Below are 72,089 nucleotides of genomic sequence, written 5' to 3' on the forward strand. Positions count from 1 at the left end.
GTTGTTCGAAGGATCATCACCAGGGGAGGGTTGTGAATAGTGTAGGGACGATTTGAGTAAATGACTGTGTCAGCCTGTTTATTTGTAACATGATTGCCTCGGGCGCTGCCGCAGGACAGCTATTAGAGGCTCTGGCCATAAAGAGATAGGAAGAAAAGCCCAGCGATCACCCAAAAGTTAGCACTTAATGTGACAACTTATCAGACAAAAGCTCCCCACAGAGAATGTGAAAATGAGAGCGAAAGAGGGAGGGAGGACATCATTGCCTTAAGACAGAATTGTCGGGTAATATAATAGTACAACAAAGAAGAAGAAACTGTATTATAATCACAATTATCTGAAGTGGCTCTAGTGTCAAAGATCACATGTCTATTCAGAGTCCCAAGCATCGTCCCGTATGTTTTAGCATATTGCACAAAGCTGTCCAATCCATGTTGGCCTGAGGGGGACGCAGGGAGCAGAGGCCTGTATTTAATTAGTTGACACTAATACCTCTCGCCTGTGGCTCGACCTGAAGTCTTTTTACTGCCCTGTGTAAGAGCTGCTAAAAAAAAATCCCAGTGGGCCTGAGAGGATGCATGTCAATCTCAAGATATAAACACAACTGGAAGAAAATTGAAAGAAATACAGGCTAGGAAAAAAAAAAAAGTAAGTAAGTGAACATGTGTGTTTTGAAGACAGGTGTTGAATATTTGTCGCTGTATAATTAAAAGAAATGATCTCATCTTTTAATATAAACTGCAGCTATTTTTAGTTACAGAGAAAGAGGGAAAGCATATTTTATCACCCTCTAAATGATCTAGATAATTATCTTTAGAACCTGAGGTTACAATTACTGAATATAAAAATCATGATCTGTCTAAAATGGAGGAAAAGGAACACTTAAAACAATATACTGCTATAATGTGTGTTAAAAGATGCTAACTTCCCTGCAGCTAATTTCAACACATAAGTTAAGTATTAAAGATACATTAACGCCTTGTTCTTCTTCTCCTCCAACAAAATGGTATGTAGATTAGGAATTCTGTGTCCCTGCAACAATCAAAACCATTAAAGAAAAACACTGAAAGACACAGCTAAGTTCAGAAAAGTGGCCCCAGCATCCCAGGTCTCCACGGCGACTGCGGCCCGCCTGAAGAATGCTTGTAATCTCTTTGGCAGGGACGGATCCTGCGGCTCAGGCCGGCTGTGGAGTGGACAGTCCTATTGTCGCCTCAAACCTCAAAGGAGGAGAGGAAGACAGGAGCGCAGGCAGGAGGCGGAAAACAGAAGACTGGGAGGAAAGGGGCTCTGGAGTTAAATATAGTGCAGGGGTGGATGGATTAACGGCGTGGAGTTGACGGTAAGGAGCAGGTAGCATCCCACTTTAATCCTCCTCATAAAACTCAACTTTCCTTTAATCCTTGATGTCCGGGGAATCAATCTGCCTACTTCAGTTATGTATCCTAATAATATTTAGTTTATTGTTTTAAAATGACATGAGGGCGAGTTGGATTTTTTTGTATTTATTTATGAGGAAACTACTTAGCATGTTGCTGTTCACTTTAAACATTAATAAGGTGTTTTGATAGTGAGAGGATGTGACTGCCTTTTCAGTCATTCCCCAGTGGATGATAATATGGAGAGGAAAAGTTTTAGTACAGAGATAGATAGATGTGTGTGTGTGTGTGTGTGTGTGTGTGTGTGTGTGTGTGTGTGTGTGTGTGTGTGTGTGTGTGTGTGTGTGTGTGTGTGTGTGTGTGTGTGTGTGTGTGAGAGAGAGAGAGAGAGAGAGAGTGCACAGGTCCAGGGGAGAGGCTGTTAAACAGTATCTCAGCTGGGAGGACTAAAGAGGATGGGTGGAGGATTCCCAGTCAGAGATAGAGCTCGCGATAATAATCACAGGCGTGAAATTACAATGCTGATATTTGTTGCACCCCAGGGTGTGGTGTGGTGGGGCTACCGGAGCTCAGAGGGCCCACATATCACCAGAGGCCTGCGCTGGCTGACGGTCATCAATGATCAGAAGAGCGGCCCCTCACACACACCTCTGAACACTGTAGACCCTAATCGCTCAGTGGAGACGCTACAAATGCAGTTAATACAGAAAAGCACAGGGATGATTGGGAAAATACTTCAACGTTAGTATGATTAAAACAAGTTTTGTTTTTTAATAACATTTAGAATAAACATTTTTCGATTGTATTGAATACAATTTGAACATTAAGATTTGCAAACTACTGCTACACATTTATCTCTATATGAATCTATTTAATTCCACAGAGACAATTTGGGCTCAAAATGTTTAACTTTTTCTATTAATGAAATAACACATTTAAAGGGAGCCTCTATGGGTCTTTTGGGAGGCAGAAATCACAGATACAGTTGTTTGAGTTGGTGAAGAAAAATAAGTGTGCGTTTTGTACAGTCATATACTGTAGAGTCGACAATATACAATATTGAAGTAAAGTGTTTTAATTTGCTGTATTCTACTAGAGTAAGACAGTGCAGTATGTTCAAATGTAAACATTTTGGATTGTAAAAAATTCCAATTTGAAATGTTGGACAAAATCCTAAAGACATACAATTCAAACTGTTGTTATTGTATTTTCTGTATGCTGTGGTTTCCTCTGATAATGACAGAATTGTGTGTAACAAGCAGCATGTTCATCATCTTGTTTGACAGTGAAATCAGAAGCAGGAAGGTGGCTGGACGTATGCAGCATGAATATCAACATGAATATCCTCTTGGCCAGGAGCCAAGCTCTGACAAGATATGACACCACATTTTCTTCCATCCACTCAGTGAAGGGGGGAGAGAGAAGCTCATTTTCATGTCCATCATCTCCTGCTCTTGCCACGGCCTCTGTGAAAGCCAACTCTGCCCCCCAAATTTCTGGGGTGAAAGTGGAAAGTAGATGTGTTGTCAGGGCAAAACTGATAATGGTAGTGGGACACCGACAGATCCCAATTGCCCTGCTTTCAGCCCCTGCCACCCCGAGCTCCCCAACACTAAAGGGCCCACTGACAGATGGGACGGGGCATTGTGGGACAAAGTGCTGAGTTGGCATAAAAAGCCCAACAAAAGGCCTTTTTCTTGGCATCTAAAGTCCTGCACAAATGATTTACTGTTGTGTTCATTACTGTCTGCATTGTCCCTTGCATTCATCACAAGGGCATGTAACCCAAAAACAACTTAAAAATTTAGAAAACTTTTTTAATTGCAATATTTATATTCTTAAGAACTAAACTTGGAAACCGTTTACTGATAAGTTTCAAAGTTCATGAGTCCTCGTTGATGAGTCATGGCTTTCGACTCCCTTTAGGACCCTTTTTGTTGAATATGCTTCTGATTGACTGCTTATCAGCGTTGGGATACATTCAAAGCTACATTCCAAACTGAGTCTGGGACCAGAGCCAGTTGAGCACAGAACCTCTTCTCTTCCCTAATGTGTTTATTTTCAGCCATTTGTAAAGCAGCCGGGTTCCTTAAATGCACGGTGGTTATCACTTCACAGGCCCATTTCATTCAGGTAATCTTCACCTCTCAGCAGAGGGAGAGATAACTCTGGGGATCTATCACCAGAAGGAGCAAAAAGTGAGGGTCATTATAATGTCATCACAAGTTATCCTGCCGGCCCCGACGTCCCAGAGAGTGAATATTGTCCTCTGGAGAGCAGACAGAGGACATGAAAGCAAGAGAAGAGGGACAGTTATAGAAAGAGAACAGGACACGTTGACAGACAGGAAGTGAGAGGAGGAAAATACTTGGAAATAATAACATATTACACCAACACACCTATGCAGAACCATGTAGCAGCATTGTAACATAATGTATAAGCTGCCTGTTATATTTATACCAGAGGGAATAGGCTGGTAAGGATGCACTTTATCTTCAGACATGAAAACAGCCCTTCTGCGCGACACAATCCCAGCAGGGGCTGGTGGGAAATTGCTGTTTTTACATTTCTGTATTATTTTCCCATAAGGAATATGGATAACAAATGAAATATTCAGCCCCATTGTCTGATTTATTCCTTTTATTATCCACAAATATCAGCCCGGCAGTCAAAGGATGCCTCGGCTCATTCAGGGGGCTCTTCCCACTTGGGGCCTGACAGCCTATCAAGTCTCCTCGCATAAACAGGTCAGGATCGTGTGAGCGCTCCAATATGTTATACTTTAAGGTTTCCACCATGCACGATCACTAAACAGAAATAGAAAATTACCGAGGAAACATTCCCAGAGGTGCTCTGTGGGCCCTTCTGCTAAAACCAAAAAAAAAACTACACACATATCACTTGAAATAAACATTTAAATAAATGACATTAAATCCACATAAGAGCCACAGACACTTAAATAATGGGATGCAAAACGTTACTTTCAAACATGTGGTTTCTAAGCAGAGGTGTGTGACCCCCCCCTGCAGTAAAAGCCCCCGTGTTGTCGTGATGTCTGTTTGCAAAGCAGGAGACAGATGCCTAGTTACGGCGCAGTCGTAACACAATGAGCCTCATCAGATATTAGTAATTGACCATTAATGAACTGCCTATGATAGCCCACTAAGGAATACACACAAGGACCCTGGGGATCGTAGGGCAGCGGGGGGAAAGGGCCTCATGGCATTAACATACTCCCAAGGCTACAAGAGGCTTTTAAATGGGCAATCAATAAAGAGCATTAGTTCATCATGCCCTCTGAGGGACCCTGGAGGTGTCTGTTGTGTTGAAAGGCAGCCCAAAAAGGGGAAAGTGTGCAGTCAAGAGCCCTATTCTTTGGGAATGATGAATGTGAGAAATCCAACATGAGCTAAATGTGTTGTCCATGGATGTAATGTCTTATCATCTTATTGATCTGAGAACAAATTCCCAGCGGTGTTGTCTTTCATGGTGGTGAAAATAAATATATATATACTTGCCAAAACTGAAGCTCTTCATCTGGGTTGCACTTCCCAAAAGCCCCGTGGTACTTTGCTACGGGGGCAAGACAATATCAACACTTTTTAACTGCTTCTGTAAAACCAGGACAAGGGCATCACAAATATCATGTGACATTTACTGTACATATCCCATTAGATAGCTATGAATAAAGCTAGACCTACACTGCACCGAGCTGTTTTATTCTTAATTTTCTCATTTGTGTTATATTGCACAATGAAATGGATATCATTACATAGAATAGCACTATCGTACAAATACCATGCTGTGTCCTTGAAGGCGGCATAATAAATGGTTGATCACTTGCAACCAAATGGCAAGACAGAATTTATGGCTACTGATCTCTCTCATCATCAGAGCAAAGTACTCTGTAAAAATTTCATTGTAACTTCCTGGGAAATAAATAAATGTGCCCCCTGACCTTGAGGGGAAAAAAATCCTTCAACCCATCCATCTAGACGGGGGGTGACTACATCATCCCCCCCTCTCTTTCAATCACCTCAATACATCTTACCTTCTTTGGCACTGTGTCCATACATATTAGGCTAAATATTTTTGTATTATATACTAAAAATACTGTTTACTTTAATACTTTTGTATGCATCCTTCTACATATAACATTAAGCTGTCTTTGGCTTTTTTTCTGCTGTAACAAAATGTACATTTCCCATCTGTGGGACTAATAAAGGTATTCTGATTCTGATTCTGAAAGATAGGTGTCCCACCTTCAATTGTCTATACCCCGACCCCTTGAGATGTGTGCAGCGTCCCTTTCTGCTGTCACTGTTGAGACCCCAGCCCTCCGAAGAGTAACGATAGAAAGAAAGAGGAGTGAGATTACAGAAAATAGCAGATCAGGGGGAGGGAAAGAAAAAGTGTGAGGGGTGGAGGCGAGGAATGACAGGAGACTAATATGCAGAAAGTCTCAGTTTAAATAAAGATAAAAGACAGAAATAGAAAAAGAATAGAGGGAACAAACCCCTGGATGGCGGCTCTCACATGGCTGAGGTGAGTCTGCCCGCGCACACTCACATTGCTGCCTGATAATCTGGACTGCCATAAAATTAGAATAGCAAATACCCCACTGACAGAGATGCATGTCCTCCCTCCCTTGTGCCACCATAAAAAAACTCCTGCCGGTCCTCTCCGAACGCCACGAACTTCAATTTAAATTTACAGCGCCGCGAAAGGAGAAGTGATATGCATTCAAAGATTTTAATAACCTATTAAGTTATGACTTCAATTTCATTTTATGAATATTTTCCTTGGGGAGCGCTGCCATCACAAAAGAAAGACAGACATTTAAAAAAGATAAATAGTGCCATTAATCTATAACATTTCTTTCCCATTATTCTCCAAAATGAGAAGTTATTTTTGCCCAGATTGTCATATAATTAGCTCCTTATACTTGACTCACAAGCCAGAAAATGACCATGTTCGAGAAATTTGAAGTCTGTCATTTGGCGGAGAATAAAATCATCATCTGTCTTAATATATTGTCTACTTGACAAGCAGAAAGTGAGGTTGATTAGGCTTCAGTAGCTTTATTAATAACAACCACTGGATCAGAGGGAGATAAGTTCTCTACGTTTCAGAGCGACTCGCTGTGAGATGGAGTTGCTGCAGAGGTCAGTAAGTCTGCTTTTGTTTTGAAAAGATCCCTGTGCTATAAATTCTCAGACGTCGTTTATAACCTAACATTGTGCTTTACTTCATAAACTGGTTTTAAGCCTCAAAACTATTAAACAACTCATCACAACTCCACTTTGGAGGGTGAATGTGGGAGTGCAGCAGGGTATAATAGCTTTAATCTGTCTGTTGTTTGTCTCATGGGCATTAAACACCATCTTGATATGAGTGAGACTACAGTGCACACAGGAGGGGGTCCTCATAATATTTAATAGGTCATCAAAGGGAATGGGGGGTAGACTGCTGACATTTGCCTGGATAGTTAGGAGAAACCCCAGGAGTTGTCATATGACTCATTACCAGAGCACAGTCGACTTGACAGTCGGTTGCATCATCGTTCAAAGAGGCTGTCTGGCAGGAGAATCATAATCCAACACTTATAACTGTTCAAGTCGCAATGGCCCCATTAACTAGCATGATATTTAGATTCTTGTTTCCACCCTGAAAATAGAGACTAATCAGTTAATAAAACTCTATTACTGCCACCGTGGATGAGATAGTGGCTGCCATTAGTGTGAAAACCCTGTGAGTACAGCCATGCCTGCCACAGATATAGATAGATGATGTATTGTTGCAACACTAACAAACTCCTCGCCTACTAACTCTGGTCTAAGATTTAAAAATGGAGACTTCAGCCCAAAGGAGATGAAGGGACATCATTTGGAGTTGCGAACATTTCTGCGGGACTACAGGAATCAGATGCCAGGTGAGTAAAAGGTTGTGTAAACTCCAGTTTATTTTTATACTTTAATATATTTTTGAAGTAAATATAAAGAGAAAAACAAAGCTGCTGTCTTTTTGAAATACATCTTCTTAGTTACGGTAAGTAGTTGTGGTTCTGTCAAAGTTTAAAATGAGGGTTGCATTTGATATATTCAAAAATATAGGTGACAGCCCTATCAAGTTTATGTTAGCTATTTTGTGATGCAACAATCAATTTTGGTTTGAATAGATTAAGATTTTATTTAGGGATTTTGTTAATATTTCCTTGGTTGAGTTCACACAAATCCACAATTATCTTGAATGGTAGAATCCGACACAAGGGATTCATTTTTGTACCAATAGCTATGCATGTTCCTATAACATCAGGTTCCTCATGTCACAAGGCCTCAATCCAATCCTGGCTATCATCATTTTGGGCTGTAGTGTTCTTTAATCACCACAACAAACATTAAATCCAGTTTGTTAGCTTTTGAACAGTTGCATTTTGGAGCGTTACACGAAACCTACAGAAAGCAAACAAAACATTTCAAAAGAAAGTCAGCTGTCAGATCTGTGACCCCTCAAACTTTGGACAGCCCCCATAGCCCCGCACAGAGCAACACCGCAGCACTCACATACCCCTCGCACATTGATTCCCCTCCCGAGGGCCCAAACCAATTTCTCTTGTTTTCAGACACTCTCCCTGCCTGAACCTGCAGTGGCCATCAAAGACATTCATCCATCCGCCCAGGATGACTATGAGTGATCTAGCCACCAAACGATCAATTTGTATCCCTCTCTCTTTCTCCTTCTTTCTCCTTCTCTCTCTGTTGTTTTCTCTTCTCTTTCCCTCTTTGTCTCCTTCACTTCATTCTCTGGCTATTTTGTTGATGTGCTGAATATGATGAAAAAGTGAGAGTGCAGATGTCTTTGACACGGTGGCATGTGAGAGTAACAATGCAATCACTATTTGACCTTGGAGAACAACTAATTCACATGTTCATCTATCTATATTTCTGACACGTGTAACTTTTCAATTCAGTTGAAAGCCTACAAATCATTCATGCAAACATACAATAATAAGTCTTCTCTTGCAGGATTTGATTTTGCAGGCCATCAATACCAAGGATCTATAGACAAAAATGCCCTTAAAACTACACCGTAATATATTTTGGTTTGGCTTCCGTGCCACTTTGTTCAGTTATATGTGTCTCCTTCATTCATTAAGCTGTAATTGGACGTGATTCTCACCCAAGAATGCAGAATCCTCAGATTCCTCCAAGGCATGCAAGGTGATGATGACAGTGTTAGAAAGAGCTGTTAATCCATCTTGTAATTGCAGCAAACAGACGGCAGGCTTGATGGTGTCTGTGAAGAGGCTGGAGAGAAACATTTGTCACCAGACGTGAACAATAGGAGGCATATTATGGTATTTCGGTGCATCTGAGAAAAAAGCTTTTGTGTGTATTTGTGGCGGTGTGCAGTGTTAAATCAAAGTCAAAGTCGGGATTGTATACAAGTGATGCTCATTTTAGCACGATATGGCTGTGCATGTATGTTGATGCTAATGTTGTTTGTGTGTGCATGGTGGGGTGTGTGTATGTGTGTGTGGTGGGGGTTCTTTTTCCTTGCTATTCACAGACAATTTGTAAGGCCGGCTGTTGAAGCCAGGCCAAAGCCGTGGAACAGCTGGAGCCCCTCCATGATTGATAAACGTGGCGGCGAGAACTTCATCTCCCCCTGAATGAAGACAAAGGCCCACAATGCTCAGCCAGTGTGTTACGCCTGCCTGTCGTTAAGTGCGGAGTGCGGACCTGCCCCGGTCCTCAGCTGGGGGAGTCGAGGTGCCAAGAGGGAGGTCGGGACCCAAACTAATTACCATTTTATGACAAAACGGTTCTTTTGTCGTCATTATATAATTGATTTACCTTTCAGGGGGAGATCATTATGAAGTGGCTCTGGGAGGGTGGGATGAAAGAGGGCTGAAGGGGATTAGCTTCAGTTGTACATGCTCTCAATGTTATAAAGGTGGGCACAAGCATATGTGTTTCCAAATATGAATACAATCATTTGAGAGTTTGAGAGATGTTATCTAAATGATGCATAGGTGAAGGATATATATTGTTAACAAAAATCATATAGAATATTTTTAAGTATTTGTGTCAGTTTGTGTCGGTTATTAAAAACAAAACAATTGTGAATAAATCATAATGGGAGATTAATTAATATTGAAACAGTAATCACTGACCCCATGAGTGGACATGTGCTTTGATCAGCTAGGTGCATCCACCAAGAAAATGACGGACAAATTAGCATCACTTGCGCATGATTACATATCACCATGTTGTATTGATCCCAGCAGATATCACCACATTTCCCAGAGACATGCAGGATTTAACAGAGACACGTTCAAAGGTCCGTTGCCTCAGAGTCGTAAACTTTTGCTTAGTTTGTGACCCATGCAGGAGCAGGTCAGTGAGTCAAATCAGGACCAGATTTGTCAAAGTCACCATGTGGGGATAATCGTTACACTTGGCTTTGATGAATCCCACACAAGGATCTGTTTCCTGTGACTACACATTGTGCTGGAAATATGTGTGGTGGCATTTGGATTTTCCGGTTGTAGTCTTCTTTGCAGCTAAAGCTAGCCGGCTTTGCTGATATTCCTGCACAGAAACCGTAACTCATACATCTATTCAATGCATTATTTGCTTGTGTGTATAAACCCCTGGTTGCAAGCATTTCCGTCTGTGTAAAACAAATGATGTTTTGTGAACGTGCCCCCAACTTTCATTGTTTGACTCTGAGAGCAATGTAGCCTGGGTACATCCATCCTTGACCTATTTAATGGCTGGGTTCTGTTGAAGACCCGCCGCACAAATTGAAAAGTTTTCAGTCACTAAGTGAAATGTAGTGCTCTGCCTCCGGTCCAGACAAATTGGGGATTGTTCTATTTTAATTCCAAACTCAATTTCAGATATCCTCCACGCTGCGACAAAGTGGATTTCTGGCCCATCCATTGTGCCTTGTTTGTCGACATTTCAGCTGCCAGGACACACGATGAATGAGTGAATATTGATGAACACAAAAGATGTACCAGGGCCATTTTTTCCTGTTATTGTTGACGTGGAGGTGGGGAAAAGAGGAGAGGCACCCTTTGGAACCCTCCTGGGATTGAGGAACCCCTCTCCATATTCAGAATATTCCCTGTGAAGTTCAGAAAGAGATATCAATCTCACTTTGAGGCTCTGGGCCTTCATTTGTTTGTGAGAGATGCGGAGCGCTGCTCAGATGACTGTGCCAATTCTTCAAATCCCACTTACAGTAGGAGTTCACACACACTAAAACACACACACACGCATACACACCATGCACAGCAAAGCATCTGCCACTTTCCTCAGCCTGTGTGTCCCGGGCGTCAGTGTCTTCAGCGCTGGAGTCTGCACTGTGCCACTCGGAGGTCTTGATTGAGGAAGCTCTGTTGGCAGCTGAGAGTTAGCAATACAAAATACACCATGGCTGTTTGAGCAGAAGCAACATAGTCTATATTGGATAAATGGGTTCGTTTTTCTTTGTCAAATGTTGTGCAAGAAAAGGCATGTGTGTGTGGAAGAAAGTGGTGATATGGTTATGTAAAATAATTTCATATTGCTTAGCTGGATGATTTTTTCCCCAATGTTAGACACAGATTTGGGTTTTTTATGTGTTTATAAATAAAATCACACTTGATCTCTCAACAACAGTACACCTGGATAGAGTATTTTTCTAACTTAGATAAAAAATAAAGGTTAGGAGACTCACGTTTTAAGGCACTGACCACGTAATCGCAATTCATTGTACATATTTGTTGCAGAATACCTCTTCTCACACCCCATTTCCTGTAATCTTAATATTTCTCGATATCAAAATAAAGGCATAAATCTAAGAACGTAAAATAAACTACATAGAAGAAATGGGCCAAAATCATATGCAAATTAGTATAACAAAAAACTATAATGAATGCCATTGAAAATACAGTGGAAATATCTACTGTACATTCTTCCAGCATAAATATTCAGGGTCTTCATCATTAACATTGAAGTCATGTCTCACCGTTTTTCAAACCATGTTTAGCCTTGCTGCCTATTTGTATAAGATGGAGGAGGTGCTTGCCCTTATTTGGAGCGGTCTGATAATCATGATCAGAGGTAAGAGAGCAATTTGAGGGAAACACGTGTTAGATTGCTACAGTGGAACATTACACTTGTGTTCTGCATGTAGATGTAAGGTTCTTAGCTGCTGACAGTGCAGCAAGCAGGGCCAATAATGACTCTAAGAAGTGAAATAATTACATGCATCCCCACAAATACAGCCATTCCTCACCTCACTGAACATCCCCTCTCTCTCTCTCATGGTGTGATGTGTCCTCATGTAGCCCACTGCAACAAATAGAATCATGTTATTAATTACTTATTTACCGGTAATGTTGAGTATATCACATCATATATATACTTTGATTTTCTCAAAATCCCACTCTCTTCTTTCTGCCTCGGTCTCTATTTGACCATGTTTCCACCTCTCTTCCAAAGACACCAGTGTGGCAGGCGTCTAAACCTGGCTGTGGTTTGGTTTTAGCAAGGCAATGGGCCATGCAGGCCTTTTTTCCCCACAGTGGGCTTCTGAGCGGAGTCTTTGCCCTCACACGCGTTCACTTGGGCCTGCTTTACCCACACTATTGATTGCAGGTGATGTTCTGGACTCAGTCCAGCTGACCTCGAAGGGGAGTCAGATACATCATTGTCCGAAGAGGAACCTCTGGAGACAGGACAGAAGCTGCACACGTGTTAAACAGTCTGACTTTGTCCAGCTGCTGAATCTGTCAACAAATGCTTTGGACACGTGTTTGGGCTGCTTAGCATGGACCAGTAATTTCAATAGTGAAACAGAAATTATTTTAGAAGCTCCACAGACAACAAACACCCATGATTCAGCTGCCGTGTTTCTTGAATGGCACCACATGGCACTGTTTCCTTCTGCTTGCTAATTAGAAATCTTAATATGTAATAATTTTAACATTGGGTCTAATTTGTATATCTTTGTTTCTTACACACCTCACAGCAATTGATGGATATCCAATGAGACGCAGAGCCCCTGCCAAAAGGAGTAGTTCTGCAGCTTGTGACACATCGTTGAGGCTGGGGGGGAAGTACGCCTTAAATTAATTAACATCGGACCTCTTGTAGCTGCTCACTTCTGTAAACAAACATTTTAATATGCAGTAATTAATTAAATCTGCCAAGCTTCTCTGCTCCTCCCATAGATCTCCCTTCATTCTTACTTTCCCCGTCTTGTTAAAGAGTTTATTATCTGCTGCGTGAGATGAGGAGTAAATTCAGAACTTTGCCCAGCGTCATCTCTCAAACACACAGATTTCTACATTTCTAACTGCGATCAGATGTGTAATATTGTCATGCTAGTTTCCCATTCCTGCCCAGAACTCACATCACATGTAGGGTGAAAGATATAAGCAGAAAATGTTACTTGGCACTTGTGAGGAATGGACCAATAAATCGTACATCGCACCAGTCCTGCCCTCTCTAATAGCTTCTGGGTTCTGGCTGTGAGAGAACAAAAAAGGTACCAAAGCCTCTTGGGCTACTCTGACCGACTGCAATGAATAATGTTTGGTCTGACAGACAGTCACAAATGTGTGTTTGACATCCAATATACTGTACTTGTCCACTATGAGTGTGTGTCTTATTTTATGGTCCAATAAGATGTTTTCATGAGATACATTGTATTTCTCTTGTGTTTCTTTATGTACCTGAAGATTAAGCGTTCAACCTTTGAATGATGCTAAGCGTTGATATACTGTATAAGCAGTTGAATTAACTCTACTGCAAATATAATCTCCTCGAGTAGATAAATAAAATCAGATCAATGTTAATGTGTATGGTAATTCTAAAAATAAACAAACAGACATTGACTGGAATTTCTAGGCTGACTACATTAGAATACAACTGTGCCAAATATCAATGGATTAAGATGTATTTGGAGAGATTTCTTATTCAAGATGAATACATTAAAACACTTCAATAAATCCCTCAAATTATCTACAGTGGATAGTTTTGCATTTATCAGACATGGGGTGAAAAAAATATTGCATGAGTTTATGGAAATCCACATCAGCAGGGAATGGATGCAGACTCAAGGGGCATCACTGCACAGGTAAGCTGCTTTTGGAGGGTTCATGTAAATCCTAAAGTCCAAAAGTCAATTACTGGGGCATCTCAAGCGTGTGTTACTGAAAGACTCTGATGTTTTATTGAAGAGAGGCTTTAATTCATCAGGCTTCTCAGCTCCCTTTCATGCAGCTTGGAGAGGGAGAGCAAGGCACCTCCTTCAGATGGCCAGTGTCATATATCACCACACACACACACACACACACACACAAAGAAAGAGAGAGAGAAAGAACACACTAATGCCCAAAAACAACTCTCAGGTGGTCTGCTTCACTCCACTGACCAGACCATTACCCACTACACACACACACACACACACACACACCCCTCTCAGTCCAGACCACACAGACTAAGCAATTCATCCATGTGCTTTTCCTGTGCAAAATTAACATTTCAAATTATAAAAAATGTAAATGACAAATTTCATTTACACAAAAAAAAGGATCTCCTAGTGTGACCACCCACAGTTTTATTGACAGTCACCCTTCCTGCTGCATTGCCAGGCCTTGAGATGTTTTATTTTTGATGTAATCCTCAGCACCTTGGTAGCTCATTTCCTCACAGCTGGTTTAATGTTTTGGGAAGACGGGAGGTTTTGTTCCAATTGCATTGTACCGCCATTCCTATCTGCTGATCACACTGCGTCTCTGTGCTTTGTTCCTTCTGGAATATTCATAAATAAATACTGTTGGCAGGCTGACACAGTCCCATCACAACGGAACGAGCCCTCTGTCTCTAATGTCTCCACAGCTGGAATGAAGGCTCATGGTGGCATTGCCCAGAGTGAGGCAAGCAGACAGCTTATTTTTCCACCGTGATTAGCCAAACTGTGCTGCTCATATACAAATGGAAATGGGATGTGCATGAGTGTCCTCCTCTCCTCAGCCTCTCTCTCTCTCCCTCTCTCTCCCATCTGTCAAGACAATAGATTTTAATCTTTAATCCATGAGCAGCCATTGAATACTTGAGAATTACAAATTACAGATGTTTTACTGTGTGTTTTTTCTCAGACGACACCTCCTGCCCGCTGTCGGTCGGGCCCTTCAGCTATCATGATGTTACCACACAAAGGTGTTCACACTCGAACGTTTGCCACAAACAAATATGTACCACAGAGACAGGGAGAGGGAGAGACAAACATACACACGTACTCACATTACACTCCCTCATTCTGTGCCATCATGGTACCATATGACACTGTCATCATTTGGTAATTAAACCCTTGCTGGCTTTAAATATGAAAAGCTGGCAAGAGTTGATGATGATGATACTGGCTGTCGCTCAGCCCAGATTTCCAGCAAACCATCCAGACAACAGGCAGGAAACATATTGTCCCGTTGTTGTCTTAGTTTGGCCATTTCCCATTAGAAGAAAATAAATCTGATGCAAACTATATATTTTAAAAATGAATATACTGTTAAGAGATAATACTGGCATAGTATTTGTAATATTTAAATAATATGTCTAAAGAGCTAACTTCAGACCTCGGGGTGATAAATGATGGGCATAGCCAAGTTTCAGTGGCCTCGGAGTTAGGAGAGGGGGGTGGTGCCAGGGAGAGATGGGGGGCATGAAGGGTGAAGGAGGGAGGTTTATTTAATGTTCAGCCCATGAGCAAGTGGGACACTATTTTTTTTTAAAAGAGGAAAGGAGGGGAGGAGGAAGAGATGGCTGTGTGGTGGGAGTCTGAGAGGATGCAGGGTGGAAGTGCAGGTGAGAACTTTAGCTTTGTGTGGAGGGGAGACAGGAAGAGAGGGTTTGAAGATACTTCAACATTAACCTGACCCCCACTCACACACACACACACACACACACACACACACACACACACACACACACACACACACACACACACACACACACACACACACCATTACTGACAGCCCACACAGCTTTATGGCCATTTAAGCTTCTCGATTTGGGTTCCTCCCATTCGGATGTTCCTGCAGACCCCCAGTGCATCGCCTGAACAGATAGAGGGAAAAAACACTTATTAAGGTCATTAATGTCAAGATTACCAAGGCAGACTTAGCTCTTACTGCTGGAAATGTATTTTTAATACTCACAGCAATCAACAGTTACAATTTAAACACAACACTGTGTGTGTGTGTGTGTGTGTGTGTGTGTGTGTGTGTGTGTGTGTGTGTGTGTGTGTGTGTGTGTGTGTGTGTGTGTGTGTGTGTGTGTGTGTGTGTGTGTGTGTGCACCACCCTGTAAATCTAAGTTTGTAAATTAGCATAAATTAAATATATTGGCTATTTCTTGCTTGCTGTTGATTACTTTGGAGAATTTGGATAACTATAATTCCATAAACTGTTTATGGATTCTTTTTTTTTTAAAACAACATTTAATTGTATGGATTATTTTATATATTTTCCATACAGGATTATTCCATTTAAATTAGAAATATAGATATTAATGTGCATCTTTTCTTCTGTTTTAAAGAAAGACATTGCAATGTGCAAGGTTAGCTAATGTTTAAATGACATTTCTAAAGAGTAAGTAAGGAGCAAGTCCTTTTTAAGCTGAGTATCTCAGATATAAAGTGTTCCATAATATCCATTACAGGTCCTTGGTCCAGTGGCAGCCTTATTACCATTTCTGAACTCAAGCACTGTAAAGAGTCTTATAATACAGAATGTTTGTTAAATAGCCGATAGAGAAGCTATAATCTTTTAATGTTGAATTTTATAGCTTTATCACGCTCTGTCGTTCTTGTGGATATTGTAATATTGCATTTTTACTGGTTATTCATCTGTTAATGTTCCAGTTACTAAGTTTTATACTCTCCCTTATACTCTTTTTTGTATTCCTTCACACTGTTAAACACACAGAGAAAGTTTCCTCTGGAAAGTTTATGTATCTGTGTGATATCTGACTGGACTTAATCTCTTGAGAAGCACTTTGAGAAAACTGTGGGCAATGGTCAAAGCATTTGATAAGGAAAAATGCGAAGAAACTCAAAATATCAGATGTGTTCGACGAAGTAGGCATGATAAATAAATGTATAAGTATTAAGTGAATTCTGAATGTTCACTATTGTTTTATGCCTCTATCCTTCCTGCCCCCACCACCACAAATATATGTGTGTGTGTGTGTGTGTGTGTGTGTGTGTGTGTGTGTGTGTGTGTGTGTGTGTGTGTGTGTGTGTGTGTGTGTGTGTGTGTGTGTGTGTGTGTGTGTGTGTGTGTGTGTGTGTGTGTGTGTGTGTGTGTGTGTGTGTGTGTGTGTGTGTGTGGTGTGAGAGAGAGAGAGAGAGAGAGAGAGAGAGAGAGAGGGAAAGAGACTCATTATAATTTAGTAAATGTTTACCAGTATTTCAGTGTTGTCTAAAGCCTGCACTTGAACGTATACCTTAGTTAACACAAGTTTATACAAATAAAGAAATCTCATTTTAATACATTATTATTATTATTATTATTATTATTATTATCCAGTAGTGTTTCCAAAGCATGTTGAATGTTGGCATCTTCATGACTAATATCGATTTATTGTTCTGTGTTGATATTATTTCTGCTACAAAAATTATTTTACGAAAGAATACTTTATGAATATAAGCGTTTGATAGAATGACAAAGCTATTCAACCACAGTCCAACTCAATATATTTCCTGAGTTTTCAGACAAAACGGAGTAGTTGCAATTAAATTAAATCCAGACTATTGCAAATATAGTTTTTTTATTATTATTATTATTATTTTATCGATATAGCTGAAACACTGCTCCAGCTGTTTGGTTACTAAAATTGAGGTTTTAAACACAATTTAAGCAAGTTTAACAGTTTGTTTAATTCAGCACCTGCAATGCTCTTTTTGTATTTACTTGATCAAATTCTAGTTTATTGGAGCCGGGTTGCTTCCGCTTTTTGTTGTCGCCTAAACCGTTTAGTTTTGGATGATCGGTCAAAGATTCTGACAACCAGCGGGGAGAAGCTCGACGCCCAGCCGGGGAGGGAGCGCAGGAGGCCGGACAGATCTACTGGGCTGCATCGGGGAGACGCACCATTAGACAAGGGGAGAGCCATGCCTCACAGCGCTGGTCGACCAGGTAAGGATTTCTCCGTCTGCCTCATACTAATGTCACTGTTTGTTTGCAGTATGTGTTGGAGCACTGTGTGGGACAAAACTGCGAGGAGGCTCCCTACCTATGTGTCTGGATTTTATTTTATTTTTTACTTGAAAATCAAACAAAGCATATAGTTTTCTTTTTCTTCCATATTTTTGCAGTAATTTCATCTGTTTCAACTTTTATGTCAGAAATTGCGGTAAATAATGTATATTTTGATATTATTATTATTATTAATTGTCGTTGTTGCAAATAATTGCTCGTCTATTAACATCACCTAAGCTTGGGGCTGTAATTGAAAAACATAGATCACAATCTAATTCACCTCTCAATTTTGGGTTTGGATGGGAAGATCAATGGAAAACAGTTGTAATGATCTAATTAATTATGGCAAAATTAAAAGCAAGTACAAAATCAATCTGTGATGGTGTCGAGGATAGAGTCAAATTGATATCCATCTGCTCCCGTTATAAAGCACATGAATAAGCAATCTAAGGACGCAGCTGATATCCTGCAGTTTGGCATAGCCTTCCCATATGGCTGTGGGTGTCAGGAGACACCAAATCATTGTGGGGTAAAGAGACTCCCGCGGTATTATGCGGATGTTTTGACTAAAAGGGAGAAAAGGGGTCCAGGGGAAATGTATACAGTATTACAGTAAATAAATAAGAGTGGAGAGTGAAATGAATCACATCTTGCGCTTGAGTTTATTTAGTGTTTACTTCACTGACACCTTTGCTCAATATAATAGCCTACTTACATTTGTAATGGTGTAATATTCTAAATAGTAAAGAGGCCAATTGTTTAGAATTTGTAAAAAGGCTCATATGGTAAAAAAATCGAAAACGAAACCATAAACTAACGTTCACACAGAGAGCTTGCATGGCGAAAATGTTAACAAGCTTTACACGCTCAAGAGTCAAACTTTAACATGCAGTGGGAAATATAGTGGATCCCAAAGTTGGGGAGGCTGCAGGGGACCTTAGGGGTCATATCAAAATGTTCCTATTTAAGAAAAAAACTTATTTTAATTGTTGAATGTATAGTCTATACTCTATAGTCTGCAACTTCCACAAACAGATTTGTACAATCAGTTCAAATTTAATTTTAACATGTAATCACTGTGAACGGTGATAAAAGGGTCCGTCACATGAAAATGTGAACCTCAGCATCGTCTGAAGCTTGCAGTAAAGACACATCAGGAAGATGAAAACAGCAATATCGATTGTTGCGTTACAGGCCATATGTTTCAAAAAACGGATGAGAAGGATTTATTTTGTCCTCTGAGGAAATTCATCATCCTCCCCTCCCGCCCTGTCTGCTGTCTTTCCACCTCAGTATTTTTATTTAAAAACCAAATCAACGGAATTGTTATTATTATTATTTGAAATATTATTATTATTTGTATTATTATATTTAAATGTACATTAACAATGGGGATAGTGTATTTTAGAGGAGATATCAGAATATAGGCCTACATCTGAAATTAATTAAAAACAACCCATATGTTTAGAAAGGAACGATTGTGTGATTATTCACAGTGTTAGAAAATGTATAAGAATCAACTGTTTTCATAGTGCGTGACAACTGTGCCGAGGCTCTTTATTGTATAATGCAGTCACAAAAAAATCGAAAACAATAATCGCATTAGGTCCTTGGTGGCTGAGGTTTTAAAGGGGTGAATCAGGACTAACAGTTTCTTAATTATCACGGAGTTTGTTTTGCTGTAGTGCTGTGACATGGGGACGTCATCGTAGCAGTGCAAGAAGTACGGGGGGCAAATCGGGGTGTTGTGGGGGAAATAGCAGCAGCTTTAGGGCAAAAGTGCACTGACGTGTGAAATTACAGCCCATGGTGCTACATATTGTACCAGAAGCTCCCTCCCAAAAAAAAAAAAAAAAAAAAGAGGAATCGTCCTCAAACTTGTCCAGAGGGCAGATCTGGACGCAACACAGTCCTTTTCCATAAAGACCACAACCCTTTAAATAACGTTATTATTATTTGTAATAATAATATTATTTATATTATATTAATGGTATTTTACAGATGCCTCTTTCAACAAATACATACATTATAATTAATACAATAAGATTGCTGTGTTATACGTTGTAAACCACGAGTTGGGTTACACTGTAACACTATCCTGATATAATTATGCATAATGTATACAAATATTTTTTAAATTATATTTTTGCTTGAAAAACTGTAGCTACTTTAAACAGCAGTAATGTATTGACAGAATAAAACATAGAGGCTGTAAAAAATAATCACTTTTAAGCTATAATGATTGTGTGTTTTTTTTTCTTTGTTTCCCCTCGGATTGAGTCCTACCGGAAGATATTACGAGTGCATAATACAGCTACAGTAGGTTTCCCCCCCCCCTTTGACCCGGCCGGCCCGGCAGCATCAACCTACCTGCCTCTGTCTGAGAAGCACAGCGGGCTGTAACCTACTGTATGAGCGCCATCTACAGAGCAATGCTGCACACAGGCGCGGAGTGGATGATGATGGTGATGATGATGGTGGTGATGATGATGATGGCCTTCTGACTGACTCTCCCTCTGCAGGCTGCGAGCTCACCTTGCACACATCCTGTGGGCTATGACCACACACGGATCAAAACAGTCAGGATAAAAAGTAGCAGCTCTTGTTTTTGCATTATTGACTCATGTAAATACTTTTTTGGTTAAAGAATGTTTTCTGAATTATTTAGGAATAGGAATATAGGAAGATGAAGCAGTAAAAGAAAAATTGCTGTAAAAACACACATTTTCAAAATAAAGATGTTATAGCAAAAATGGTGTCACAATGGGGACAAAAATAATAACTAGTCTAGTTGTGATATTTGAGAGTTAACACTTTGAACCAGAGGCTCACAACCTGGGTAACTGGGCCTATTGTTGTGTTTATAAGATGAATAAATTGTTAAATGTATTTTTATTTAAAATTATAAGAATAGTAAGATACATTATAATTATGATTTTGTTTTCATATATCTTGTTTTAGGTTATTTAAAATCACTTTTGAAAATTGTGCAAACATCAAAAATATTCACACATGAGTCCCAGTCTCATCAAGGGTTTCTATTGGGAGTCTTTCATATGAAAACATTTTAGATACGTCTCTTTAAACAACACACAGCAGCCTGACAATACTTTTACCTCTCTTCAACCCCCTGCCTTAATTTCCTTGATTCTTCACCCCAAAGTCTCATCATTTCCCATTTCGTCTCCCTCCCCTTCCTGGCTGTCGGATGCAGGGACCTCCTCATTTGAGCTGCAGGTTTTTACGTGGGCGAATCACAAAGTGTTGGAATCTATTGCCTTTGTCTGACAAGTCATCCATCTCTATGCGAGGGGATCTGTGGGATGGAGGTAGGAGAGGGGGGGGGGGGATCTGTGGGACTGCAGCTTTTAGAAACAGACACACAAGGAGAGGGGTTTCATTCTCAGCCCAAAGCTTCGCTCAGGCACAGCCCATTCCGGAGGAGAGGGGGACGCACTGCTCTGTACTTCGCCGTGTCCATGTTGTTGTCATCTCCGCCCCTATCTGATTAAAGCACACAGCCCGCCGTCAGAGGAGAGGGATTTCTCGGCCACAGATTCGCAAGTGGACCCGTGGAGACTCAGTTATTCGCCTTTTTGTTTTTGCTCATGATGTCCTTAAAAGACAACAAGTGACACGGTTTGAGTCAATGTTGCTGCGACTGGTGCGCTCTGCACACGCCTGGGTCATGCTCTGCACCTGACAGCCCTTCAGAGACACTTTTGAGTTTAGACTTGAACAGGAGGAAAACTTAGCATCGCCCGGAGAAGTTGTCCACTGCTGCGGACTCTTCGCACACGGACTGTTGTTCGCTGCTCCGAATTGTAAATCTTTGTTTTTTCCAGCTTTAAGCTGCACCACAGAGGCGAAACGGCGACCTCAGTCGATTACCTTTCCTTCCTTTGCTATCCAATGGATATTCACTGCAAAGCAGACCCCTTCTCGGCGATGCACTGTGAGTATATGAAGCCCAGTTTACACACGCTTGTGTTGTGACCATATTTTTGAATTAGCAGTCTAAGTACCGCAGTTTAGGCTATGTTATGTTCTTTATTTTAGATGTTTAATATTTTAAGTCCATTAAGGCTTGTTATTTGCCATCGTTTTATTATTGTCTTAAACATGTTTGTATCTTTAGTTATTTTACCAAAAGAATATTGGCAAGGATTTGCAAGAGTCACTTGAAAAAATATATTTTGTTGGGTTAATTTAGGTGTGAATGAAAAGGAAAATAATAAGCAGAGAAAAACCAAATATATGGCTGCTAAAATGTTTTTAATATAAGGATATTTCTGGCTTATAGGAGCACGTGTCACTGGAGTTTTGTTTTAATTATTTTTGCTACAGCTTTATTGAGTCAGAGTTTAATCAAATTGAGAATATTTGAGCTGTTTTTAGCTACATTTTCTTTGAAGTTATAACTTCCCAATTTAAATACAAAGCTTTTATTGCCTGTGAAATCGCAGATGCTTCAGACAAGGGCACGCTGTGTGTAAATGGAGTAACACTTTATTTATCTCCCACTTTAAAGTTAGATGTTTAGTAATAAAATTGACGCAGTTCATCCAACTGTTAATTTTCTTCATGTTTTCTTCTCCATACGATATGGGTAAAGAAGACCCGGGCTGCGTGTACATTATTTATTCCTCCTCATTCGCACCATCCGCGTTTGTAATATGAGTTATCAAAGCTCATTTTAATTATTTACAATAATTGTGCGAGGAAAATTAAACAGGTTGAAACATAATATCTGCGACATGTGTTAGGCTGCAGTGGAGGAGGTGCTCTTGGAAAATATTGCCTATTGCCAATGCACAGAGAGAAAGGAGTTTTATTTTTATTTCTGTGGTATCCAAAGAGCCATTGCGGTGTGCTTTTATTTTTCTATATATTTCATGTTGGTTGCTTGTTTTTTTAATATGTTCTATATTTAAAAGAGACACTAAAATAATCTTATTGAATTTTACTCTGCTGCTATATCTATCATTATTAAAATGACGTTAGCCTAATATTATTACGACTATTATACTTTGTAATAGTGTTTTTATTATTTAAAATCCTACCATTGTTTATTTAAATGTTTATAAATATATATTTTTATTTCAGAGATAATGCAGCAATAAATATTGGTCAAAATTAAAATGTGCATGTGTGCAATTACTCTTTGCATGTGCATGTACCTGTGGATTATTCATGTGATTTAAACATTTAAACCAAAACACCCACAAAATAGAAATGAACTTCCATGTTCTCCACCTCACGTGAAGAGAGCGCGTGTCTCCTGCAGGTGTGTAATGTTATGCTCTCCTGTGCTGCTGTTGTGTCCCACGCAGGGCACGGCGGTGTGAACCAGCTCGGCGGGGTGTTTGTGAACGGCAGGCCCCTCCCGGACGTCGTGAGGCAGCGGATCGTGGAGCTGGCCCACCAGGGGGTCCGGCCCTGCGACATCTCCAGACAGCTACGGGTCAGTCACGGCTGTGTCAGCAAAATCCTCGGCAGGTAAAAGGGGGGGACTACCAACAGTGTGTCAAACATCAATCTTCTATAGCCCGTATATATGCGCACCCAGCTCTATTTCAGCCTCAGCCATCGGTTATAGGCAGGTCATTTTTTTCCCCTTTCTCTATTTTTGCTTGAACACAGCAGTTCTGCGTCCGAGATTTTATATCCATCACATGCAGCCCTGCAAGAGAAAAGCATCATAATCATGAAACAATTTAGGAGCAGAGTTTCGAGCTAAGCATATATATACGGACAACAAATATCACAGAGGAATATGAGGCTGTATTAATATTAACAGTGACCACAGGTGATAAAGAAAGCTTATAAAGTAACACGAGGTCACTTTAAAACTGTATTTTCAAGTCTACACACACGAATGGGAACATGTCTAGCAGATTAGGAAAATAAAGCAGTCTACGTCAACTATAAACACACCTTTGAGTATCATAATCCTTTACAGAAAGCCCATAATACACACGTTATGTTCATATATTTTTCCATCAGTGTAAACGCTGCTTACATCCTGATACATTAGGTCTACATCATTATACATCAGAGCACAAATGCTGTGAGATAATATTTTTGAAATATTTTTTTCAGCTATCAGAAGGCATTTCAGAGGTATTTCATTTCACACACACTGAATGTTTGTCACCAACATTTACCAATAGGTCATGGTGGCATGTCGTGCATGCTACTGTAAACTCATGGAGATTGGAAATTAGGTCTAAACTGTGCTTTTACAGCTAAACTGTCTTTTGTTCTGTCCGTCTCACTGCTTATATTGTGTGATTTTAATTACACTGCTTTTCGTTGAAAAATCCGCTCTGTTCACCTTCCAGCTGACACTCAATTAGGCCCATAAAACAGCACACTTCCACACCAATACATTTAAGCCGCCATCATATTTTTAGGTTTTTTTTCACACTGTGTACTAAGGTCGGCGGGGATTTGTTTACACACAACATATATTTAAGCCACCTTTTCCATGCAGACAGACTCCATTCAGAACCATTCACTCTGTCCCCATGCAGGTACTATGAAACCGGCAGTATTAAACCCGGAGTCATTGGAGGCTCCAAACCAAAGGTTGCAACTCCGAAAGTGGTGGATAAAATAGCTGACTATAAGCGCCAGAACCCAACCATGTTCGCTTGGGAGATAAGGGACCGACTACTGGCTGAGGCCGTCTGCGACAACGATACCGTCCCCAGCGTTTCATCCATCAACAGGTAGGCGAAATAGCCGTTTTACATTTTATGTTGTCTTGAAAAGCATGCCGGATTGTTGCAAAGTGAATTTTTATTTATTTCTATACGTGTTCACGCATGTAAGAGAAGATGTTTGAGTGGGAACAATAGAACAGAAGAGGAAACAAAACGCAAAACCCCCTTGCGTAAACTGGAAAAGTCCGTTTTGAAATAAGCACATAGCTATTTTATCTATAGTCCCAGCCGAGCCTAACCGGGGTGGTCTCACAAGTGCAATTCAATCTCCTTTGCGGCCCTCCACAACACCGCCAGCACGGGAGCTGAGGCTGGGGCCACGAAGAATCACATCTGTCTCGATGAAAACCGATCAATACCGCGTAACCAGATCCAAAGGCGGAGGGAAATACCCAACAACGTCGTTCAATACGCGGACCACACTGCGACAGAAGCGGCAGCAGCCTTTTTATTACCAACCAATTGCTCTGTTTTCCAACACCGAGGTGAATGTGGAGCGACAACAGACCACGCATTTAGACTCATATAGTGTAGTTGTACAACTCTAAATTATTACTTTTTTTAATTACACATTATAGTATTATTATAATAATTATAAGTACTAATAATTAATAATAATAAAAAAAACAATAATAATACGTATTTTTGCACTTAACCTATATTTTTCATAATGCAGTCTAAGATAATTGTAATTACAGCATCATTCAAATGAATTCAGAATGTGACAGACCATATAAAAATCCCCCTCAAACAGTGTTGATCTATGGGTAAATGGACTATAAAAGAGTTTCTGTTCCACTGAAGCAGCTAAAGCAGCAGACACCCTACACCTTCACCTTTCCACATGAATCGGGACAGCAGTGGACAGAGTATCTTTAGACAGAGGACGCCGGTGAAAAGCCCTAGTGCATGTGTGCAAAGTGAAAAAAGCCCCATAGTGCCTGCGAGTGATGAACTTTGGTTAGGAGGCACTGTTCCAGAGAGCTGGTCATCGGCATTACATTTTAATGAGCTGAAGAGAGTCTCATAACACATCCAGCTAAATGCAGGAGATAGATGAATCTTAACAGAAGAAGAGAAAGGAATATTATAAAATCAGGCTGTGATGGAAATGATGGTTTCAACAGGTCCTTTTCGCGCTGTTCACTTGTTGTTCCTAAAAGCAGAGGAAAATGTATTTAACTGTGTGTGGAGGCAATGTTTTATGTGTTACTATTAAAAAAACATTTCTGACCATCTGCTTGGTTTTAAACTGTGTGGAACAGCACTATTACAGGAATGTTGTGCTCTGAAACTAAGTTGGCCTACGCATTAATCATTAACATCAGAGCTGGTGGCAATGCATAAAACAAACTGCATTTGTTATTCTTAAAGCATGTACTTACAAATCCTAACCTACTAAGTTTCATTCTTAAATGTCATCCCCTAAAACGTATATTAGCATTTAAGAATGGTTATTGGTATCATTATATATATCATAATACATGTAGAGAATGCGGCAGATTATTTTGGAATGTATATTAAAGAATCACACCTATCATTTATTATATAACTATAATTTCCAGGCTATTTTAAATGTCTACGGTTATTTCTTGTTCTCACTGTTGGTCTTAAATAAAGGGAGGATTGGGAAAGTAGTGAGGAAGAGGAATAAAGAGGCAGTCAGTGAGAGAGAAAGACACAGTGGACCTCTGGTGGTCTCTGTGGTTAAGAAGCTGACCTCTGGTCTGTTGACTAAAGAGGATGTCCTGGCTTTAAACACATTTTTCCTGCATGAATTATTAAAGATTACACAGAGACTGGGTTGCACTTTGTGTTGTCGCTGCAGAGAGGAGTTTCCACCCACTGCAACATGCCCAGAGGACAGAGGCGAACCCATAAGGTCCTAAGCGGCTTTCAATCATATTGATCCACATTTTAATCTTTCTTTGGGGACTTTTTTTTTTACAACACCCAAAAACCAAAGTCGTTAATTCACCCATCTAAATTGCTTATTCAATATCAACAACATAGACTTGAAACAAAGTCCTTGAATTTATGAGGCTCCCTCGAGTCATGAGGTCAGATAACTGTTGTGGTGAGATGTTAGAAATTCAAATAAAATATTGATATGTGTTTTCTGGAGGAGGCTGCTAGCCTTTGTTGCCCTGCCTGAAGGAGAGAGTATGGAGGACACATGAGATAGTGAGGGGAATGAAAAAAAAGAGTCTGATGTACATTATTTGCCCCCGAGGAAGTTAACCTCGTAGCTGCCTGATTCAGAATTGATAGCTCATTGCTGGATGCTGCTGCATGCACATGTGAAAGTCATTCGCCTCATCTGCAGTCTGTAAAAGTCTGTTTTTGTCACACCTCCCGAGTGAGAGGGCTTCCATGTGGGATATCTGTCTCTGCACAACGCTGCCTGTTATTCAATGATCTCACGCACGTCTGTCAATCAAAAGATTACCATAGTCATGGTTTAATGTAATGCGATCATGTCCCATAAGAGCGATCGCTGAGCTTGTGTAAATCCCACTGTACCTTTACAACAATCTTCATTTTAACACATGTAGCATTATGTCGTATTTTAAGTTTTCAGTTTATTGTGATGCTTTCTTTTATTTTGTACTTATTTAATTCAAAGAGCACCCCGGATTAAAATGCAGCGGATGTGGCAGTGCTCTCAGGTTGGGCCAATGAGACACTATTGCTTTTCTGTCACATATCATTTATAGATCACCATTTGCATTTGCTGTTCCTCCCTGCCATTCGCCGTCAACTTTTCTATCCCGGTGTCCCAATCAATAGGCTCTGATCCTCAGTGAACCCGGTGGATTCCTGTGTGCTACACTGAGCAACAAAAATACCAAAAACTACAGCAGACGCCCGAGAGGTGACCGAGAATAAAGAGAGAAATAAAGACATGATTTGGAGAAGAGTTGAGATAGAAAGAAGGAAAGAAAGAGATAAGGGTTTTGAAAGAGAGTTATTGTAAAGTACAGTAAAACGTAGAGCACATTGGACAGTGAGGCCGAAATGAGAAAAGGGGATGAGGTGGTAAGAGAGAGGAGTTAAAGATCAGGTTTGAGAGATGGAGAGAGTACAGAGAGAGTGAGGGGAAAAGAGGGAGTGGGGAGCAGGAGAGGGAGATTATTAGACTTGGGCCAGGTAGAGCCAGTGAAGCTGATCATTGAGGTGAATTGATGTGATTTCATGCTTTGTTTGCAAGATCATTCAGACCAAAGTGCAATGAAGACTTTCCCGCCACATCACATCTTACTGGTATGGGGACTTTATCATATTTCTAACCTCAGAATCCAGCTAGATTGAATCCACAATCTCAGGGGGCAGCCCCCATTCAGCCTCACACAGGAGTAGAGAGATTGCCCCTAAAGCCCCGAGATTGGCTATTTGTGACAGAGGCCTGAATATGAGGATACGAGCGCCCCAAACGATGGAGCGCTTGTACATGCACGGGTGGAAGTGGAAGTGATGTGCCGTGTTTAAGTGTCCCGAGGCGGCCGGGCTGGTGTGAAATCTCCATGCTCTGGAAGCAGTATTGATTGATCCGTGTCTGTTGTTCACTTTACCAGGATTATCCGCACCAAAGTCCAGCAGCAATTCCACCCGTCCCCCGACGGATCCGTGACGCCGCTCTCCACGCCCGGCCACACCATAGGTAAGTGTGAGGGAGGCTACACACAGATTACCGCACAGTCAGATGAGCCGTGGAAACACCTAAATATAAACACAAACATGCATTTTGAAGTATATATACACTTGAACACACACATACTGTACACACACACTAACTCAGCTCTCTCCCATCAGTGCCCAGCACAGCTTCTCCCCCTGTGTCCAGCGCCTCCAACGATCCAGTAGGTTCCTACTCCATCAACGGCATTCTGGGTATCCCTCGCTCCAACGGCGAGAAGAGGAAACGAGATGAAGGTAAGGAAGACACAAGATCCCTTTGTTTTCCATCCTTCTAATTCTGTCCATCACTAGTCTCCTACTTTTTTTTTCCTGTGTGTGAAGAAGATGGCATTTATGACAGCGCTGCAGCCAAGTGTGTGTCTGTGTGCTGTCTCCAGTGACTTGTTATGTTGTATATCAGGCAGGGCGAGTGTTGAGAGAGTGTTGCGATTCAATCAGCTTTTTGATGCCCTGCGTTTTACCATACGCCTACAGAGCTGCATCTCAATTTTATACCATGCTCAGACGTACTGTAGATATATCCCATATAGCTGTCATGCAACTCTAATCCCCCTTGGCAAGGCATCAGAGCTACTGCTGCTCTATAACGTAATAAAACACAGAAAGAGAAGCTCTGTTGTGTATCTGCGCCTAGATACTATCAGTTAAATACTTTACATGTAATAATCATGCACTGGATACTTAGATATATATTATTTTACTGAAGATAATCTAAAAAAGCATTAAAATGTTCTATAATAAAGTTTTTTTTAAGACTACCAGGGCAAGAAATGAGACTTAGATATGCTCAAAGATTACGTAAGTGGGAAGCCTATCCGGCCCAAGCCAGAATTTCCCATTCCTAGGCGAGGCAAGAGAGTGGACACACACTGCCTGAGGGCTATTAGATTATCGGTTTCGCAAACAATTGGCTTTTTTAATGCCTATGAATTAACATGTCCCCGGTGGAGGCCTGAACAGGTGTAGGAACAGACCGGTGGAGGCAGGGAGGGGGCTGCATGTGTGTGTGAACATGTGTGTGTATATGTGTGATGATGTTGTACTGTTTAGAAGTGGCTGATGGGATGAAATGGTTTAAAATGATTCCAAAGAGCACTCATCAAAACAGGCCACTTCCTTCTTTTATGTTTCTCTCTTTAGTTCACTGGAGTGGCAACCACATGGATGGAAGGAAAATAGGACATTGTAAGTTGAAGTTAGACTACCTTTTCTTTTGCTTTGGTCAATCAGACCACAACTCTGTCCTCTCAATTACTGTTTCTGCTCTTCCGGGGGTTATGAGTTTATGGGGACAAGGCGGGGAAACATTTCCCAATAAATAATCTGCAAGGAAATAAAAATGAATTTAGCTGAAGTGACAGTGGAAAATCAGGTTTTACATGTAATGGCATGCAGTTCAATATACAGTAAAGCACAGCTTATTTTGATTTTGATTCTACACATAATGATTCCGTTTTTTGTTAACATATTTATTCTTAAATAATTCTAAAATGTAATTTGGCCTGCAGCCCTTGTCATTATTCATTATTGATTAATTTGAACGGCTCACAATTAAAATGTTTTTTATTTTTTAACAAAAGGCAGACCATTTACCTGAGCTAGCTAATACAATTTCAAACACAAAAAGTTAGCTAGTCAGACAATTCACAAAATATGTACATGCGTAAACAGATAAGTAGTAAGTAATAACTTTTTTTTTTTAAAGGGGAGATATAGTGCAGAAAATATGTTTGATGTTGTTTAGAATATTGTACAAATGACTCTGTTGCATGTCTGTAAACAAATCAAATATGTTATGCTTGAAATCGTCAAATGCTTGTTCCTACATTTTGATCATTTGACCATGATGAACATGAAAAAAAAAGCTATGTACAGTTCTTGTACCACCGGTGCTGTGATGATGGTGGTGTCGTGTGATCCATGTGTGGCTGAAGTCAGCAGTTGCCCTTTGAAGAGGAAAAAGGTCCCCATTACTGGAGGGCTGTAGAGATAATGTAGTGTGACACGCGTTATGTACACGGGATCCCAGTAAGACGAGCTTCAGGGACGTAGGTGCCATAAGAGCCATTAATCTGTCCTTGTCATGTGCTATTGCAAATTAAAAGTAGCATGTTACACTGGACGGCTTCAAGTGAAGATGGGGGGAGGTACAAAAAAAGAGAAGGTAGAGCAGCTGAATGAGAAAGTGGTTTAATGAGGGGAGGAGGGCGGAAGGAGGCCCTGGCAGCCTGAAGAGAGTCCAGCATTGTTTGTAAAGATCTGCTCATGCTTAGGTAGACACCTATCCATGGAAATGTGAACGAAGTGTGTCTGTTTGTATCTCTGTGGCTTCAGATGCTCCTCACACAGTGACATTTAAAATAATTTGCAATTCTGCGGAGGGAAGCTATTAATTCACAAATTAACATCTCACCCCCCCTCCCTTCCTCTATCTTGGATGTGCAAGCGATCGAAAAGACAAAAGAAATAGCCTTAAGGGGGGAAAAGAGAGTCTCAGCCCTATCTGAGGAGAGATTGGTTTGCATGTCTGCAAGCAGCGATACCAATTATGCCAGTGCTGGGAGAATGCGTCTCAATGTGCCCCCTCCCCCCCACCCCCACCACCACCCCAACCCGAATCTATCCATAGCCAGATTTATTTGTGTATCTCATTACAGGAAATGGAATGTTGTTCCTGCCAAATGCATTAATAGTGAAGTGGGGAAATTAGCCTGTTGTACAGCATGCTCTCACTCAGTCATTTAAACCTATGGTGGAAGTGGAAGCCAAGAAAAGACAGAGGATTGGGTGACAACTGCTGTGGGATTGTCAAATGTGCATTACAGCGCTAGAAGTCCATGCACTCATTAAAAAAAGTTTGGGCCTTCCAGTTGTTGGTCCAAATTATTATGTAAAACATACCTGCTCTAGTTTGTTCTAGTTTGAAAAGGGAAATCTGTAGAGGTGTTGCTTTATGTAAATGCAGTGTTTTCCTAGTCTTAGCACACAGTGACAGGTTAGCCCTGCTGTTCAGGCAGGTTGATGTGACCTAGCTGTATGTATGTCTCATCGCTGGATGGAGCCCAGTGGAGCTCTGGGGAGGACAGGCAGTCGGGAGCTACAGTGATAAATTAGATGGAGAAAGCAAAGGTCATAACTTGTGATTGTAGCGTGGGTGTAGGATGAGTAGGAGAAGGAGTTGATGATTGTGTGAGCGGGGAGAGAAAAATATGGCCTGGCAGGTTGTTCATTCATGACATAAAAGAAAGATCGCACCAGGAAGCCAGAGTCATATCCACCATGTTCAAAAGCCTAAGGAAAAATGAATAGAGTCACTGGTTTGATTTGTTCAAATTTGATACTTGGCCCTTTTTGGAGATCGTCCGGTGTGTATCTTTTAACACATGACCCATTTGTGGAGTTTGAATCAGTTAGTGTATGGATTTGAACCTGGGCCTACACTGGTTGGCTAGTCAAGCCAGTCCATGACAATGAGTCAATAGAGGATCACTTTAGAAAATAAATGCATCCAGAGCGAGACAGAAATAAATGGAATCATGAGCACCATGATGGCCCTGATGGGGTGTGTGTGAGAGAGAAAAGCCCAGGTTTGAGAGGGGCCACAGAGCGTAACATAGAGACAAGAAGCTGTTAGGCCCCCGACAGTAGGGGAAGACACAAAAGGGTCCACATTGCATTTCACCCCCTCCTCCTTCACTTCTCTATCTCTGTCGTTCTTTCTCTTCAACATTTCATTTCTCCTCTTATCGACCCCTTCTTCTTTTTGAGTCTTGCAGGTTAACCATTTGCATTCAGCAACATGGCTGCGTGAGACCCCACGTTTAGTTGTAAACAATATACAATGAGGGCCGTCACAAAAAATATTAGGAGAGGGAATTCACTCAATGAAGAGGAATCATGTCAGAGAAAAGTCAATTACGGGCAGCGATGCCGGGAATTAATGGAGCGATGCATTACTCAGCTTGAGGAGGGAGAAAAAGGCAAGAGAAAAGAGGGGATACGTTAATTGCATTTCCACAAATACTCGCCACACAGGCAGGCGACGCTAAACGACAGAGTGGTCCAGAGGAGGACAAAGAAAAACAAGAGATGGGAAGGGAGTCTTGCTAAAATGGGAGACTGCAAAAATATATTTCCTACGAGGTTATTTTTCCACAAATTAGTAGGGGGGAAGATTATTTAAACATATTTACAAAGAAAACCAAAGTGTTTTAAGATTTCTATAAATAAAGTTTCCTGTTGTGCAGCAACATGTTTTATAATTTATTGTTTAAAGACATATTAAAATATACAATTTGCAATAGTGTACCTAAGTAATATAAGTAGCCAGGAATCATATTGCCAACCTTACAATTTAACACCAACTCTGATCTACTGCCACTCTCTTATTAATGTTATAAACTCAAACTGCTTTCAAATAGTGGTGTACTTTTTATTTATTATAAAGTTCTGCTGTGGCCTAGATCTAAGAGTTTATATGAAGGTAAATAAAATAACTAGAGTGCTTGAAAATACTATCAACACAGCCTCAGTGCTGGCAGTCAGTGCAAATATCAAATAAGCATCACTATGCCTGCTGACAGTCAGTACACTGGTTGGTGGTGCTAAATCGAATTAATAAAGCTCTTAAACACGCCACAACATAACAGGATCTTAACAGCCAGCTACTTCTCCCCCTCTCTCTCCCGCCCCACCCACCTCTCTCCTTTCCGCTTCAGAGGTTTCATAAATATCGCTAGCTTACAGGGAAGGAGTGTTCACCCTCTGGGTATACCAGTTTGTTTGTGCTCTCTTCTATTTTTTTCAAGCATAACTGCATTTTCAAAAACATCAACAAATGATCCACAATTTGCGATAGCATCATTTCACCTATCAGAGAGGACTCCCAGCGTCTGATCTAGGAAACCCAGTGTCATTGATTTACGGAGAGACACAGGCGGTGTGTAGGAATTCATTTGCCTTTCAAACAAGCCCCCACCTCTACTCTCACTGAGTTATCTTATCAGAGGGACAAGGGAGATGAAAGAAGGACATAAAGTGCCACCATGCCACCACAGGACGTTAACATCCCCCTTAGAGACAAAGAAAAACAGAACAGCTTTTGATAACATTGTGGTTTGTCTCACAGTCTCTATCGCCGTTGGTTAACGCTGGACGTGTGTGATCAAATGGCTGAAAGAGCATTTAGTGAGAGTGATTATAAGTTTATATTGTTAAACAATGAAAGTCACCCTTTCATGTCCATTGACTGAGTTTGCCTTTTTGTCTGGTGGTAGTCTACTTTAATTTTTTATACTTTTTTAATTAATGTAAAGCTTTTGGATAAAACATCCTTCTGTTCAAGCTGATCAAAGAAAGTTTTCACTGGAAAGTGCTTTTCTTTAGGGTTGATTTGTGAATGTCACCACTTAAGAGTCTTGTTTTATCTTGGGTTTTTTAACACTTTGGTGTTAAAACCAAGAGATGCAATCAGCTGGTGCTCTGGGAATGATAAGAGAATACCTGCTGAGACACCCAAAGGGGTTGAAGAAACACGGAGAAAATGAAGCCAGTCAATGAGAACACACACACACACACACACACACACACACACACACACACACACACACACACACACACACACACACACACACACACACACACACACACTCACACACACTCACACCAACTGACAGTTGGGCTTCACACTCCACTTGACACACTGACTGTCAAAGGATGAATCTGATTTATTGCTGATATTTTATGATATATGTCAAACATGAACCTCTAATGGCGAGTTCTGAAAATAAATGATTTAGCATTATTTCCATTTTAAGGCCAAAAGCAGTAATTATTTCACCATATAAATGTAAAATGTCAGTTAGGGCTGAAAAGAATGTGGCATAAATGAACATGATTAACAACAAGGCCTTTTTAAGTCCAATGTTGTACTATAGTACAGGTGTAAACAAACCTTTAAAAACACCACAAGGATTTAGTTCATGTTTATTGTGTTATAATGCCCATCCATTTTTATTTAGGAAGTAAGGTTTTTTTTACATTTAGATCACGTGAAGGGCACCAAAACGTGTCCTATGATTGGAAGGCATGTCTTTTGAAGCCAGTACAGAAGGCCTGATTAAGCGATTGAGGGGGTGCTGAGTATAAGCATGCTCCTCCATAGTGAATGACAAACCCTCGCTATTGATCTGCGCTTGGCTCTTTTCTCAGACCAGCTGATACGTGGTAATTAATGACTCCATTTTCTTCTGTACCACTAACAAAAAATTCGTTTTATACAGCAACACTAATGGTGAAACCCTAACCCTACACCCAAGGGAACTGTTTGAAAAAGGGAAAAAAAGCCTGTGTTAAAAAAAAATTGGTTAACTGATGGAAGGAAAAACCCATGTGGCAGGAGAAAAACTGATTCCTTCATAAATGTTACACAAAGCTAAAGTCAATATATTTTAAAAGAGAAACACACATATACACACACCCTTCCATCTACACATACACACACACTCTTACCCAATTGCAGTCCTCCATTCCATTCTCCCCATGGATCTATTTCTTGGTGCGAGTCGGGTTCATCCTATGGCCTCAGCCATTGAAAAAAGGTCAAGCAACCGAGCAGAATGGCAATAACGCCCCTGAAATGGTACCATCAGTGGAACATGATTGATCAATTGAATTCCATAGCACAGAAAAATGTGGGATTAAGTAGAGTATTATACGCACAATGAGTTGAGGCATGATGTTCATTCCAAGTTCATTTCGCCTCCCTCCTCTGCTGGCGGATCAGGCAATCAATAGCGGCCTTGCATATCATATATCACCGCTGGCTCGCCCAGGAGAGAACATAATCTGCTGCAAATTTAGAATGACAGATTTGTATGGGAGCTAAAGCCCTCATCCACTGTTGGCGGCGGGATATAGCGAGGAAGGGAGGGTGGCGGGAGGCAGGCAGTGGAGTGGAGGTTCCTGGGATGCTGGCTGGAGGTTTTAGCAGCAGGTATTTTTTCCTTTCAGTGTTCGGGACTTGATGAGTGAGCAGAGGGAGAGCTTGCAGCGGCGGCGCTGGGCTCCCTGGTCGAGTTGATAGGGTCAGAGATCAGGAGAACGAGGGACGCATAGACTCATTTGTTTATATAGAGTGTGACTGAGTGAGGAAATGCATACGCTTGCCCTCGTCGCCCCGTCCTTATTCGGCCCTGAGTACCGTCCCTACTCCATTCTGTTTTCCAGAAGACAGGCAATATATTGGGGATGGAGGGAGAGAAAAGAGAGACAGAGAGAGGGAAGGGTAATATGTTCAGGAGGAAATAGTACAGTTAAATAATGGCCCTCCATTTCCCGCTCGCAGAATGAGAGGCTCTGTATGTAATCGCCAGCCCTACTTTCTCCTCCTGAAATACACGCTCTCCCTTACAAGTATGTATTTGCACTGAAGGTAATCCATCAATTACCATAGACCTATCACATGATGACCGTGCTGATGGTGGCCACGAGGAGAGGTGGGGGGGGGGCAGGGAGCTGCTTGAGTGAGTGTGTGAGAGGGAGAGAGAGAGACGGTGAAAAACAGAGAGGGGGATAAAAAGGCAGACATGCTGGTGGATCTCCCTAAATTTACTGCTGCTCCTCATGCCATCACTCTCACACCCGTTGAGCTAGATAAAAAGTAAAAAATCTGCCTATGCTTATCTCACATGGCACGCCTGCTAGAATATCAGGTTAAAACAAAGTTGGAGCTTTTCCCTGATGCTAAGTGTTGTTGCTCTTCCTTCCCTTCTTCCCTTCTCTCTCTCCCTCCATCTCTAGATGGCTCTGATGGCTCAGGCCCCGGCAGCGACTCTCAGGGCAGCGTGGAGAGTTTAAGGAAGCACCTGCGGGCGGACGCCTTCACCCAGCAGCAGCTGGAGGCCCTGGACCGTGTGTTCGAACGTCCTTCTTACCCTGATGTCTTCCCCACCCCAGAACACATCAAACCTGAACAGGTTGGCCAAACTAATTTCTTGCTCAAAGCAACCTACAAGCTACCGCCTATCAAAGCATATAACCTTTATTTACATTCATAAAACTTAAACAACATGAGACTATTAATTTTCCATTGGAACTCTATGTGGGTGCCCATGCAGCCTTAGCAGTGCCCTAATTGAGTTCATTTTCATCTCTGCGCGATCGCAGGGAATTACAGCGGCGATAAATCAGGGGGACAGCCCCTCAGCCTGCTATACAGCACCTAATGCAGCTAATTACCAAAGTGATTTCTACGGCAAGATCAATACCAAAACGAATTGGAAATGACTTGCAATCACAAAGAGTGGAGGAGAAGGTATTAAAAAAGCGAGAGGAAGGTGGAGGAGGGGGAGAAAAACGGCGTCAGAATGGTCCAGAAAAATCAGTTTTAATTTAATGTAATATTAATCAGGCCGCTTTCCACTCGTTCTGTGCACCTCCTTTTTTCTCCATGCTTCCAACACCCCCTCCTTTTCTTAAACTGGTGAAAAGGTGGGATATTAGGCTATTAGGGGCTTGTCTGGTGTCTGCGTCAGGGCATTAAAAAGCCATTTTGAAGAGGCCAGGCTGAATAGGCCTCATCCCTCCCACACTTCTGGCAGCCATGTGGTCAGGTCATTCAGGACCCTCTGTGCTTGCCACTCGCCCTCCGCCCAGCCCGGCCCTGCCCACAGGCCATCTGCATAACAAAATGGCTCTTGTGCTGCTGAGGCCCAGCGGAATAGAGAGGAACATCCAGCCTAGTGCCAGGGAACAGTTGTAAGCAGACAATTAGAGTTTATCTGAGATAGAGGCAGACAAGGCTGGGGTCACCAGCTCGCCCCTGAGGGACCCCTTCCCATTGAGACAAACAGATGCACACACGCACTCTGACACAACACTCACAGACACAAATGTGTGCACACACACTTATCCTTTTAAAGAAGAAAAGTCCGGTCAGGAAGTGTCATCTCATTAACAAACAGGATTTATCACAGCTGCTAGCTGAGTCTTAACCTGAGATTAAAGTGATAAATACTTAGGGAGTTGATTCTAACATGAACTTTTCTCCTGCAGTACAGCAGAGTATTGCATTTTGTTTTTCGATTGAATTATTGAAAAACATGAAAGTCGGCTGCAGCTGCACGGTATGTTTGATCACAGATGAAAAGATGTGCAATAAAAAAACTCCAATATAAAGTAAAATGTACTAATAAAAGTATGAGAGGGGAAAAACAATACACACTATTTTATCATTTCATCAACCCAGTTTTATGTGTTCATCCTATAGGCGAAACACAAAGGTTGATTTTGAGGTTGTTCGCCCCTTTAAAAAACACACCACATGTCTCTCCTGTAACAAAGCCCTGAATGTCTCCTCCCTTGACTGGTCACAGGGATGACTGCAGTGGAGCACAAAGAGCCAGCTGACACCCCGTCCTTTCACTCCTCTCCCAATCCCTCTCTCATCCCTCTCTCCCCTTTCTGCCTTTTCCTCAGACAAGCCCTAATGCATGCATACATCATAGGTCTTGGTAAAGCATGGGGAGCAGGGTCAGGACGGGTTGGTGAAGAGGGGGGGGTTACAGAAATCAAGGGAAATATTCAGAAGGAAACACAGTGAGAGGATCACAGGCAGCTTCCTCAGATACACTAGGGGTTTCCTTCAGACATATTCCATATATGAATGCTGTTTTAAATCTCACACACGTGGGCTTGCATGCAGTGAATGAGCAACATTGACAATATCATGACACAATTTGATGGAATGTGAAATGTTTTAAATAAAAAGTGTGAATTTTTGATTGCTACCTTGAATTAAATGTGCATTCCCTTACTGATGTATTTTTGCATGTTTTGTGTATTTGTCTACAGGCGAATGAATACTCACACCCATCCCTGAACGGCGGCCATGATGACGTGAAGCCGAGCCTCTCCTCCAGCGCCAGCTCTGACCTCGCCTCCAGTGTCTCCCAGAGCTACTCTGTTGTGACAGGTACAATTTGACTCATGCTACATTGATCCCTAAAACACAGCTGCAGCAGGTCGAAAAAAATCTGAAGCAAGGTGCACAAACTAAGTGCTTGAACCCAGACAGTGTATTTAGCTCCGCCTCTGCTGCTGCGTTTTCCCTTATTTTCATGGCACGCTCCTGTTATCCAAAATCTTTTTTGTATCCCATTTTTCCAAATTCCTCTCTGACCCTTTCACCAGCCAATGGATCAAATTTTACTTATTCCTCTTCCCCTAAATATGCTTCAGCTATAAGTGAGAGCAGCTGACAAATGGGACTATACCTGACCTGAACTGAAAATGCACTTTTCTTCAAACTTGGTTAACTTTGACTGAGCATTGTAAAAAATCCTCTTCATATTGCATCATCATAGAGTAATCAAGATTTTGACTGCCGCTTCCTTATGGCGCTACATATTTTCCCAGCTATATTAAATTCTTATCACCAAATGAAAAAGCTCTTTCGAGCCACTTTTTGAGGCACTCTGTGTATTTATTTCTCGGAGACAGAGCGAGGCGATATATCATCTGAGCCCATTAAATCCTACAGGCCTTTCACACGCTGCTCCTAACTGGCTATTGTGTTAGCCCGGATTGGCCCGCTAACAGATTGACTGGGAGCACTTCTCATAAGAGACAGCTGCTGTTCTCGCCGCGACACGACGTTGTCATCAAAGGCTATGATAGCCTGTTGATTGACAGCGGCTGGAGTAGCACCGTGGCTGGCTGGCTGCCTCATGCTGCGGAGAGAGAGAGGGAAGGAGAGAGACGTAGGTACAGTTCAGACAGTAAAAGAAAACTAAAATTACAGTTTTTTTCCAATTCATGAACTGGCTGCTGTTTTCAATAGTGACTTCAACTGAGTGCCAACAGGTAATGGCAGGTGCAGTGTATTGAATATCTAGCTATCTGTATCATATAACCCACACTGACCCACCCTGTATTGCACTATTGCTCCTTTTTCTCTGCTGTCCAGGTTGATGGCCGCCTGGTTAATTGAAATGTTGTTTGAATGTGGCTGCTGAGGCTCTTTCCCAGGAGAGGTTAGGTTTACTGACTGCAGAGCAATATGCCATTCTTTTAATAAAACACCCATAATTATGCATTGGGCATCAGAGTCAATGAGTCCACTGTGTGTATGTGTGAGAGAAAGAGAGAGTAGGTAAAGGGGAGGACAGCATGATTGAAAAACTGCAGTGGCCCTTCTCAAATGATCCCCACAGTCCAGCCCCGGACCCAAACACAGAACTACTGGAAAAGAAAGACCCCTTTTTTATTCCTGAATATGTGGGAGGTAGATTTGCCCCAGAAAGTTGGGCCTCACGAGAAGAAAGGTGTGTTTTTGTCTGCCATGCCGGGCTCCTCCTATGAAAGCGGTCTCGCTCTGGGGAGCACACTCATAGCAGGTGGCCTTCCAGCCACCTGGGGGACGGGGCCTCCTATAGCGATACATGTGAGGGCCACAGATTGCATAATTAGGAGCCAAACAAGGAAAACTTTTCTTTGTGTGGAATATGACAGCAAACTTAAACCTATTGCTTTTGAGTATTTTGAGCACCAAATTAAAGTCAAAAGTAATTTCCAGTTAGCTTTTATTACTTAATTTGAACGACTATGCAAAGCAAAGCATGAAGCACTTGATTGGGTGTAGGTTGTCACTGCATAATATTATTTTTTCTTCCATTAGCAAACCCTGTAAATAGGAATGTATGCCAAGGCTGAAAAATGCTAAATTACCTTCCTCACTTAGGCTGGGATCCAATTATCAATAACTTATGCTCTCATACTGGATGGAGCCACACGATTATATTCATTCTTTAAATGTTTTCTGCTCCCAATTAAAATGCATACAGTTATTGATCTTGTTGATTTTTATGTCCTGGAATTTGCATAATCTATTAAAGATGAATGATTAATGAAGTGCTCAGTTTTGCGTTCCAAGGGCGCCAGGGAAAGCAATGTCGGCCATCTTTTGTGTCCTCTGTATGTGTGAAAGAGACAGTTACCTAGGAAGGAGGGCGGCAGCCAAATTAGGGCACTGAAACGCACCGCTGGGATTCAGTGTGAATCACCAATCTTTGACAAATGATGTTCTCCTTCCATGACAATCTTTAGATTTGAAAAAGTGTCAAAGCTATTTGTAGTGAAATTATCGTCTACTAAGAGAAGTACAACAAATAAAGCATTTGTTAAATTTGGCATACTGGGTGAAAAAGAAAACCGTGAACTTTCTGGTGTGTACAAGCTGTGAAGAAGCGTATGTGTCTGTGTTCACTGGAAAAACACACTGCTCAGTGTGTTCAGGTAGAGAACAGCATGTCATGTTTAACCTCTGGTCTCTGGCTCTGGTCCAGCATGTATGTGTCTGCCCAGTTTTCCATTGATACCTGAAAATAGACGGCATCATAAATTGTCCTGCAGATCCATTGACTTGTAATCCCTGCACAAGTTTATATTTAGAACAAATCATAGTTTAGAATTGTTACAACATGATCACTCCCACCAGAGCCTGTGGGGGGCTGAGTGTAAATGGGAACCCCTCCAGTCCAGTCTCTATCAGATGCGAAGATTCAATGTTTTTACATCCCTCTCTCTCTCCCTATGAGAGACAAGAAAAAACTGTACAGATGAGGTGAGAACAACCTCATGCTTAATTACATATTATTTCCAGCTGAAATGTACACCACACTGAGCTCCTTTTATAACTTGGCTGTAACAGCCTTTTGCTGCTGGGTGGCAAACAACAAGCAGCCACCTAACCTGCGCTGCCTGGTGTGAGGCATGGTGGCAAACAGCGTGTCTCAGCATCGTAAACGCCTGCAGACCCGGGCTCAAATTAATGTTTATATCGTCCCCCCAACTAAAGCACACTAACCTGTGAACACACTTTTGATAATGAATGCCCTGTCCTGTGTATGGGGAATTTAAGCTATTTGGCCATGTTAATATTATTTACTTATTTACTTTTCATTTGTTCATTTCTGGTGCAAGTGGTAAAATATGTGTGTCAAGGAAAATGTAACGTTTAATTTTGTCTAGACTCCTCTACAGACTGTACGTACTACTACACAAGAAACAAGTTTTAGTGATAGTATAGTATAGTGATCTTGAAGATACTGTAGGATTGGAAAAAGTTCTCTGCAGATTGAATGTCAGCCTTTTGAAAACAAGAGTTCTTCAGTAAATGGTTTGCGCACCGAAGTTCCTTGGTGTGTGTTTAAAAAGGAAATGCTCACTTGAGAGAAGGCTGTTGTAGCTATATCTGGACGCATTACTCCGAGGACCATTGTAGGTTCTTAACAGTCCATTTCTATGGTTGATGGGGTCTGCAGACGTGGTATCAGTGCATCAGTGGTGGAGCAGAGACAGATGTTGGAGAACTCTATAGCGTCTCCACTCTCTCAGAGATGTGTTTGCTGGGGAGAAAAGTCCCCAAGGACCCTGAGTTTATCTTCCATCTCCATCATCAGGGCCTGTGATTTGACAGGCTCCCTTTGCCTGGGCTCTGCCTCGTCTCCAGGACAATAAGCAACACCATGTCTGATTAGTTTCAGAGTTCAGTGGTCTTGAACGCAGCGTTTGTATCGGTTGTTGTTGCGTCGTAACCTCTGTCTGTTTGACAACGGTTGCTCAGGCGCTGAGAAAACAGAAGCCTACAGCATGCAGGAAGTCTCTGATCCAATGTCAACAGATCTGTGCTAGGCTTCATGTTTGGCAGCATAAGTCTTTCACTAAAGTTCATAATAATGTCCCAACGGTTTGGTAGGCCAAGCAAATTCATACTTACATTAATGTAACTGCTCCTTAGAAAACTACTTGTTTGTATTGTGTGAGCAAGATTCACTTAACACAAACCCAATCCACTGTTTAAAACTGTGACAAACTGTCATTGGATTATGTTTTTCAGGCCGACACTTGTTGCACATGTCTTTTTCTACCATATTTTTTTTGTTATGGTTCAGGCTCGCTGTGATTGTTGTCAAAATCGTAATGACGCTGATCAAGCTGTTCGTTAAATATAATGCTTTAGGCGAACTAATAACTAAAACTAAATAATTTACTGTTATCCCCCCGATCAAACTCAGGGTAACTTTTGAAAGCCGTTTTAACTTTAAAGACTTAAACTGAGTACATTTTAGATATAATGAACTGAACAGCAGAACTGAGGGCCAGCCATTTGCAATCATTCCTAAATGCGGACATTGTTTCAAATAAATTCATGACATACTTGTACAGTGCATTTGACACACTTTAGGTCCATCCAATTAAATACAAAGCCCTCTCATTAGAATATTTCTGTTCATGCCAGAGTTTTGTGGCAACCATGCTTTTAATGATTTGATTGTAAGTTCAAAAATGTCCTCCATAACAATGCTATTTGTCTCAATAAGATGAAAGTATTCTGTGTAATTGCAATACCTCTGTCTAAATCCCCATTTACAGCTGTCCCAAAGACAAAGAGATTTGGAGAACTTCCTTTAGACTTCTATGGGAAAGCAGTCGCTTACGTTCCCTGGCATTAGGTTCATAGGGCTGACAGGGTTTTTTCCCCCCTTCCGTACAACAGTCCTTATCTTAATGAGGAATCGCAACACACAGTCCTGTTGTAAAATGACAATGATGGGGGAAGCAGCTAATGAGGCTATCATGGTGTCGGGAAAGAGCCATCTCTCCCTGCAGGCCCCAGCCAACAGAACGGGCTCACGGCAGACGTGGCGAGGCCGGAGACAGAGCTCACATTGATTGCATAGGTTCAAGAGGCAGAGCCGGTGAAATGAAAGATGCCAAGACTCATCAGCCAAATTAGATCAAAGTGCAGAGTTCTGAACTGTCTGCGAGCCGTTGTTTGGTTATTTGTGGGAGTGATTTTGTTGTGAGAAAGCAGCCGTGAGATTATGTTGTTTGTTTTCCCCAGAACCTTTGGGAAATTTTTTAGGCATTTGAGCTTGATTGATCAGGCGCGATGTGTTGTTGCATAATTTCACTGGTGTATGTTTCCACTTAGCTGAATGAATTACTGCTGCGTGCATATGAGATTATTATTATATACTTTGTAATTGATCAAATCGACTGCTTATCTATTCAGAATTCATATGAAATGTTGCATCTTGAGTTGGTGAAAGAGTCAAAGTTAATGGGAACCGAGGAAAGAAAATGTTTTCCAATCTTCTTTATTTTTTATTTCCTACCTATTTAGGGTTAAAAAAACATCTTGCAATTTAGACTTTTTTAATTTAACTTAATTTTTAAATGTTACAGTATGTCCACTGTAACAGATAGACTATGTAACGTATTATGGTTATAGAGTGATATTAATACAATAATACATTCACCTCTATTTAAAACATAAATAAGTAAATGATCTGAACATTGCTGTTTATTTGGTCACTAAAAAACTAGTTTGGTTCTTGGTCTATCCAGATCTTCAAAGGCTTTGTAGTCGATGTAGTGGGAAAAGTACCTCATTGACTCCAGTCGGCACGGGCTGTAGGGTCATCTTGACTAGTATGGATGTGGTCTCCTTTGACATGCTCATAGAAACAAAGCTGGCATTCCTGAGGCAATTCTCATTTTTCATGGCTCCACTGCTACTCTTGGCCCACAGAGGGCCATGTCTTTCCAGCTCGTCCCATCTGTCTCTCTGTCTGTATCTGTGCGCTCATGGAGCCTCCTGCATCTTTCCCCCCCTTCCTCTTGACCCTCTTCTATCCCAGGTGTGAAATCCTCATCTCTCTCATCATCTGAGAGCTCAACATCTGAATCTCCCTGAACTATCTGGTACAGAAAATGTCTGCTTCAGTTCCGTCTCCTGCAACAATATTGAGTCATGAAGTCCATGAAGATGGTCCTGACGTCCACTAGAATGGACATTTATAAAAGAGCTGTTATTTCAAAAATTGAATTATTTAATTGCTTTCAGAACTAATTATATAGTTCCTCACATCAACAAAAAATTGTTTGGTATGCCATCCATTTTGGATGAGAAGAAAGAGGAACTTCCCAGCATGTAATTTTAACCAATGACATATCACTGGAAAGACCAGGATGTCCTCTGTACAGTACATCAGGGATTGATAGAGTAGCTCAAAAGAGTAAAAGGATATGCATGTTAACAAAATGTCCACTACATTTTCAATGGGCTGGGTCCCAGGAGGGTAAAGTAGCAATTGCTCTTTTACTGCTCCTCATCTTTTATTTTTCATTCATATCAGAAATCTGTAGAGATATGGAGTCTCATCTCGGTTTGATTAATTGCACTGTTGTAGTGTTCGGCTATGCAAGACAAATCTAGAAAACTGCTTACTTGATTTGCGTTTGCAAATATTTTTTATTTTAGTTGTTGGACATTCAAACAGCTATACATCCATCTGAGTTGCTGAAGTGAAAGTATGTAGAGTATGTGTGGATTTGCATGTCTACTTCATTTCAATTTTTTTTCTTTTTCTTGTTTTCCACCTGGCAGACTCTCACCCATCATATCCACCTTCCATATGCCTAAAGCGAGAGCCCCATGAGGCATCATTTGCCCCCTTCACCCCCTCCTCTACTCCCAGCTACCCTGCCCATACCCACGGCCCCCGCTACAGCCAATATGCCCGCCAGCCTTTTATAGCAGGTACAACTTTACCCATAAGGCCCTGCAGCCAGATCAAAATCAAATCAAGCTCTCTATTTTAGTTGTTCATTTTTGATAATTTAGTAGATGTAAATTGAAGCATCCACCTCTCACGTTGCAAATCCATCAATCCCATCATGCTTTGAGGCCTCACTGTTTTGTATACAGGAGTGAAACTGACTGTTTGCCCCTCATTAACAGCACATGTTCTATCCCCCTCTCGGGTTAACAATGGGCCTCCAAGTCCCTTCAGCCTCGTGACAGGCCCAAGGTCTGAGGGGCTGGAGGGGGCCAAAAAGGGGGGGAGAGCTTGCAGAGGCTGAGACTTAAGGCTGATGCTGCTTTGGACCCGCATGTCCCTGTCCTGTGTGCCCCTTTATCCTGTCTTACCCGGTCACTGTTAATTAAACAACCATGTGGTTCAATGCTTTTGTCACTTTCAAAAGCTGCTCAGAAAGTTGGTATATGTCCTTTACAAAATATACGATTTTTGCATAATAAACAATTCAGCGACTTTCCTCAAAATAGCACATACGCAATAATTGCACTGTGATATGGACTGGGGACCTGTTTGGGGAGCACCTTTCACCCGATGCAATGTCCAGCCCCTTGAAACCCCAGATAAGCAGAGCAACAGTTTACGTATTTATTTTCCTGTTTATTACTTGTGAACGATTTAACTTGCATACTATGAGAAATGAAATGCTGTTATACAATGTGACAGCAAGTGGCTTGTCTTTGCTTGTTATTTTCTTCACTATATGCTATTACCTTACTTTGGTGATATCAAGTATCGTGGTTGAAACATTGAATTCAATTTTCTTATAAAACCTGATGTAAATGCTTAAGCTGAACCATCAAGTATAAATAGAAAATAAATATTCATACTGAACTTTTCTGCATTCAAGCATCATGTAAATAATTTCCCTCCTTTGTGCCTGCAGGTCGAGACATGGCCAGTACCACCCTACCTGGCTACCCGCCTCACGTCCCCCCCACTGGGCAAGGCAGCTACCCCACCTCCACACTCGCTGGAATGGTTCCTGGTAGGTACCACTACTCCCTTTTTATGATGCCATTCATTTTAATCTTACAGCTTTTATTTTCAGTAGGTAGTCCCCTTCAGTTGATCTTGGTGAGGTCACTTTAAGCTAAACAAGTAGTAATACTTCTCTGTGATGTCTCTAAAAGTGTGCATGTAACACATGCAACAAAAAATCACTCTTTGAATAACTGAAGAAACCTCAAGGCCTTGCTCTTGACTCAAAGGATTGAAGAGAGCTTGTTATAGCTTTGTTAGACTGCGGTTAGCGTGTGGTTAGCGTCTGCGGACGAGGACATTAGATGAACTCGATAGGCGATCACCACAATCAGTGGCCGTGTGATAGGACAGTTCCTCTCAGTTACACTCCAGCTCCCAGCGCTCATTACCTCCGCCGTGTCCACACGGCGCACTCGCACCAGCCCCGTCGATAAACACTGCTTTTGCTCCTCTCCTCGCCTCCCCGGACACCCAGGGCTGCAGAGCGTATCTCTTTCCCCTCTACTTAACCTGCAGTTCAGGTTCACAGCAAACAGTTAAGGGTCAAAACACAGAGGCGTGGAGGGCCTGTAAATATTTAAATCACTATCTCTCTCAGGGATGAGCTCAAGTTACACGACCAGCACTGGGGATGCTATAGCTGGCAGCATGTGTAGATCTCTCCTCCAAACAACTGAAAACACAATTCCTTTTATCGCTCGGAGACGTGTACCTATCACAGTAACCAATAATCAAAGCAGGCGTGCAGTATTTACAAGTGAGTTCACTGTGAACGACACAGACATTTTAAGGAATACATGGAGGTAAAAGCTGAAATCTAAATGAATACTATTGTAGAGTGCTTATGGATCATACTAGCACACAAGCACAGCTGTGTTTTTAATCCAGAGGTTGCATTTTTTTTTTCATCTGGCGGGGAATGACTAAGATTTATTGACTGGCCCCAAACACTGTTAAAGCAAAGGCCATTCCTCAGCAGCTTCAAATAAAGCTTTTATAGTGTCGTAAAAGAAGGAAACCTGTGGACCCTAAGCATCACTCTCCAAAATCCCCTCAGCCTCCCGTCCTTTCCACCACGACCCGCACAGGGAGGACAAAGAGCGAATGAGAGTCTCGAAGAACCTATTAGGGATTTTTGAAGCGAAGCCTCATCGCTTAAAAAGTAGGGGAAAAGCAATGCAGTCCTCACTTAAGGAAAAAATAAAGGAAATCCTAAAGACTAACAAAGGATTAATAAAACAATCAATTCACCTGAAGGGACCGAGGAGACAAGCTATGCAAGCAGCTAGGATAAAAACGCAGCATTATCGAGTGACAACATTGTCATAGACCTGGAATGTGACTCGGTGTTAAGGCTTCTATAAAAGTGTAATATTTTAAGAAAGCTGTCTGTCATTTAATTTGTAAGCTCTTTGCTAATGTTTGTATTTATTGATCTGTTTTCTAGGAGGGGACTTTTCTGGAAACCCTTACTCTCATCCACAATACACCACATACAACGATGGATGGCGGTTCAGCAATCCAGCATTACTAAGTAAGAAACTTTCCAACATTCTTTAACATTTTTATAATATAAATAAATCTCCAGGCTCTATATATTCTCATGTCCTACATGATGTTTGGCCTCGTGGTTTCCAACGGCTCGTTCTTCTGTTAACTTTCAGGTTCCCCTTATTATTATAGTGCCGCGTCCCGTGGCTCCGCACCACCCACTGCTGCCACGGCCTACGACCGCCACTAGTTACTATGGAGACCATCTCAAACTGCAGGGCCAGGGATATGGCCTCCATATTGTCCATGTCTGAGAAACACTGAGGTCAAAGGGAAGCGTGGTGGAATCCTAAAGGAAACCCTGTGACGTTACACGATGTGGAGGAAGGATCGGCGAGGTCAACGCCGCTGCATCTCGCCCAGCTTCAGCGTCACACACTTTGGGTCAAAATGGCCTGCGGGGCGTTCAGAGCCCACCCATCATGCCCTCACTCTCTCAAAGGCCCGAACACTTCCAGAATGACTTTAAGAGATTATATAAATATATATATTATAAAATATAAATTGAAGAAAAACAGTGTGAAGAATACCATGTGGAAAAAAATGTTGTGGGTTTTTATTTTTGTTTCTCTGTTGCTGTTGTTGTTGTTGTTATTTTATTCATGGATCCTCACTTTCCTTTTTTGTGATGAACCGCAGTATTTTTCTGCTCTTAAGAGAGAAGTCCAGGGGAAATGGCAATGGTCCCATAGCTTGACGATCCAGCGTCTTAAAGCAGTGTTTCGAGGGCTTTACTCTGGTGCTTTGACTACGTCTTCTGCTCCCATTTCTCCTGTCCCACTGACATCATCAGCCTAACACAGCATGTCCTACAACGTTTACTGACCCTATATAGACCAATGGCAACATCACACTCCCTGTGGCAAACAATCAGATGTAAAAATGTAAATCATTTTGCAAAGTATTAAAAACATGGTGACCACAAAAATGGTCTCGCCAGAATTTGAAATACTTTAATTTATTTGTTCTGTTTCTGTTTTTTAATATAAGAAAAAGGCTATCAAAGAGTAGTTCTCACCTTTCTCTCATTTTCCAGTCATGTCCATGTCAATGCATGATCGTCCTTTGCTCTTTTTTTGCACTATATCCTCTGCTTATTTATTTGATTTGGTACTGTCACTTAACATTAAGTTAAATTAACCTACCATTTGAAAACATAAGTTCCAACTTTTTATGTTGGATAGTTTAGTTGTAAAAGCACAAAGCAGACAGACATGTGTGAACATCCTTTTCTGAGTAAAAGCAATGCTTTCAATTTTTCTGAGGACTTTGAAGCCTCATCCCTATGGCTACATGAACAAATTCAATTCTCCTGGGTTATACTCCATTCAGCTTCTTAGTCGTACCACTAGATGCCTACACTGTTTAGAAAGCTGTTTGCAGTTGAGCAAACTAACTGTAAATTAGCTTCAACAATTGCCTTACAAGCCTGTTCTTTCAACGCAAATTCATGCCTGTTCAACAAAATGAATTGCCTTTACAAACACATATTCACAACCCTCCTTGATTTACGTTCTACTCTCCATAGGGACTGAAAGGAAAAACTGATTCAGTTTGCTTTTTGGGAAATATTTTGTGAATGTACTATTAACTACATTTGCCAAAGACTTAGTTTGATATTTAATATTTTATTTACAGTATATGTATGCATAAATAAAGCAGTATTATCTTTTAAATGAGTAGTCAACACTGAACATGTATGCCGTGACCTTTTAACGGTCGAACAACATGATGCATATGACTGTAATGAAAAAGGTGAAATTCAGTTACTCAATACTCCGTCAGTTACAACAAAATGCTGCTTTGTAGAATGGTTTGTGAATAATGTGAAGACAATTCTTCTCTGTAAATAATATCACACACACACGCAGCATATCATACTAATGTACTGGCTCCCTTTGTAGATATTCAAACTGAAAAAATACATTACATTTGTGTCTTAATGTAATGTGTGCTCTGAGGAAAGGCATAACTACTGTATGACCTGTGGCTACACATGCTGTAGCAGCAGGTTCCAGATGCTAACATCACATAGGTTGTCTTTGTCATTTGATTTTGTTTTCATGGTAATGTCATGATAATGTTTTATGTCACTATGCAATGAGTTTAATGGCTTTCTGTATCATCTGTTGTTGTTGGGCTCAGAATAAGTAATCCCCATGGAGAACAGCATATAAATGAACAAGAACAAAAGACCTCCAGTGTGAAATGGTTTCTCTCTCATTTCACAAATTCCCTTAAATGAGGAAGCGATCAAACTGAAGTCCTTGGCAACAATCAAAGATATTGTCCTGTTTGCTGTTAGTAGATGTTGTGATCATTATGTTAATCCAAATTACAGTCATCTGTGGCTCCATGTGTAGAAACACATCCACACTTATTACCAGTCACCCATCTCTCCTTGCTCCCATCACTCCCTCCGCCAATACAACGCTTTAGCAAAAGGCATCCAACATGAAGTTTACTTTAATTCTACACAAGCAAATACATCATCTGGCACCAGGGTTAACTGTGGTTGCAGAGGGCACCAGATAATTGAGAAACAGCGGCCCTGCTCTTCAGGATAAGCTATCCTCTACAAATTGCACTTGGGATTTGCCTATTTCTGTGTACATGTAGCTCGACATATGTGAAAATGAAACACTGGTGCAGAGTGCAAGCCACCGTCATTCAGGCGGAGTCTTTGCTTTAGGAAGCGGAGCACCTCTAAAGGAAAGGGTCTTCTGCTGTTGTAAAGATGATACAGGAGAAGTGTCATGGACATAAAAAGGATTTCTGATGAAAATCTATACAGAAAGCCTTGTGGCCTCAATCATTGTTCTGTTTCAGTTCTGTTCCAATTCTTTTTGTGCACATGAGAAATAAATTCTTTTATATGTCAGTCGTTGACTCGGTGTCCCCTCATTATTAACCCCATAAGAAAATGATTCAGAGTTCAAGGTTTCCTGCTGCCGGTGTATTGATGTTTGGTTTTATGAGGACTAGAAGGCACTCATACGGGTTACAGCTCTCAAATATGAAATACAGAAACAAATGCTGAGCACGTTGCTTGAGTGTCTATCTGTAGAAATGTTATAGATTATGATTCCTGTTAAAAGTCTCCTACAATAAAAAGGAACAATTGCATTATGTTAACACATCTGTGTTTGTGTGCAAGACATACGGAAAAAGAGAAAATGTTGAAAAAAATAAAAGGAGAGAGTAGAGGGGGAAACAAAGAAGCGGGACAGTTGGAGAGGCAGGAGAGCGTTGCCCCGGCTTTAGACTCAAGTATATTTAATGATGCATTGGTTTCATCCTGCCATACCACACTGCTGCTACCCCTTCTCCTCTCTAAACGCTCTACTCTGGAACACACAATTGTTATAATTCAATTTCACTGCTTCCTCTGCCTATTGTTTATTTCATGGATCCCCTGTGAAGCATCAAAAGCTAGTGTTTCTGTCAGCCCCCTAACTGTCCTATGTGTTTGTCATTCAGGCCTTGTTAAAAGATAAAACACACACACACACACATACACACACACATACACACTTAAACTCTCTCCTCTCCCAGCTGAGAATTCCCAGTGGTAAAATTATTCCATTTAGATGGGAACTTTTTTGTCACAACCCTGTCTAAATTGGCATATCTGGCTCTCTTGTTGAAACCAATAAACTGTGAACCCGGATGCATCTGTCTGTCAAGCTCATCTTTACTTTAGCGGGCCAGATGACAACAACAGGAGAGGAGACACACACCAGCAGAATGGGGCGCACTGATTGGCTCTCATCAGTTAGGCATTACGAGAAGCACCTGTCATCCTCGGGGCTTCTCAAACCCCACTCAGAGAGGCCCTGCCACGGGGGCCAATGGGCCTCGCGCAAGATTTACTCAAACACTTCACCCTCATTGTCAACTTGGCTTGGTGATGCCCTACAGCTAGGCCTCTTTTGCCATGATTCATGTCTGTCACTGGTAATATATACAGTGAAATAAGCCCATTGTAAAGAGCTGGTAGATGGACACAGTCTGAAGCAATTCCTTGCGAAGTTTGCGTTTTATTCAGACATCGAGATGTTGCACTAAATACATATTAAATTCACTTTTTTCTTAGCATTTCTAATTCAATGAACCAACACCAGTGGTGGAAAATACTACTTGTGTACTTCATATCCCATTATATCTCTTGTATAACTGGTTCTTTTTTCACAAAGCATTTCCACTAAGTATATATAAATGATTGGCTTATAAATTATGAAACAAAACCACAAAAAGCAAAGTCCCTTGTCATAGGTTTTTGTATGAATTGTAAGCCGTTAAACCTAAATTCTTTTTAAACTTCTCAGATGATTTAAATGATCAATTAGTAACTGTTCAAGGGCCAAAGAGGTAAACTTATCCAGTTACCTTGTCACTCTGGCAACCACAGGGCCTAAATACCAAACAGTAGATAAAGCAGGTACAACTAGCTGCACCTGGGGCAGTAAAATACAATGCACTGATGCGTTAATTGTAACAATGCAATAGAGTGACACATGAGACTCAAGTAACCACAGCAGTCAAATAGTTTATCATTTTTATACCTACAAATATAAATATACTTAACTTTCAAATGGAAGACTTTTAATCGTAATTGGGTATTTCTTGGTTGTTGTGTTACTTTTTCAGGGATAAACAGTGTATTTTCTTTAAACACAATACACAGTGACAAGAAGAGTGAAAACACCTAGAATTCAATATGTAGTGATTTCTCTTTGTGTTAACCTCCACACCATGAGAGAGCGAGGCTCCATGAATCTGGAGGTGAGACACGAGCGCGGTATTGTTCAGAGACGAGGAGCGCTGGCGGTCTGGCAGTGACGTCCTGTCATCTGCCTGCATGGGAGCCTGTCATCAGCCTCATCATGTGGCTGTCATAGTTGATGCAGGCGAGGGGAGAGGCCAACCCTGCTGTGTCAATCAACGAGCCCTCATTAGAAGCGGCTCTAATTAGTGGCTGCACGGTCGCTGTATTGTTCACAACGCCGCCTTCGTTAACTCTGTTAATCCCAAATGGATTTAGGTTGAGAAGAGGCAGCATTACAGCCATCCAGAGGTATAATATGAAGCTACTTTATGTGTTGAAACAAGTTATGTTGTTTGAACTCGAAAGTGAATATAGATATTAAATTGTCCCTGAAGAAGCAACTGCGTGTTTATCACCCTGGTCCAAGAATGAACAGGTTTTAAATTGAAACAAAGGTTTTGTGAAAATGTCCTTGTAGAAAGAAATCATCATCTCATATTAAAATTATTTCAGTGTGGCAGGGGTGTCAGAGAGTTCAAGCCCGGTCTCTGATGATCCTGGTCCTGACAGAACGATGATTATGAGGTTATTTTCACTGTTGGCGGGTGAGACCATCCAGGCGACAAGAACATGACTTTGTGATGTTTGTAATGAGTGAGCATTGATTGACTCTGCACAGCCTAAAGAGGTTGCCTCCATGTTCAAGCTCAAAGGATGCTCGGGCTCTGTGTGCATCCTGTACTGTAGCATGGTTCTCAATTAGAATAATGAGAAGCCGCAGAGCTGTCTGGAGAAACCCAATTGCTGCGTTCCTCAACCCAGGCCTTATCTGCCAACTATATGCTATAATACCATTCCTTTCCCAGTTAGATCACTCACCAGCGCAGAGCAATTTCCCTTCAGGAGCTAAATTATCGTTTTGAATGGCCATTGTGCGACACGTTGTGTAATTAAGCACCAAATATGCCTCGCTACCTGATTATGTCACTCTCCAAAGGGGCTTAGGAGCTGAGAGATGGTGTTTGTGTGAGTACATCAAGTGGTGGGGAGGGATTCTAGGTTGGGGAGGAAGTGTGTAAGGACATAACAAAAGGCCAAAATGTGTAAAATGGGGTAGCACTGACCTGCGTGACCCCTTCAAGCTGAAAGAGGGTCTCCTGTCTGACAGAAGCCCAGTCTTAGGAGGGGGGGGGGATTGTTTGAGTCCAAACTGTTTTGATACTGTTTTGCAACACGAGCATCCAGCCTTCTGCAGCTCAAGTGGGAAGAAGAAGATGAGGAGATGAGGCAAAGAGGGGAGAAAGAAAAGTGGGAGGCCACAATCAGCAACCCCCACCACCTCTGACTGGCTCCCCACACCGCTACATCCCCCCCAACACACACATACACACACTCACTCCCGGACGCCTCTACCCCCTCCCCTACCCAACACCCAGTCACTGTCAGGCCAAACACATGATGAATTGCCCTGTCAACAGAATTCATTCAGGGACCAATTAATTCAGCAGAAATGAACTAGAGCCATCAGTCGCTGAAAAACTCAGTGCAAAGAGAGCAAAGTAGCCCCACTTCAGAAAACGAGGAAGCGAGGGAGAGAGGGGAGAGAGGGGTGAGTGTAGTGGAGACGAGAGGGCAAGCAAAAGAGAGAGGGAGAAAGAAAAGGAGAGGGAGAGAGAGAGCGTGGTGGAAGTTAGTCTGACAGAAATTGGTCATTTAATGCTTTAGCGCACTGGAGACAGCCCCTGTCATAGACGAAGGCATGGCAGGGGCTCCCCTGGTATTTTATTTATTAATTATCCTATGCAGCGAGGGGCCTTTAACTGTCTCAGTCCAGCCCCGTCAGCCCGACTCCCTGTCATTTTCTCTCCACAAACAGATCCTTTAACACCGCGCTCCAGGTTAATGGAGACAAAGCCAATATCCAACCAACCTTGCCTTCTCCCCCAAATACAATATTCATCCGTACCTTATCCAGGTAATTATGTCTCCGACGATCTCCTGAATATGTCGTTGGGATGCTAATAAACCATTTTGGAGCTGGCGTGCAGAACACGTCTGACCTTTTCAACTCTCTGCTTCATGGTGGCTACGCCTCCCAAGGAGGGCAGCAATTATTTACACCTTATCGGGAACTACATGTCATCGAGAATAAACATAGTTCAAATAATTTAATGATGGCTGCATATTATTATTCAGGATATAAGCAAGTCAAACTCATGTACCCTCATAATTGGAGGATGATATGTAACATGGTTGCATGTGAAATCTTTGTTGATAGAATAAATGCTTTGCCACGTACAGCTACCTGTCAGGAGGGATTTTACTCCCAAATATTTGTCATCTCAAGGGCTTGATCTCTGTTTCCTTAGCAGTGTGGAATAAATTCATCAGAACTGTGCTTGCCAGAAGCTGTTTTGTTGGCGGTGACAAATTAGCACTGTGAAGGGCGATATCAACACCAGCTAATTAAGGTGTTGTGTGATTTTGGGCTCCAGATCAAGAATCTGCTGATTCATCCCACGGGTGATTATGATGTCCATATGGTCAACGTACAGCGCGGTACACAAGGAAACACAATCGGCCCGCTGCAGCAATGGCTTTGCCAAAAGTTGGATCTTGTCTTTTGTGGCGGTGTTGGGTGGTGTTCATGAAGGCTCTGAATTATTAACAGCATCTTTTCTTTAAGCCCAGGATCCTCTAGTGGAAAACACGGGATGAAGGGCAGCTGGGAGGCTGCCTGCTACTGACTGCCCCTCTTCTCTGACAACAGGAAGTGAAATTCAACGCTATTTCCAATGTTATTCATTGATGGGCTGGTGTACCTTGGATGCCCTCTTCGTAGTGTCACTTGGTTCAAAGAATCATCACAACTCAAGCAACAAAAAGATGATCTAGATGATCAATGCTTCTTCCTCATCAGATATTTTAGTGTATTTTAAGCTTGACAAACTCCAGGGACTCTGGAGGCTAATAAACTCTCTCGCTCCCATTCCTTTCAATTCAGTCTTGTAGTGCTAAGCACAGTGAAAATACACCTAATAGACAACACAGGCATACAAGCCAAGTGAACCTGACAAATGGAACAGAAAAGCTAACAGAGAAGAAAGAGGTGCTTAGGCCAACTGTCAAAGGTAAAGTGCTTTCCTGATTTCTGTTTACTCACCATGCTTGAAACTTGACTTGTTTTCCTGCAGCTTACTGAAGAGATTCTGTCTGTGAGTCAGCTGGTTGTCAGCGTGTCTCACGGGCAAAACCGCTCATTTAGCATAACATTTGGAAGGTGGAAAAGTTCTGAGGTGCAGGTTTTTAAAAAGTATGATAACATACAAACATATATTGTATGAGGTATTAAAAGAGAGTTTGATTCAACGACGATACTACTGAAGCTTTAAGACAACCTCATCTGCCTCTCATTCCACTCACACATGGATATTCGTTTTATGGGATATAAAGTGTAAAGAATTAGAATAATATAAGGATGGGAGTGAGACCTACAGAAATACACTGCATGTGAACAGAGAGGAGATGTGCTGTAGAATATAATTAATTAAATGAGACTAATTAGGAACATGAGAGCAGGTGCCAGGCTATGAGCTGACAGGGAAGACAGCAAGACAACATGCCAGCACAAAAGAAGAAAAGCACTGCGCCACACTCACACACACACACACACACACACACACACACACACACACACACACACACACACACACACACACACACACACACACACACACACACACACACACGTGTAAGTGCACCACCAAACACACATACACACTTAATGCACACAAACACACAGCTGCGGTTATGAGGGTGTATCGTGACAGGCACGGGGACAAAACAACTTTCTGCGTTTTGTCATGTGAAACCCCGCAGGAATACTCCTGACAGGAAGCAGAGACCCAGGCACCGTGGGGGTCTCTTGCCTTTGTCTCACACACATTCTCTTTATTATTTTTGTTCTGCAATGGCGGAAAGAAGTTTGCACAAGCCAAAGATTTCTCTCCCCTAATTATTTCAGCACTTGCTCCAGACTACAAGCGGTGCAAATTCACAGACTGCTTTTCTTCCTCTCTTAAAGAGCTCCCAGAGCTGCCGCAACAGGGTACATTTAAATTTGATATGGTAGAGATTTATTGGAAAAAGTCACACATTTCCAACATTTTCAGCTAGGGATAATCAAGCTGAACTGAAATACACTTAATACATGTCTACAAAATCATATGAGAGCCAATTATTTTGCTTTGTAAACTCAATGTTTATGATGAAATACACGCAGGGTATCCAGTATTTAAAACTTGATTTAACATGGACACAAAATGTTTTTATAAATTAATTACTGTGCAGACAAAACCTAAAGACTGTGAACAGTGTATTTAAAACCTACCTAGTTCTTCATTTTGAATCCTAACACTAACCCAAAGCAAAAGTTATATAGCTGCAGCAGTTATCGCATTGTTACGTGCCAACAATTGTAATTTGTATCCTTGTTATGAATGTACTACATAAATGAAATGATACAATCATTTGTGTTTTATCCAACTGAATGAAGTAGAGCTGAAACAATTAGTTGAATATTATTCATCAGCTATGTTAAAATTCTAATTAAGTCTTTTTTTTAACTGGATATGCCAAATATCTGCTGTCAGGTTCTTAAATGTGAGGTATTGGTGTTTATCCATGTGTTATATTATTGTAAATTTAAGCTTTTTAGATTTTGGTCTTTTGCTTAGATAGAAGTCAATTTGGAAATGTTATCAGGAGTTTTTTTCTGATATTTTTGAAATTCCATATTGATTAATGAATAAAACCCAAACATAATCTGTACCTTAAGCAATGATGAAAATATATTTATTTTCATCCCCTTGCTTTCCAAATTCATAAATAGTGGTTAGTTAGACAATAATAACGAACTGTAGGACAATCTAGCATGTAGCATTGTTCATTTTCATTCACCAGTATGTTCTCCCTTAGGGAAGAAGCCAACGAGAGAAAAAAGCCAACAGTTTGCAGAGTGAAAATAGCTTGTATGCTTTCACCGCATGGACTTGACAATGAGGTTAAATACTTATTTGCAAAGTGCCACAAGTAAAAACCTGTCCCTGCCAACTGGATGTCAGTGTGCTGCTTGGAATCCATTCTACACAACTTATTGTCAGGTTTACAAAGTAGGCAAGCTTCTGTACTGCTGAGGAAAACAAAGCAACACAGAGGCTTTCTCTAACTTTCCATGAACAATATCAGCACTTTTACTCAGGTTCAGATTACAAACATGACACTGTAAAGGGAGGCTGTAGCTCAGTGGATAGTGATCTGGACTTCGAATCAGGAGATAGCAGTTCGAGTCCCACTGTAGTTAGCATGCCGTTGTGTCCCTGGGCAAGACACTTCACCCCAAATTGCTCCACAGTACTGAATTTATGTAAGTCACTTTGGATAAAAGCGTCTAACAAATGACATGTAATGTAATGTAAAGGGGATTTAAAAAATCAACAATTTCCTAAAGACGTCCAACTGGAAAGCAATGGTTTCCAAAGATTACCGAAACCAAATTTCATCTCTTTTTGATGTTAGAATTAATGATAGCAGAAATGCTGCTGTTTTAGCTTGAAATAGACAAAGAGGGAAATCATTTTTACAGGAAAAACATGATGAAACTTCAGACCTTCCCGCTATCAATCACAGCCAAACAGCAAGGATCCATACCTAACTTTCTCGCTAGATAAAACACAGAACAACAGCATTTAGAAAGCTACGTGGTCCTGCAGCCAAGACTCTGCGAAGCGGACAGCTCAATATCTAGCCCTAGTGCGGCTTGTCAATGCAACACCAAACTCAAGACAGAGAGATGGGGGGTTGGTGTGGGGAAGGCTTTTTTAATTATCTGTGGTTGGGTCGGACTGTGCATCATCATTAGAGAGACTAAATAGCAGTGGTCACTGACTCAGGTAGTGGTAAACGGCACAATTAACAAGCTGAGGAGGGAGAACTGTATTCAATTTGAAAGCCTTCTCTCCTAATCCATCTCCAGTGATCAGCAGTGCTGCTGAGCTACGCCCTTTTACATTCAATTACATTAATCAGGTTATTACCCAGAAAAAGTCAACATTTTAATCAAGAACTGGCAAAGTAGGGCAGGACGTTACACCGAGACAGGGCTAAGTGACAGTCAGAAGAGGGGAGTGATGGTATTCTACTGAAGATCATCTTTTTGAAAACGGCACAGCACAGAGCGGTTTGTAAGGTCTTGATGCATTCATTTTGCCATTCAGTTGATTTTGATAAGCTCCATTTTTGTCAGCATTCACCAGAATGTATATGTCGTCATGTCTACATTTGTACAAGTCTGAATTAATCCCATACTTTAAGTGGGTACTTGATGGTGTACAGCACGTCAAGAATGCATTCGCCTTTTCTGTTTTTTTGAACGGCTCTCGGCTGTAAATCCACTGGATATAATCCTTGCAGGGGTGTTGTTAGCACAGCAGGTGTGTAAGAAGCAAAAAACACAGCTGCAGGGCATCCTAATAACTATCCTCAAAATCCTTTGACGCATTCTTGGAAACAACACGAGCCATTATTCATATATGGATGGAAACAACTTGTCTAAATGTATGTAGAGCGGTCCACTGTGGTCAGGTGGGGGATTATTTCATTCATTGCAGAAAAAAGCCAATTTATATGAATATATGCTTACTTCACAACCAGTTCAAGTGGACTTTGCTGACTGATTGCTGACTGCACACACGAAGTGAATCTAATTTAGTAGAACCTCTGGCTAAGCAGTAGTTTCTCGCCCATTTTTTCCCACTAACAGGGAAAAAAATCAATTCTTGGGCATCTATGACATTCAGGAGATGCTTGTCTGGTTTTTATTTTACTTATTTCTACACTTCTTTTTGCATTCTGGCTTGTTAGGAGTTCTGTGATGGCTGACCCGGGAAATGGTTTCTGATTAATGGAGGGAAATTCTTGTTGTCCACCACATAATGAGAGAAGACAGAGGTGAGAACAGCTCAATAGGAGAGATAACCACTCTTTGATCCAAACGGTCATGCAGAACCTATACTCGCTGCATCGTCAGAAAGTCAACTGTCAAGCTCCTCGTTTTGAAATCTCTCCTCATAAACTTTGAAATGGTTTTGAGATAGTTTGTTTTACAAATTGTAATATAAAAGTCTGTCTTTTGTTAATAATATACTTGCAAATGATAGCAAACTGTCTGCCCTTTGATCGTATTCTTTCCAGATCACGGCCGCCAGACTTTTGCAATATAATAATTGACTTCTTATACTTCGTTACACACAAACAGCCAACCAGCGATATGGCATGTTCACGCATATTCAAAATATTAAACTGTCTAAGTGCCATTTCTGAATCCCCACTAACAAGACCCATCTCAACTTAAGATGTCTTGTTAAATTGAGACCTTGTTCCCCAGTGGACTTAAATGTAAAACATATCTCTACCCTTGACAAGCAATGTTAATCCATTTAGTGTAACGAACTAACATGTCCCTAATTAAAATATGCCTTTTAATGATACATACTGACATCCTGGAAAACACTGTCACGCTTCCCTCCTTTAATACAGGAATATGCTAATTGCTTCAGTAACACTGGTGTTCAAATCCCAAGGCTACGGCCACATCCTGGGGGAGTTTCTGTGTTGGGGTTCTTCAAACCTTTCTGATCACAAAAGGGGCCCCTTTAAAATCTTCTTGAAGACTGGTTTGGCCAGCAGAAAATGTGAGGCAGCTTCAGGGACTGACACTGTTGATTTCCATTCATTTACAGACATTCAATTTACCATCAGGAGCCTCACTCTACACCCCTTCAGTCCAGCTCTTGAACCTATTGGTGCTGGAGGGCAAATAGAGAGCATCAAGCTTCCACCCCATCCCATGGCAGCTCATTTCAAACAAATCAGGCTGATTGCTGAGTTGCAGCACTCACAAGGCCCAGGTGATAAAGCAATTAAAGCCCTCTAATTCTTCGGTTCGGAAAGGGCCAGCAGGTAATTAATTATATATAATGGAATCCTTTTGTTGCCTCTGCTCCACATTTGATTTTTGTTTCCTGATGTGTGAGGCTGTTTATTTGAGGGCCAGTAAAGGGACAGGTTCATGTGGGAGGAGTCTGCAGCCCTCAGTGGCCGTCACCCTGGATGAGTGAGGCGATGGTTAATAGGCTCTCTCTGGACAGATGAGGTCCATTAGGAGGTTAATTTAAAAATGAATAGAGGACAAGGAGGGAGAAACGGATCTAGTGACAGAGAGAGGGCTGAGCACAGTTCACACATGGGAGAAAAATTAAATATAGCATGGGATATGTTTTCTCTGTGAAGCAATGCTGCTAACTACGCATGGGATAATTAAATAACCCATGGCGAACCATTTAAGCAGATTCTCACAAATGACCAAATGAAAACAAGGAAGCCCACTCTAGACCGGCAGAACCGAACACATCCATGAGGCCATTTTCTTAAACATTGAGGCATTGTTCAGATGCGTGGACTGCAGCCCCTGCCTCCCAATTTCCATTTCTTTCCCCCCTGCAGAAAGGCTGAATCTGATCCGGACCCATTGGTGTGTGGATAATGAAGGGGTTACCAGGAGCTGGGAGAGGCCCTGTAATTCCCCGCACCGGGGGAGTGGGTTTTTGGGTGGGGTTTGGATGAGTACCCCTGCTCCGTGATGCATGCACTCATGTGAGCTTGTGACAGCCTTTACCCAAATCCAAGGCCAGACATAGAGGCTGCATGTATTATATAGAGATACAGTACAGAACAAGGCTTCAAACATTTTATTGCTGCACAAACGCTTTTTTCCCCCCACACAAATGCTGTATACATTAGTGTTTGAACTACTTTGATCTTCTGTATTTATTAAAAAAGGGGAAAATCATTGCATTGATTTCAGTTGCAGTGTATTATTAATTAGTTTATGCATAATGAGTCAAACAACTGATATCGTCATTGACATGAAATTATAGCTAAAAAGATGTAAATGAAATCCAAATCCCTCACGTGCTGAGCTCATCATCCTCTTTTTTCAGCAGAAGTGGGAGTATCCCAGCTCAATCTAAGGTCACGGAAATTAGCATATCATCTGGCAAAAAGGGTTAGCCAATGTGTGGGCGTCTCCCTAAGGGGGGTCACCTTAAACATCAGTGTTAAGGTACCAAGAGACCCCCACCCACTCCAGGGGTTAAGTATCTCTACTTCATTATGATAAAGATGTGAACAACTACCTAACCTACCAAACGCTGTCAATAGACATCGAGTCCTGGCTCTTTCCAGCCTCTCTCAGGACTCGGCATGAGCCTTCATCCATCATCTGAATACTCTAGGCCCGAATCATTGCCGATCATTATAGTAACAGTGAGAGTCCTGATGATTGGCCGCGATTGTTAGATCACAGGGATCTAAGGGGTGATCCATCACGCTGGGTGGCACGCTAACACCTCTGTGTGATGGGGTTCAGCACAGGGGTCATGGCTAGGTCACCCAGAAGAGAGCCCCTCCACAGAGAATACCTCCAACAATCCCAGTTACCTGCAAAAGGTCTCCCAAAGCGCAAGGGAAAATCATTGCCATTTCCTATTTGATTACTCTTGTTGCATTAGCAGCGAGTACCAATATATAGATTTGTCAAAATATATTAATACGAGGAGATAATCCTGAGACAAACTGAATCCTTTAATATCACTTCAGAACAGCTCTCTATGTTCCACAACGCGAGATGAGGCACTGACCCGATCCGACTTGTTTCTCAAAACTGGTGCAACACAGCACAGTAACCTGAGGCTATGTGTTGTCATCCAAATGAGATAAGTTTATTTTCCCTGGACTAGCATTTGTTCCATCAGCCTGTAGGGTCGCAGACCACAGTGGGAAGCAGTGGGGAGTCCTTCTCAGCACCTGCAGCTCTAGCGAGGTGGCCCGCTAGCGAAGAGAGGCTTTGGCCGCTGCCCAAATATCTGCCTGCGCCTTCTGTGCAAACGCACCAGCCTTAGGAAACCAGGAGGCAGCAATATTGTGGAACAAATGTCTCCTAATCTCAGCCTGCTGGTCTGGGGTCCTGGGTGAAGCCTCCATGTTGTGCCAACCAAACATTTAGCCTTTTAGCACTTAAAGTCTGATCCTGGAGGGTGGGTCACACAGGACAGAATTTATTTTAGTTAACAGGACACACCTACAAAGGTTTCACAGCAGCGTCAGGATCTAGTACTTGTTAGAACGATATTTAAGGAGATTTCTATCTTTGACTTCATAATCATAATAACTCTCACAACTCATCTAATGTGAATGTCTATTCTCACATTTGTAAAGTTTCAAAATATATGATTTACTTTTCTAATAAATATAGTGCACTTAAAAACACTTCAAATTTGGCACAACCCTAATAACACCAGCCCAAACGACAACTTCCGTGGTCAAAAAGTGAAGTCAATGCGGAAGTGAGAGAATGACCCTACTTCTCACTTCACTAAACAATTTGCCAGCCGCAGTGCCCAACACTTTCAGCAACCTTTTTCCAGACCATACCTATCTTCAAACGTTGCCTTGATTTTAGCTCAACTAATCACCTGTAAAGTCTATTGACTGCATGTCCACTGACAGACTGGGCAAAGTACTCAAAATTGCCTCAGTAGGGTCCATTTTAAGTTTTTTTCTTTTTTTAAATATAGATTGTCTTTGTTTTTGCTTTGGATTAAGTCAGCATGCACATATGAGGCTGTGAGCTAAATGTGTCAATAATTACAACAACAGCTATTTATAACATATAATGATAAATGATGCTCATAATACCCAGTGAGGCCATTTTGTTCCCCATACATTTCTTAACAAAAGGAAACAAACATGTGCTCTATTGTCCCCTAAATAAAGCATCCACCCATGTACACATATCTATTAATACATATAGAAACATAAAGTCTAATTAAAGTCAATGCAAGAAAAGCCTAATAAGTCATGTATGTGGTAAATGTGTTGAAGCAAACTAGCATACCTGTGTTGTAAGAGTATTTTAATTACTTTTTGACAATTCTGGTCTGTTATTTAAGGTTCCGTGGTGACATCCTGGATAATGTTTAACTCTCATATATGTATCATCTTTTAAACTCTAAAATTATTAAATACACTTGGTATATTTAAAGAAGATCATAAATAAGGCTGGCTTTGGAAAGAAAATGATCCCATATTATTCAGTAGAATTTATGATTTAGGGGAAGTTACAGCACGCAAAGCCAATTCCAGTCCATTCAATCAGTGAACAAGACCTGTGTCTTTTGTTGCCTGGCACACAAGAAGTTGCCCTGTGGAGTGTGTTATTGGAAAATAATATTTGAAATTATTTTCCTGATCACTGGTTTATCTCTTGGAATTCTTCCACCAAAAGTTCTGCGATTTGAGCAAAACAAACAAAAGGCAGTCATGTACAGTGACTGAAATCTATTTTTACTGTTCCAAAAACTGACTTTCCATTTCTCATAATCAGTTATAATAGATAACAATTAAACGTTAGAGTGCATGAAAAGAAAAGAGTTTTCTGCTTTCAAATTCAGCATTCATGTTGCTCAGTGTTCACTCTTTAAGTTTAGTTGCATGGTGTAGAGAATATAAAGAGAACAGGTGAAACGGATCAAAGGACCATAAAAAGATCAAAGATTGCTACTAACTGATCCTGTTAAATGTGTTCGTATATGAAGGCCTATATGTTTATGTGTGTTAACTTCAAATGAGCAGTGGACTAGGGGGTGGAGAGAGTATCTATGGCAACGGTCTGGTCCCCAGCTGTCACGGTGAAGAAGAAGATGGGTGCCATGAGCGAGGAGACCACTTAACCTCAGCTGCTCCTCAGCTTAGGGGAGTCAAGATGCTGCTGAAACCCTTACAGAACCTCACTTAATATGTAGACAATAACCCCCCTTCAACAGACAGAAGATGACTTCAAACCAGCCTGTTAAAAAGAAAAAAGAGAGAGAGAGAGAGAGCTTTACGGAGGCTCGTCTTCCTCGAAGTGGAGTTCACTATCAGAAGCTCCAACACAGCAGATGGAGTGTTTAGGGGTACGAGAGGGGGGAAATTGGCAAAAACTAATTAGATCTGGTTTAACTGGAGAATCGCTTCAATCGTTAACTGTTAACTTCTGATAGAGGGATTGCCATTTTGCGGTTTTTCCCTTTTTAACTCTGCAGTTACCATCTGCTGGAAATACATCAAACTACACAAATAGAATACAAAACAAAACGATGGAAATAAGCGAGCATTAGTGTTTTATCCAAACCAATAATAATGTACAGCTGAATCACAATTTCCTAATAAATGTATTACATTTACGATAATTTAACATAGGTTAAAGCAGCAAATGTTTACATTTGGGATTATAAAATGAGAGTTTGCTAGACTTCTAACGCTCTAAAAATAATGTTTAACTGATTAACAAAACAGCTGGTATTTCATTTCAGCTCTAAAAATGTTACTATCTGTTGTTTCTGAACATAAAAACTGAATTAAATACAAAAGAAATACAAATATTACATATTTCTTTCCAGCGCCAGTCAAAGTTCACGATAGTTCCACACCATGTAACACCCCAAGACAGGTTGAGGGTTTAATCACAACTAATGACCTCTTCCTCTCTACCAACACTATGGAGCAACATTGCACTAGTATAGAAAAGTAAACAACCATAAACATTAGATCTCTGTATTTCACCACTGCTGTTCAAAAAGTGAATAATTTGGGGTTCATCAACTGACAAGGTTGGACTGACGGACTTGGTTGGAGGGAAGGGTGGGTGGGGGGGGGTTCTGACAGGGTGTCGTCGCGGCTGTGACACGTATTGCCGGTGACAGAGGTTAGGGGGTCAGACAGGAAGGTCTGTTGTTATGAAGGGGAAGCAGGCTGCATTGTTTCGCCTTCACTCCCTCCCTTACTGCGCAGCGATGGCCTAATCAGGCTTTGTCGCCCGCCTGACACAGACAGCACAAGCTCATCTGTGTTTCCTCCTTTATCCACCATTGTCTCTTTGTCTGTCCCTGTCTCCATTTCTGTTCTTCTCTCTTTTCCCCATCTTCTTTCCATTTTCCCTTTTTACATGTATCCTTCGTTTTCTCTCTCCACATAAATCCCTGCGGCGTACAAACTCCTTCTGGCTTTCTGTATGTGCATTTGTGTGTGCGTGTGCGTGTGCGTGCGTGTGTGTGTGTGTGTGTGTGTGTGTGTGTGTGTTCGCCTTGGGCCATCCCATGGGAGGTTTCACAGGCTTCAGAGGCCAAATGAGGTGTAAGTCTATTAAAAAGGCAGAGCAAATGTGCGGATTCCCAGCTTGGCTTGTCATTCAGGTGCAGTTAATTTCCACTTGATCAACAGTAGACGTGTTTCAGCAGTGAGTAGGGGGAGTACACAAGAGTATAGGTCAGCTTCAACACATCTACCTACTTCTCTTAGGAGAAGGGCTTTTAATGTTCAAGCTACAGCCGTTTGTGTAACACAAACTATGTTCCTGATCACGTGTAGAGGTCTGATCTAATTCCAAACACTGTCACAAGTTTCCACATAAATTCAGAGAATGACGGATCGGAGCTGCATCTCTTAGCAGTTCATTTGCAATGGAGATTCTGTTGATAACCATTCATTGGAAACAGGACAAAACAAGCATGTTTGTAGGCTACACATAGCCCGCTGCTAGCGTATATGTGCCATAAAATCCCATGAAAGGACAGAGAGATTAAATAGGCCTGTTTATTCATATGAAGATGACAAATGTAGTAAGCTGGAGGAAAACGAAAGGCTCGGAGGAGGACACACTATTCATTATAAGAGCGCCTGTGGGTCATCGTGTTTTTATCTAAATCAGGTCCCAGCCCGTTTTAAAAACCACACCACCAGGCTAGGCGCATCTGTTTCTGCTTAACCTACTTCAGGTGTCCAGGTATTGTTTTGAATACATTGTCCCATAAAGAACATATACAAAACTGTTTCGATTGTACCTTGGCAATTCAATTCTTAAGGAAAAAAATGCAATTAAAAAGTTAATTCATGCCCTGTTACTATTTAACCAGCACTTACAATGGTATGACTTGCTCAAAGTAAATATATCTGCAGTTTCCTTGATGTTAGAAGTTTTAATCTTTTTGGTTTTTGCACATATTGTAAGTCGCTTGGGATAAAAGCGTCAGCCAAAAGAAATGTAATGTAATACACAGAGAACGGATAGCCTATGAGATATGCTGATCACCACCTGAAAAAAAACAATAATAGAAATGTGATCCTTTTAATTAGATATGAATTATAATCAGCAACTCCTGTGAGTAGGTGTAAGCAGTGTGTGTTGGGGGCAAAGTGACACGAGAGCAGCGTAACCAGAGACTGTCAAGGATAATTACAGGTGATCGTGAGTGTAGCTTGCACTGCTAAAAAATTTAATTTGCTATTGATTTGATACTTAAATGGCCTAGGTCTATTCCTATCATTATAACATGGAAGCAGGACTGCCAATACACAAAGACCACTGACTCCTCTCAGGGTGACCCTCTTTTTATATACTCAGCAGCAAATTCATTCACAGAATCTCACGTTGCTAACTCACACATCCTGGCGCTGTCTCTAAACGCAATATGATAACACTATGTGGGAATGTGCCTTCATGTTTTACTTTAAAAAGCCTACAAAATATTACACATTCCAAACACTTTTATAGGTTTCATATTAGTATATTGCGTATAAATGTGCAGGAGGCAGGAGATTAGTACTCAAACACAAGCCTAAAAGCCAAAATCATACTGTACATCTATTGACTTCCAAATATTTAACTGTGAAGAGATTTACCTATGGATTATGATTTTATCGTAATGGAACTTTCAATGTTATCACTTAGTGGATTTACATTAACATGCACTTTATATCCTGCTTTAGACTCTTATCCCAGCTTTGATCTTAATCAGGATATTATACGTTTACACGGAAAATGAGATGAGAGAAGTGACTGTTCGTATCTCTGTATACCTTTCATAATAGTATTTATGTTGTAGGTTATCAGCTGTCTGAACTCTGCTGCGTTTACCACTCTGATGGATTTAGCTTCTCAATCTGATCACTGCTAATTATGGACTGTAGCTACAATACAATGTATGCTCTTCATTGCCAAAGTCAGACTGATACCCTCATTTCAGTACTACATGTAATCGTTTCTCATGAAAATACGTTTTACTGACCAACTACTTCATAACTTGAATTGATATTGCAATTACAAACATTACAGACAGTGATCACATGACCTGGATAAGGTGTCTGATACATTTCTATACTAAAAAATCTGAATAAAGGCTAATTTAGATTTTTAGAACCATGCAACATATAAAAACCTGACCATAACCATGGATGCTAATTTCTAAATAGCAATCTGTGTCCAAATGTATTACCAACCCAGACATCAACCCAGCAATTACCAAATCTATGCCGTCATGTCCAGCAGACTGAAAAACACTGGTGCCTCAGGTTGCTCGTGCTTCCAATCTGATTCTTAACCTATTCCTGTATGACAGGTTAAAGTTAAGATAGTTGCTCACTGGGAAACATTTTCTTACTTCTCCCGAGATAGATGTTTGTAATATGAAGATGATTCAAGTCCATCGTTCCAAGAAAGAGAGCAAACGGGTTCATGAATTTTAAAGCCTCATTTTACATGGCACTCAACGAGATTGCAAGATTTGTTGAACCGTGAGGCGATGATGAGTTGGATGTGGCGGTTTACTGACATCACTGCAATGGTAAATTCGTTTTTGAAAGTCTGCACGTTGGTATGTTTTGATAAAGGTGGGTGGACACAGAAACAGACGCCTGCCAGTGCAGTCTGAGTCAGCCAGGGAGCGACGGCTGAGAGGGGGGCCGGGGTCAGAAGCCCTGCTCTGACCTCTCTGGGCCTATTTCTCTGATAGACATTTGTCACTCTGCTGAGGGCTGTGTGCCGTAATAGATTATTGACCACCTCAGCAGTCCCATCACTCCACACAGCTCAGCCACCTTTATCGCCACACAGAAGAAAAGACGGAGAGCAACAGTAGGAGGAACACGGGTTATGGTGAATGCAAAGCTGGTACTTTAAACTCAGTGAGAATCAGTGAGTTATTATATTCACGTGAATTATTGTGTCTTTTTCAATCAAACACCTTAAATCCCAGCATTTACTAGATGGATTTTCAGAAAGAATAGCAGCTGAACATTGTTTTAAATGGGGTAGAAAAGTAAGTGTCTGTCTCTTTAAAAAAGGACACTGTCTCTGATGAATTAGAGGAAAAGTAGGTCTTTCCTCCATATTGTGTATTTTGGCACATTCTGGGCTCCTTAATTGTATGATAATTCATCTCGGAGCACTAATTTACCCCCTGCCAGTCGCTTTAAATGTTGGACCATTTTGTGAACCGGCACTCAGAATTAGAAATGAGCCGATAGCTCGAAGGAGTGTGTCTTCCAGCTAAGGAGCATATTTATACCCATATTTTTTAAGCGTTTTTTCAATCATTAGAGCTCTCGGCACATGAGTGCACATATGTGGTATTTTCTAATAAGAATACGTTTTAACGGTTGATGTTTCTTGATTTGCCTCTCTCCCCTCTTCCTGAAATACTCAAACAATGATGTATGATCAAATAATGCTTTGCCTTTTCACAGAAAGGCTTATATTGTGAGAAATAAATAATTGTGATATTTAAAAGAACAGCAGTAAATGTTGTGCAGCAAATACGTCTTTTTTTACCACAGTCAAACGCACAAATAATGATTCAAGTCCAGCACAGTGTGATTTTTTGATGTGGTATGTTGGGTCTGCAATATGTCCCTCTCCAGCCATTCAAATAATAACTACCTGCTGTTCTGATACTTGGGCCCTGTCTCTCATGCGATCGGGGGACATTTAGGCTTATTTTGCCATTGCTTATTTAGCCACGGGAGGCCTATTAATTTCAGCGGGTCCTGTCCTCTCCAGGGGCGATCGCTACTCGCAGCACGCGCATCCCATTGTTTAGATCCATTTACATCTGTGGTCAATGAATAATGACAGCTCCCGACACAGCCAAACACATACTTGCACACACATGCACAGGGACACAAATAGACAAAAGATGAACACAGATTTTCCAAATGGGGTTAACTTAAAAAAAATATAGAAATATCTGTGCTTTATCTGTGGAGAATTATGATTAAAAGCTGCATAATGGCAAAGGGAGCTGTTCTCTTATTTCTGATTCTCCACCCCGTTAGAGATTGTGCTGGTACGTCTGTTATTTTGGCACCATCCCAACCGTATTTGACCCATTAAATTAGCCACATTGGTTGATATGGTGCCATGCTAATGTTGAGGGTTTCTCTCCATCGGGTGCACAGACTCCTGGCACCCGCTATTTCACTCTGGCTGTGCAAAAGAGGCTGTGCCACTGCTACCACACATCATAGAATATTAACCCTTTTCTGTTCCCTGGCAAATGCACCAGATGGCACAGCACACTAACAGCTGTCAATTTCAAGGCAGTGCCTCGTTGGTGGATTTTTCCCCCTTGCTCTTTGGGACGCTGGGAGGATTTTTTAAGACATAATAAGCGAACTGATGTGCTGTTTCAGATCGTAATGAATCAAATGTTACAGTGGAGCAAGAAGCGTGTTTCCTCCCTGGGAAACCAAAGAGGTGTTGCAGAGTGAGTGCAACTGCAAGACACAAACACACACATAAAGACACACACACACACACACACACACTGCCACTGATGGAGCCTTGGAAGAGATCTTGCACATTGAAATGTACGGCACCAGGTTGAGGTTTCCCCTCCTTCCACCCGAGCGATCGTGGCAGTCATGAGAGGAAGTCCCTGGTGCCCCTTCAGCTGCCACTCTAGTTAAATTAAAACTGAGGCCTCCAAATACATTCCTCATTGTAGGCCTTAAGCGCAGGAAAGTTGTATTTGGCTCAAGTGGCGGCTGGGGAATTGTCCCCCTAACCCAGTCCCAGTCGCCTTATTTACATGATAAAAGCTGGAAGTCAGGAAGAGCCACAGGCCCCGGGCTGATATTTTTTTCATTTATTCATTTCTTTACCAACATCACTTCTCCTTCATCAGAGGCAAGTGACGGAATCATAGTAGCAATTTAAATTTAGTTTAACACACTCCCTGGGAAACAAGACAGGGAATTGCCTCTGTGCCTGGCATGTGTCTCACAGGGAGTGTTTTACATACCTCCGGCTGCCCCACCATGTTGGGATTTGCCAGTATCAGGGCTTCCCCGGTCATGTTTTGAATGGTGCCATTTCTCTAGTTTTCAAGAAGACCCAACCTACTGCAAAATAACAAGAGTAAGAAAAAAGTAATATGTTTTTTGAGTCTCGTTTTCAGTTCAATCAACTGACTTTCTCCAGCTGGAGTTATGAAAGGCAGACACAGACTGTACTGTCACAGAGGTCATCCATCCCCCCCTCATACTGTGCTTTGTAACTCAATTTCCCACCTGGCTTGAGCTGAGGGCGACACGCAGAAGTCAATTCCAATAGCGACTCCCCCAAAGTGCATGTTCAATCGAGAAGTCTGCAGTTTAACCTGAACGGACTTCATCAATCGCAGAGTTGAGGTCAATCAATTTTGAATTGACCCAAGTCTCAGCGCTCTCTCTGGGTGACACCACACTGTCTATACGTGCTGGCTGTCCGCACCTGACTCTGCTAAATGAATCTGACTTAATGACATCACACTGGAGCGAATAACTACCATGCTTGGCAGATATCCTCACACTCATTTCTTTTCTTGGAGTCTTTTTATGCCACAGGTTTCTGGCCTTGAGGCTAAGAGGAGAGCATTGCAGTCAGCAGGAGGTGAAATCCATACACATCTCCTGAGATCTCATCACACTCATCAGTGTAAGACCTCATATAATCCTACTAATGTCTACAGGCCTGTCAATAGCAGCTCTCACTGAGACAAAAGTGTCCTGATTAGAAAATGAAAGTGCAAACACACTTAATCTGTAGGTGTGTGTGTAACATAGGGAGAGAAAACCAGATGATGAAAAGCTAGTTAGGTGAGGAACACACTGGAACACACACATCATTGAATTTGCATGAGAGGATCGTCTATTTGTAATTTTCATAATTAGCAGTATACCTTTCACATCTACAAACGCCCTCTTCATATCCCCCCTGCCATTTCCCCCGAATGGTATCCTCCTCCTTTAAGATTAATTGAAGCTGGGATAAAACAAAATGGTTCCCAGGGGGAGGCCCACTGTTTGTTATTCATGTGGGTCTGAAAACAGCAACAGTAAATCCTCTAAGTTGTTGTTAAGCTGGGGATATTACCATATGTGTGCCATTTCCATAGACTGACAGCTCCCTCTGGATCAACTGGGGACTATTGATCTTGCAGCACTCCATTTCAAGTTAATTGTGCTTGAAATGAGGTCCACACTCCCAGGCATACCTTTGTTTGAAAGGTGGATATTCTTTTTTATTTGGCAGGATATTGATATCAAAGACACAGGATATATTCTATATTTAGTTTATGTTTATCCTTCAGCAGCAGTTTCTCTTGCAGTGATTGGTCAAACAGTCAAACACTCATAATAGGCTGAAGAGCGTTAGTTTGAGAAGGTTGTTTTTCTTGGTTGTGATTGGACAGAATAGAGCCCCTCTATAATCTAAAGGACACATGCATTTATTTTGGAACATAGGTTTTTGGGGGATAATGTGTACATGCATTTATGTATAAGTGTAACAAATTGTTGTTTTATATTAAAGTAGCAGTTGTTTTTGTTATCTTTTGGGTTAGGGTTAGGGTTATCTGTTTTTACGGAGTGCCTGACACAGAGGAAATGTGTGGTATCAAATTACACTGTTTCCAGCCAAGAAAGCAGACTTTCCCACCAATCGCCAAAGCACAAACAAACACTTGAGTCAGTATTTCATCTACTCATTTGTGGCGATTATTCAAAGTAAATGCCTTAAAAGCTGCTCATGCAAGAGTTCTACCCTGCGAACTCATGCCAGACACAGAGGAAGGTGAACCATGC

General features: G+C 41.3%; 1 protein-coding gene across 7 annotated transcripts; it reads left to right on the top strand.

Moving 5' to 3' along the window:
* Positions 1–21,044: 21,044 nt before the first annotated feature.
* pax2a (paired box 2a) lies at positions 21,045–47,755 on the top strand. Of its 7 annotated transcripts, none has more exons than XM_010769842.1 (12): positions 21,045–21,592; positions 22,959–23,136; positions 24,174–24,371; positions 27,941–28,026; positions 28,179–28,298; positions 29,205–29,249; positions 35,865–36,040; positions 37,917–38,037; positions 44,518–44,670; positions 45,615–45,716; positions 47,160–47,246; positions 47,377–47,755. In XM_010769842.1, the coding sequence occupies exons 1-12, from the start codon at positions 21,550–21,552 to the stop codon at positions 47,451–47,453; spliced, it is 1,386 nt and encodes a 461-aa protein (XP_010768144.1). In that variant the 5' UTR covers positions 21,045–21,549; the 3' UTR covers positions 47,454–47,755. The 7 variants fall into 7 exon arrangements, with proteins under 7 accessions (XP_010768144.1, XP_010768142.1, XP_010768143.1 ...); XM_010769840.1 differs by having other exon boundaries at positions 47,396–47,755; XM_010769841.1 differs by having other exon boundaries at positions 22,971–23,136; positions 47,396–47,755.
* Positions 47,756–72,089: the final 24,334 nt, after the last annotated feature.

Source organism: Notothenia coriiceps, unplaced genomic scaffold (assembly GCF_000735185.1).
Source record: "Notothenia coriiceps isolate Sejong01 unplaced genomic scaffold, NC01 NC01_scaffold00007897, whole genome shotgun sequence".
In the NCBI taxonomy this organism is placed as follows: Eukaryota; Metazoa; Chordata; class Actinopteri; order Perciformes; family Nototheniidae; genus Notothenia; species Notothenia coriiceps.

What these genes read in the sequence shown, in the direction of transcription:
- pax2a (XM_010769840.1), top strand. Translation starts at nt 21,550, where the DNA reads ATGGATATTCACTGCAAAGCAGACCCCTTCTCGGCGATGCACT. An exon ending in CCCCTTCTCGGCGATGCACT is followed by an intron (nt 21,593 to 22,958) that starts GTGAGTATATGA and finishes GTGCTGCTGTTG; the next exon opens with TGTCCCACGCAGGGCACGGC. An exon ending in AACACATCAAACCTGAACAG is followed by an intron (nt 36,041 to 37,916) that starts GTTGGCCAAACT and finishes ATTTGTCTACAG; the next exon opens with GCGAATGAATACTCACACCC.